The sequence below is a fragment of the Bos javanicus genome, chromosome 9, assembly GCF_032452875.1.
Source record: "Bos javanicus breed banteng chromosome 9, ARS-OSU_banteng_1.0, whole genome shotgun sequence".
In the NCBI taxonomy this organism is placed as follows: Eukaryota; Metazoa; Chordata; class Mammalia; order Artiodactyla; family Bovidae; genus Bos; species Bos javanicus.
The window spans coordinates 11,809,193-11,881,281 of record NC_083876.1 but is presented as its reverse complement, the minus strand read 5'-3'; positions in this window follow the sequence as shown (position 1 = coordinate 11,881,281).

Sequence of the window (72,089 nt, the reverse complement as noted above, 5' to 3'; positions counted from 1 at the left end):
TAGTCTAGTGGTTTCCCCATGTTTTCTTCAAATTAAGTCTCAGTTTGGCAATAAGGAGTTCATGATCTGATTTGCAGTCAGTTCCTGGTATTGTTTTTGTTGACTGTATAGAGCTTCTCCATCTTCGGCTGCAAAGAACATAATAAATCTGATTTTGTTGTTGGCCATCTGGTGATGTCCATGTGTAGAGTCTTCTGTTGTGTTGTTGGAAGTGAGTGTTTGCTATGACCAGTGTGTTCTCTTGGTGAAACTCTGTTAGCCTTTGCCCTGCTTCATTTTGTTCTCTAAGGCCAAATTTGCCTGTTACTCCAGGTATCTCTTGACTTCCTACTTTTGCATTCCAGTCCCTTATGATGAAAAGGACATCGTTTTTGGTGTCCGCTCTAGAAGGTCTTGTAGGTCTTTATAGAATTGTTCAACTTCAGCCTCTTCAGCATCAATGGTTGGGGCATAGACTTGGATTACTGTGATATTAATGGTTTGCCTTGGAAGCAAACAGATCATTCTGTCATTTTTGAAAATCACCCAAGCACTGCATTTCAGACTCTTTTGTTGACTATGCAGGCTACTCCATTTCTTCTAAGGGATGCTTGCTCACAGTAGTAGATGTAATGGTCATTTGAATTAAATTCACCCATTCTGATCCATTTTAGTTCACTGATTCCAAAATGTCAATGTTCATTCTTGCCATCTCCTGTTTGACCACTTCCAATTTACCTTGATCCATGGACCTAATATCCAGGTTCCTATGAAATATTGTTCTTTATAATATTAGACTTACTTCCACCATCAGTAACATCCACAGTTGGGCTTTGTTTTTGCTTTGGCTCAGGCTCTTTATTCTCTCTGGAGCTATTTCTTCAGTCTTCTGTAGTAGCATGTTGGGCACCTACCTATCTGTGGAGTTCATTTTTCAGTGTCATATCTTTTTGTCTTTTCATACTGTTCATGGGGTTCTCAAGGCAAGAGTACTGAAGTGGTTTGCCATTGCCTTCTCCAGTGGACCACATTTTGTCAGCACTCTCCATCAGGACCCATGCATCTTGGGTGGCCTTACACGGCATGGCTCATAGTTTCATTGAATTACACAAGGCTGTGATTCATGTGATCAGTTTGGTGAGTTTTATGTGATTGTGGTTTTCATTCTGTCTGCCTTCTGATGAATACGGATAAGAGGATACTAGAACTGGGCAAGGGTAAAACAAGAATTGTAGAAAGTTAATCTTGAGGTATAAGGCAGAGGTTAGAAAAAGTGTTAGTTGTTCAGTCATGTCCAACTCTTAGTGACCCCATGGACTGTAGTCCACCAGGCTCCTCTGTCTATGGGATTTCCCAGGAAAGAATACTGGATTGGTTTGGCATTCAACTGGGTTAATTCCTAGCTCTAACATAAAGAGATGGAAAACTGTGGTTGGAAAATGCAGAGAAATGGAAACAAGGATGACTCAAAACAGTTTTGTACTGGTAGAAAGAGGCTAAGGGAGAAAACCAAGGGGTTTGGACCTGCTTGCAAGATGAGGGCTTTCCTGGTGGCTCAGTTGGTAAAGAATCCACCTGAAATGCAGGTAGACCTGGGTTCAATCCCTGGGTCAGGAAGATCCCCTGGGAAAGGAAATGGCAACCCACTCCAGTATTTTTGCCTGAAAAATCCCACAGACAGAGGAGCCTGGTGAGTTACAGTCTACGGGGTCGCAAAAGAGTCAGACACAACTTAGTGACTAAGCCACAGCCATATAATATGAATGGACTTTCCTTCTCTCCCCTCATCCCACCCTGCTGTCTTCAGACACACGTCAGCACCACACATTTTTAAAGAGCAAAAGTGACTGCATGTCCCTCACTTATATCTGCACAGATGGAACAATAATTCATCAATTTCTGAATATGTCACCAGCACTCCCTAAGCAATGGCTGGTGGGTGACCTTCACTGGATTGAATTCTAATTAGGCTGAGTGCTTCCCTGAAATTCCTTTGTGAACAATTACTTTTTGCTCATGTAGCATCTTCCCAGCATGATGCTAAGCCCTTTGGAAGGATGCAGAGGTCTAAAGCTGTTGAGAGTCTAGCTATCACCTAACTGAAGAGACAGTTTACTTCATAAAACACATGACCCCTGGAAAACCCAGGAGGGTTACTATGAAGAATGGAATGAGTGGAGTTTAAAGTGAGGGTAAGAAGAGACAGAGAAGAAATTGTCCCTGACAAGGGGTTGCTCCACACCTGGTGTGCAGTAGCCGCTCATGAAATATTTACTGAAATAAACGCACAAGTAAAGGCAAAACATACCATCCTGTGCTGGCTAGTATCCTGGCCCAGCTAGAGATGCAGTGGTAGAGGTGGATGTCTACTGGGGCATGACCTACTTGAGGAGGCCCGGGAAGGGAGGGAGGCATTCTAGTCTTGGGAGGAAAATGGAAATCAATAAAGATGCCTGATTCTCAGAAGTGGTCACCCTAAGAGCAGAACATGAAGTGGAACAGAACAGACAGTGAGGCGGGGTCAATTTCACCCTCTCCCACCTGTCAGGCACGTGTGTCCTCTGTGTTCAGCTGAAGCAAGAGGCATGTGTTATAGGGGAGGGGGAATGTGGAGGGGGCATGTCTGCAAGAATATGATGAATGAATCCGTGTGAAAAAATTACTGAAATCACTAATGCAGGTGGCTTTTCTGTCCTCAAGGCGACACGGAGCCTAAACAATAAGATGTTTGCCCGAGTTGTGTTCTAGGAGGTTGGAGTCAGACACATGCAATTCAAGCTGAGCCAAAGAAGACTGAAAGGACTGCAGACCTCCAGCTGGGCCTGCGAGAATGTCCTCTGTGGTGACCCTAACATCAGTGGGCCAAAAAGCCCCCCTCTAATGCTGCTAAGCACCTCCATTCCTGAACGTGCAGAGGTCTGCAGCTTAGCTACACTTGCATTGGATAATGATTACGCACCTTTACCGAACCACGCCCCTGACGCCCCCCACACCCCCCACGCTCCCCACGCCCCCTACGCCCAGATGGCCCTACTTCTTTATTCTTATCCTATAAATCCCTCAAGACCCTGGCCTTGGGGAGGTGGACCTGAGACATCTTCTCCTGTCTCCTCCCTCAGCAGCCATAAGAACTAACCCTCTCTCTGCTGCAAACCTCGGCATCTCAGCATTTTCGGGTAAAACAAACCTGGTCGGGTAACAGAAGCCCAGGGGCACCTGGCTTTGTGTGATTCCAGGGATGTGGATGGGGAGGCTGAAGCCAAACTGCCAGAAACAATACTAGAAAGTATGTGAGGTGAAGTCTTAGAGCTCAAAGGATGGACCACACTGAAGTTATTCTAACGGTAAGAGGTTTACCCTCTGGATGTCATGACGTTTACCAAGAACCAGGTTTTCTTGTCAGGAGAGAAAAATAGTCCTACACCTAGCTTTAGCCGAGCCAGGAGGGACATACCGTACTTAACAAACCTTAGCAGAGTAATTTCAGCACTAGAGAAGGCAATGGCAACCCACTCCAGTACTCTTGCCTGGAAAACCCCATGGACGGAGGAGCCTGGTGGGCTGCTGTCTATGGGGTCGCGCAGAGTCGGACACGACTGAGGCGACTTAGCAGCAGCAGCAGAAATTCTGCATCTCTGCTGATCCAGTACATGTCTAGTACTGGGGATAAGAACTTGTACCTGCATTTTCACTGGAATATCAGCAAGGTTCTGTGGGCTCTGGAGACAGTCTGCTTGGATTTGAATATATTGATTCGACTTACTAGTCCTGTGACTTTAGGCAAGCTGCTTAACCCCTGTGCCTCCCTTTCCTCAGCTGACAGTGGGGACCATTCTGTATGAGGTTATAGTGAGAATTAAACATAATTACAATGAGGTGCTTGTAATAGTACTTGACTCATGGGTTGTGTTGCATTGCATGCATGTTTAGTCATGTCCAACTCTTTGCGACCCCATGGACTGTAGCCCACCAGGCTCCTCTGTCCGTGGGATTCTCCAGGCAAAAGTTTCGGAGTGGGTACCCTGTCCCATCTCCAGGGGATCTTCCTAACCCAGGGATCAAACCTGGGGCTCTTGCATTGCAGGCAGATTCTTTACCATATGAGCCACCAGGGAAACCCCCATAGATAGTGATCAGTACTTTTTAGCCATGATCCCCGGCATTGGGATTCTTGGTTCCCCAACCAGGGTTTGCACCCATGCCTCACACTCTCCTTGAAAGTGTGAATCTTACCCAGTGAGTCACCAGAGAAGTTGCAGTAGTGATCAATAATTATCAGCTACTATTATTATTAACTTTGTCTTTTTGTCTCTTTTTGCCTATAAGAGGAACAAATTATTACTATCTGTTTTTCTAGGGTAGAATGTCAGAGAAAACTTGGTGGCTTGTCTTAAGTAATATGACGAATTACTTGGTAACATTCAGAAAGGACTCCCTTCTCAAATCCGATTGGGAAAGAGAAACATATTTTTATTTTTCTGGAGAAAAGTTTTTAAAAATATACATAAGAATAGGATCATGAATACAAGAGCTGAACAAAATAGAATCATAAATAAATTACTTGTATCTTGCTTTTCCTGTCTGAGAAAACCTGAGCAATCATTTTCCTTTCTATTGGAAAGGACATCTAAAAGGAACCAGACACACAATGACACCGACATGTCTGTACCTGCAGTAAAATGAATCACAGTGGAAAAGGATGCTGTCTGCCAAAAGGATCTGGATATTGTTTTCATTATCCAGTTATTTTCTATGTAAAAGCCACTTGTGTCTTCGAGTGGACCTTGTCATCTGAAAAGTACTTCATCTTATTGTATTTCCAAAGACTGAAGTGGAAATTGTTGCTTTTGGGAAACAGCCATAAGGAGAGACTGGTCTGCCTTTAAAAACCTGGATCCATTTGCCTCCTAATAGCAGTAAGTCCCTTCCCCTTGTGACAGGTTCTGCAACCCCCAGAAGCTAATACTAATCTAATAATCACAGAAACAGTCATATCTTCAAAGTTGTGTGCACACATGTGTGTTCATCATGTAGTCGCATATAACTGTCAGCAGCAACCTTGCAATGTTTGTATAATTTTTCTTTCACAGACAGAAAACCGAGGCTACAGAGGTTAAGTCTCTTGTTCAAGGTTCACAAAACCAACCAAGGGAGGGGATAAGAAGAGTCATTTCCACTTGGCTCCTTTGTTCCTACCTCCTGATTACTGGCACCCTCAGGGGACATTGTTCAAGCCCTATCAAAGTAGTAGAAGACAGCATAAAAATGGAGAGGCTGCATTCAGGGATTCCTACCTGAATCTGGGCAACTGAAAACAGCATTCACAAGATGTGTCCTGTCACCATGCTCCATGCCGTCTGGACATTATTCAGTGTCATAGGAACTGGTCTAATGCATTTCTGGTTAGGAGAATTACTGGGATTTCAGTGTTTGGGGCTTTGGTGTCTCATTTTCTTAACTTTAATATGGCATGCCCAATATTTGGACACCACAGTGTTGTACATGTGTTATTAATGCATAATGAAATGACCTTTTTTTAAATTAATTTTTTATTTTTATTTTTTAATATAAATTTATTTATTTTAGTTGGAGGCTAATTACTTTACAATACTGTATTGGTTTGGCCATACATCAACATGAATCTGCCATAGGTATACACGTGTTCCCCATCCTGAACCCCCCTCCCACCTCCCTCCCCATACCATCCCTCTGGGTCATCCCAGTGCACCAGCCCCAAGCATCCTGTATCCTGCATTGAACCTGGACTGGCGATTCATTTCATATATGATATTATACATGTTTCAGTGCTATTCTCCCAAATCATCCCACCCTTCCCCTCTCCCACAGAGTCCAAAAGACTATTCTATACATCTGTGTCTCTTTTGCTGTCTCACATAGAAAGATAATTGCTTTACAGAATTTTGCTGTTTTCTGTCAATCAGCCATAGGTATACATCTGTTCCCTCCCTTCTGAGCCTCCCTCCCATCTCCCTCCCCACCCCATCCCTCTAGGTTGATACAGAGCCCCTGTTTGAGTTTCTTGAGCCATACAGCAAATTCCCGTTGGCTATCTATTTTACATATGGTAATGTAAGTTTCCATGTTACTCTCTCCATACATCTCACCCTCCCCACCCCTCTCCCCAGGTCCATAAGACTATTCTCCATGTCTATTTCTCCACTGTTGCCCTGTAAATAAATTCTTCAGTACCATTTTTCTAGATTCCATATATATGTGTTCAGTTCAGTTCAGTCGCTCAGTCATGTCCGACTCTTTGTGACCCCATGAATTGCAGCACGCCAGGCCTCCCTGTCCATCAGTCTTTCTCTTTATGACTCACTTCATTCTGAGGTTCTAGGTTCATCCACCTCATTAGAACTGACTCAAATGTGTCCCTTTTTATGGGTGAGTAATATTCCATTGTGTATATGTACCACTACTTCTTTATCCATTCACCTGCTGATGGACATCTAGGTTACTTCCATGTTCTAGCTATTGTAAATAGTGCTGCAGTGAAGAGTGGGATACATGTGTCTCTTTCAATTTTGGTTTCCTCAGGGTATATGCATAGGAGTGGAATTGCTGGGTCACATGGTGGTTTTATTCCTAGTTTTTTAAGGAATCTCCATACCATCTTTTGTAGTGGCTGTATCAATTTACATTCCCATCAACAGTGCAAGACTGTTTCCTTTTCTCCACACCTTTTTCAGCATTTATTGATTATAGAGTTTTTGATGATGGCCATTTTGACCAGTGTGAGGTGATATCTTGATGTAGTTTTGATTTGTATTTCTCTAATAATGAGCGATGTTGAGCATCTTTTCATATGTTTGTTAGCCTGTCTGTATGTCTTCTTTAGAGAAATGTCTGTATAGGTCTTTTCCCCACTTTTTGATTGGGTTGTTTGTTTTTCTGGTGTTTAGTTGTATGAGCTGCTTGTATATTTTGGAAATTAATCTTTTGTCCATTGTTTCATTTGCTATCATCTTCTCCCATTCTGAGGGTTGTCTTTTCACCTTGCTTATAGTTTCCTTTGCTGTGCAAAAGCTTTTTAAGTTTAATCAGGTCCCACTTGTTTACTTTTGTTTTTATTTCCATTACTCTAGGAAATGGGTCATAGAGGATCTTACTTTGATTTATGTCATTGAGTGTTCTGCCTGTGTTTTCCTCTAAGAGTTTTATAGTTTCTGGTCTTACATTTAGGTCTTTAATCCATTTCGAGGTTATTTTTGTGTATGGTGTTAGCTGCTGCTGCTGCTAAGTCGCTTCAGTCGTGTCTGACTCTGCGCGACCATAGACGGCAGCCCACCAGGCTCCCCTGTCCCTGGGATTCTCCAGGGAAGAACACTGGAGTGGGTTGCCATTTCCTTCTCCAATGCATGAAAGTGAAAAAAGTGAAGTGGCTCAGTCGTGTCTGACTCTTAGTGATCCCATGCACCGCTAAGCCTACCAGTCTCCTCTGTCCATGGGATTTTCCAGGCAAGAGTACTGGAGTAGGTTGCCATTGCCTTCTCGTATGGTGTTAGGAAGTGTTCTAATTTCATTATTGTACATGTAACTGTCCAGTTTTCCCAGCACCGTTTATTGAAGAGGCTGTATTTGCCCCATTGTATATTCTTGCCTCCTTTGTCAAATATTAGGTACCCATACGTGCATGCATTTATTTCTGGGCTTTCTCTCTTGTTCCATTGGTCTATATTTTTGTTTTTGTGCCAGTACCATACTGTCTTGATGACTGTAGCTTTGTAGTATAATGTGAAGTCAGGAAGCTTGATTCCTCTAACTCCATTCTTTTTCAAGACTGCTTTGGCTATTCAGGATCTTTTTTTGTTTCCCTATGAACTGTGAAATTTTTTGTTCTAGTTCTGTGAAAAATGCCATTGGTAATTTGATAGAGATCACATGGGATCTGTGGCTAGCATTTGGTAGTATAATCATTTTCACAATATTGATTCTTCCTACCCAGGAACATGGAATATCTCTCCATCTGTTTATGTGATCTTTGACTTCTTTCATCAGTGTCTTATAATTTTCTGTGTACAGTTCTTTCATCTCCTTAGGTAAGTATATTCCTAGATATTTAATTCTTTTTGTTGCAATGGTGAATGGGATCGATTCCTTAATTGCTCTTTATGATTTTTTCATTGTTAGTATATAGAAATCCAAGTGATTTCTGTGTATTGATTTTGTGTCATCCGAAATGCACTTATTAGCTCTAGTAATTTTCTGATGCCGTCTTTAGGGTTTTCTGTGTACAGTATCATGTCATCTGCAAACAGTGAGAACTTTAATTCTTCTTTTCCGATCTGGATTCCTTTTATTTCTTTCTCTTCTCTGATTGCTGTAGCTAGGACTTCCAGAGCGACGTTGGATAACAGTGCCAAAAGCGGACACCCTTGTCTTGTTCCTGGTCTTAGGGGGAATGCTTTCAATTTTTCACCATGAAATGACTTTTTGTATAAAAGTTTCTTTAGAATATTGGGCACAAAGTAAAACTGACTGTTTGCAACAGTGTTAAGCTAAACATGAATTTCCAGATTAAAAAAATAGTGATCTCAAATAGTACTCTTTGAAACTTTTTTCTAAGGAACAGCATTGAATGTAGTTATTCATTATAGATTAGAAGGTACATTACTAACACCAAACTCTTCTTTCCCAAATGCATTATTTATTTGCTGACATTAAATTGTATTTTAAAAAGTCTGTCTTGGCTTACATATATAAAAAAAATTGGGTATAACTACACTGCTGTGTTTATTTCAGCAGAGCAGTGTTGGAAAACTCATAGGCAAACTCAGCTGGCTGTTTTTTTCCTATCCCCAAGCAGCTGCTTTTAAAAATTCTAGGAATATATAAAGTAAAGAAAGAACAGGAGAGATTTCTAATTCTGCTTGGGTAACTGGATTTTTTTTCTCTTTGATAGTATTGCATGGAGCCAGGATTTGTTCTGTCACTTTTTAAAACTTTATGCAACTACCTGCAAAAGTCACAGTCTTTTTTGGCATACACTGATGTTTAGAAAAATTAACCATATACTGACTATAAAATTAACCATATGCCAGCTGTAAAGTGTGTCTCAACACATGTATAGGACTGCAATATAACAGACAATTAAGTCAGACGTGGATAACAACCATAAAACTAGGACATAGCCATATGATTAGAAATTCAAGAAATTATCACATAAATAACATATGTCTCAAAGAAGAAATCATAACAGATTCAGTAATATTTCAAATTGAGTAATAAAAATGTAAGATTTCATAACTTCTGCTGCTGCTGCTGCTGCTGCTGCTGCTGCTAAGTCGCTTCAATCGTGTTCGACTCTGTGTGACCCCATAGACGGCAGCCTACCAGGCTCCCCTGTCCTTGGGATTCTCCAGGCAAGAACACTGGAGCGGGTTGCCATTTCCTTCTCCAATGCATGAAAGTGAAAAGGGAAAGTGAAATAGCTCAGTCGTGTCTGACTCTTAGCGACCCCATGGACTGCAGCCTACCAGGGTCCTCCGTCCATGGGATTTTCCAGGCAAGAGTACTAGAGTGGGTTGCCATTGCCTTCTTCTCATAACTTGTGAAATGTTGGTAAATTATTACTGAAAGGATATTTTATTTTAAATGCATTTATTAGAAAAGAAGAAATTATGAAAATAGGTCAAATTAGCAACCATGTCAAGAAGTTATTGAAAGAAGAGCAAATTAAGCAAAGGGAAGTAAAAGGAAGGGGAAAAAAGGTAAGAGAAGAACTTCATGAAATATAAACTAATCATAGAATGGAGACGACCAAAAGAACCAAAAGCTTGTTCTGTTAAAAAATTGTAAAATTGATGTAACTTGCCAAATCTGACACATACAAAGAAAAAAACAAAAAAGCCAAAAACCTACAATTATTAAGGAAATAGTAATTAAAACAATCTTACCTTAAAGAAAATTTCAAGCCCAAATGGCTCTAACAAAAATATTATGGACTATTAAATGAAATTGAGAAGATATGTGTAAGATCTTTTTTTAGAAATTCGTACACACTGAAGTGAAATCTTAAAAGGCTGAAATAAATGGAAATGTGTACTACATGCATGGATCAGGGAACTTAAACTGCAAAGAAGTCAGTTCTCCCTACATTGATTTATAAATATAGTGAAATCTCTACCCAAATCCCTACATAAGTCTCTGTGGAACAAGAGAAGCTGAATTTAAATTTGCAAGGAAATGCAGAGTTCTAACATCTAACTCTTATTACAAGTGCAGAGGCAGATTTTCCACAGAGCTTACACTGTCCACTGTCAGGACCCTTGGAGGTGTGCAAACACTGTGTTCACGTGGTTGCATGTTTTTGTGAAATGTATATCCATGGACAGATATAGCTCAGCTTTTCCTCTCTGAATCCACCTCCCTTACCCACCTGCTCAAGTTGGCTGACTTTGGAATGACTGTGGGCATTTGAGGGATCTGAATGAGGAGAGTGGAGTTGGGGATCTATTTAAATTCAGTGGCCTGTGTATGCGGCTCTCAGTCACTTCCATGTGGAGCTACTTCTGTTGTCAGAATGGCTTCAGGAACATTCTTAAGACCTCTGGGCTGACTCATCCAGAGTTGTTGCCTGAAGGTGAGGGACCAGAGTCTACAGCACAACATGGTTTGTCTGAAGGAATTTGGTGGGGAGAGGACGAGAAACCAGGTGGGAAAAGTGGTGCCTGAAGCTAGTCTGCACGAAAATTTCCCAATAACAGATGCATAAAATATTCAATAGAGAGTTCATTTCTCATTGATGATCAAATCAAAATAGGAGTTCTTTTGTTTCAGGCATAAACATGGCAATGCAGGGTATAATCATAATATATTGTAATGAAAGGTTTGTGAATGTGATCCTCTCTTCAGAATATCTTATTTTATAGATTTAATGCCTTTTCCATCTTATGGTCCTGACTTTTGCCACTTCAGGGGTGACAGCAAATTAGCACAAATTTCTTTTTCCTTTACCACAATATCACAAACAGAAGTTTGGTTTTTACCTTAGATCTTAGCAACCTCAGCCTATAATTTACTTACTTTCACATTTTTTACTTAATGTAAGCACTTTATGGCTTCTCTTTGGCGTAAACTAATTGCCAGCATCCATATCCTTGCACATCTGGGTGATTATTAAGTAAAACAAGGATCCCGTGAGAGTAAGCCCTCTGAGACTACGAAAGCTGATGTGATAACCAAGTGGTCCTGTGTCCCTAACGGTGGGATGCTCGGGACAAGGGGAGATTCCTGTCCTGGAAAGGACAGAACAGGACTCATGAGAAGTCCTGACACTACTCAGAGTGGTGCACAATTTAAAATTTATGAATGATTTGCTTCTGGAATGTTCTGTCCAATATTTTCAGATTACAGCTGACCATGGGTAACTGAAACAATAGGAAGCAAAACTGCAAATAAAGAAAGAGTCTGTCCCTGTTATTAAACTTGTTTGTTTCTCTCCTGTTAACTTGAGTTTTATTACAGAGCGCCTCAGCCAAGAACCTAGGGAACATTATTTTTCTCCCCCACAACATTATTAAAATTGTAAATATCTATTCATCCAAATACCATAGTAAGGATAGCTAGGGAGAGAAAATACACTTGCTACATATAGAACTGTCTACAGGTACACGTCTAAAATACATTGATCCACAATCAAAAAGAAAGAAAGAAAAGTGGACAAAATTTGCTTCAGAAGAGAAGAAATTCAAATGTGCAATAAACATATAAAAAGATGCTCAAAACTCATTAGCCATCAGAGATATGCAGACAAAAGCACACTGTGATACCACCACACTACACTATACTAGTGAGTTTAAGAAGACTTTACTCCTATAGAGCAGATGGGAATGCTTTCTACTAATGAGAGACATATAGCTTGGTAGTTTTTGGGACAAATACTCAAGAGTTTCTACTAAAACTAATATATCATTACCACATGATTAGCAATTTTACTCCCAGATACACATCCTAGAGAAATGCAGGCTTGTATACAATGTGGTTGTTGTTCAAGAATATCCACGGCAGCACCCTTGGTTGCAGATCCAAACTGGAAACAACCCAAATATTCATCAACAACCGAATGCTCTGTATATTCCATTGTATAAATTATAGAGTCAACTATGTATCCACACAACAATATTACTGAATCTTAAATGCATAATGTTAAGCAAAGAACATAAAAGAACATGTATTACATGATTTCATTCACAGAAAGTTAAAAACAGGCAAAATTCAACTATATTACTTAGGAATTGACAGTTACTGCTGCTGCTGCTAAGTCACTTCAGTCGTGTCCGACTCTGTGCGACCCCACAGACGCCAGCCCACCAGGCTCCCCCGTCCCTGGGATTTTCCAGGCAAGAACACTGGAGTGGGTTGCCATTTCCTTCTCCAATGCATGATTTTAAAGAAAAATCAAGGAAGTGTTTCTAATGGAATTCAGGATTTGGTTCCCATGGGTGTGGGAAGAGTAGGGAAGAGACAGAGAAGAATTTCAGGGAAATACTAGTAATATTTCCTATATTTTTGACCTGAGTAGAGTTATAGAGTTGTTTGGGTTTTTTTTTGCTTTATATTTTAATATTCTGATAAATTATGTTTCATATATTTATTCTGTTTCAATACAAAATTGTTCTTTAAATATAATATTCCAAGGAGGAATAAATTCTCCTGTACTCTCTAGGTTTTTCTGTCTAGTCTGAAAGTTAAATTGACATGAGACAGATTAACAGGAGAAAATCAAACAAGACTTTAATAACATGTTCACATGGAGAGACCCAGGAAAACTGAATAACTCCTCAAAATGTCTGAAACCTTGACCTTAAATACCACCTTAACTAAAGATGAAAGAGGATGTTGGGGTAGTGGTTTGGGACTTCAGAAGGAGGATGGCAGTTCATATAGAGACAGGGAAGCAGAGGTCTGATAAACAGCTGTTTGCTGGGTCAGCTGAGACAAGGGAGCACAGAAGAGGAATTTTTACAGACTTTGCTACTTCCTCCCTGTCTAAACACCCAGATCCCTCTGTGGTGGTTTATGCTGACATCTCCTTTCCTGAACCAGCTTCCCTGTCTACATTCTTTAAGTCAGTGAAGGGGAAGGTCAAATGTTCTTCCAGATTCTTCAGGCCCTTAATTGTTTTAAGCTAAAAATAAGCTAAATGACAGAGACACATTTTGCTGTGGCAAATTTTGCTCCCCTACAAATGCATACTAAAGTTGAACAATATTAAACTTCACTCCAGATAAACATTTACTAAGGACAGAATGTCTATTTTGTAAGCAGATAAGTTAGGGAGTACTAGGAGAAAGAGAACCAGGAATGGTTTTCTTGACATTAGTTCAGTTCAGTTGCTCCATCCTCTCTCACACTTTGTGACCCCATGGACTACAACACCTGTCCATCACCAACTGCCAAACTTGCTCAAACCCATGTCCATCAGGTCAGTGATGCCATCCAACCATCTCATCCTCTGTCGTCCCCTTATCCTCCTGCCTCCTGACAACAGATGCTGTCATTTTGATCTCTGGTTCCTCTGCCTTTTCTAAATCCAGCTTCAACATCTAGAAGTTCATGGTTTGTGTACCGTTGAAGCCTAGCGTGGAGAATTTTGAGCATTACTTTGCTAGCCTGTGAGATGAGTGCAACTGTGTGGTTGTTTGAGCACTTTTTGGCATTGCCTTTCTCTGGGATTGGAATGAAAACTGACCTTTTTCAGTCCTGAGGCCACTGATGAGTTTTTCCAAATTTGCCTGGCATATTGAGTGCAGCACTTTCACAGCATTGTTTTTTTAGGATTTGAATTAGCTCAACTGGAATTCAATCACCTCCACTAGCTTTGTTCATAGTGATGCTTCCTAAGGCCCACTTGACTTCGCATTCCAGGATGTCTGGCTCTAGGTAAACGATCACACCATCACAGTTATCTGGGTCATTAGGATCTTTTTTTTTTTTTTGAATAGTTTTTCTGTGTATTCTTGCCACTTCTCCTTAATATCTTCTGCTTCCATTAGGTCCATACCGTTTCTGTCCTTAATTGTGCCCATCTCTAGATGAAATATTCCCTTGGTATCTCTAATTATCTTGAAGAGAACTCTAGTCTATCCCATTCTGTTGTTTTCCTCTATTTCTTTGCAGGATCATTTAGGAAAGCTTTCTTATCTCTCCTTGCTATTGTTTAGAACTCTGCATTCAGATGGATATATTATTCCATTTTTCCTTTGGTTTTTGCTTCTCTTCTTTTCTCAGCTATTTGTAAAGCCTCCTCAGACAACTGTCTTGCCTTTTTGAGTTTCTTCTTCTTGGGGATGGTTTTGATCACCGCCCCCTGTACAATGTTATGAATCTCCGTCCATAGTTCTTCAGGCACTCTGTCTATCAGATCTAATCCCTTGAATCTATTTGTCAGTTTAACTGTATGATCGTAAAGGATTTGATCTAGGTCATACCTGAATGGTCTAGTGGTTTTCCATACTCTCTTCAATTTAACTCTGAATTTGGCAATAAGGAGTTCATGATCTGATCCACAGTCAGCTCCTGGTCTTGTTTTTGCTAACTGTATAGAGCTTCTCCATCTTTGGCTGCAAAGAATATAATTAATCTGATTTCTTTACTGACCATCTGGTGATGTCCATGTGTAGAGTCATCTCTTGTGTTGTTGGAAGAGGGTGTTTGCTATGACCAGTGCATTCTCTTGGAAGAGGGTATTTGCTATGACCAGGGCATTCTCTTGGCAAAACTGGTCAGCCTTTGCCCTGCTTCATTCTGTACTCCAAGGCCAAATCTGCCTGTTATTCCAGCTATCTCTTGACTTCCTCCTTTTGCATTCCAGTCTCTTATGATGAAAAGGACATCTTTTTTGGTGTTATTTCTAGAAGGTCTTGTAGGTCTTCATAAAATCGTTCTCTTCAGCATCTTCAGCTTTAGAGGTTGGGCATATACTTGGATTACTGTGATGTTGAATTACTGTGCCTAGGAAAAAAACAGATCATTCTGTCATTTTTGAGATTGCACCCAAGTACTGCATTTCAGACTCTTTTATTGACTATGAGGCTATTCCATTTCTTCTAAGGGATGTTTGTCCAGTAGTAGATATAATGGTCATCTGAATTAAATTTGCCTGTTCCAGTCCATTTTAGTTCACTGATTCCTAAAGTGTTGATGTTCACTCTTTCCATCTTCTGTTTGACCACTTCCAATTTACTTTGATTCATGGGCCTAACATTCCAGGTTCGTATGCAATATTGTTTTTTACAGCATCAGCCTTTACTTCCATCACCAGTCACATCCACAACTAGGTGTTGTTTTTGCTTTGGCTCAGCCTCTTCATTCTTTCTGGAGCTATTTCTCCACTCTTCTCAAGTAGCAAAACGGTACCTACCAACCTGGTGAGTTCATCTTTCAGTGTCATATCTTTCTATGTTTTCATACTGTTCTTGGGCTTCTCAAGACAAGAATACTGAAGCGGTTTGCCATTCCTTTCTCCAGTGGATCGCATTTTGTCAGAATTCTCCACCATGACCCATCGATCTTGGGTGACACTACATGGCATGGCTCATAGAAAAGTCATTTTTGCCCAAGCCATCCTAGGATCTAACAGTAGCTGCAATGTTTACCCTTCATCAAATCTCAGTAATTCATGATCTTAGGGGAACAAAGGAATACAGGGACAGAGAAAAGGAAGTCAAACAGTAGTGCAGTCATAAAGCAGAGTACAGGCTTCCTTAGTGCTCAGATGGTAGGGAATCTGCCTGCCATGTGGGAGACCTGGGTTCAATCTCTGGGTTGGGAAGATGCCCTGTAGGTGGGCATGGCAACCAACTCCAGTATTCTTACTCCAGTATTCATGGCAACCCACTCCAGTATTCTGCCCCATGGACAGAGGAGCCTGGTGGGGTACAGTCCATGGAGTCACAAAGAATCAGACAGGACTGAGCGACTAAGCACAGCACACAAAGAAGAGTACTAGTTCCTCCTGAAGGAATACAGTACATAAAAACATATCTCTGAGTTCTGTAGGAACTGACTCCCACCCAGGTGGAGGATGGAAGGATGATATTGACCTTCCTGATTTCAATCAAGTCAAGCTTGGACTCAGTCAACCAATGCTGAGCTCTTCTCTGCCTCCTCAACACCCCCACCTCCATGAATATGCATGTATACTTAGCTTAGCACTTCCTCAGTTTTGCAGTTCTGTGAGTTACTGCTTTGGGAAAGATATCCAGTGTTTTCCTTTTTTGGCGCAAGTAATAAATCCTTCTCCCACTGCAGGCTCAACACCCACCAAGAGGCAAATCCAGTTTTCCAATAATAATTCCGCCTGTCAAGATAAAGTCAGAGGTTCTTGATAATTTTTAATAGAACTTTGCATTCTGCAAAAATGTTGCTTATTATCCTGTGGAAAACTTTTCTTTGGACACTCACAGCCTAGCTTTGCTGAATATCTTCTTTTGGTGATGCATTATCTATCTTTACTAAACACCTGAGTGGAATAAAGTATTTCCTACACGTGAACTTACATTTTGGTATTAAGGATTCAGATCTCTCAACTAGTGCAAAAAATAGTTAGTGGAAAAAAGGCAACCGAAAGCAAAGAACTGTTAAACACTTATGAGAACAGAAGATAATTTATGTAATAAAAATAACTTTTGAGTGTTCATTCACATTTACTTAATAACTCAGCATATTATAAAAACCAAAGCACTTCAGCTAACATTCTGATTCTTCCTAGACTATAATAAAGCTGAATAAGGAACAATTCACTAGTGGAATTTGCCAAAGTGCATTTATTCCAAAGGATTTATTGAATGATTTCTGTGTACCATGCACTGTTCTAAATGCGCAGATGATAGCAACATACAAAGCAGTCAAAATCTGTGCTCTCTAGGAGTTTGCATTCTCATTTGGAAGACAGATAAGAAACAAATAGTTATAATCTTATCAGGCAGAGAAAAGTGCTATAAAGACAAATAATGCAGAATGGAGGGGCAGACAATGAAGATACCAAACCATGTGGAGTGGAATGCTGAAAGCTGGTCTTGGTGTCATCAGTCTACTGGTTTGTGAGGTGGGTGAGGGCAGTTTCTTGGAAAGCAGATGTAGTTTGCAATGGTGAGAGTGTCTGCAGAAATATAGAAGGCTGGGTGTTTCCCATGTATGGAAAAGCTTTAAAAAAATTCTTCATATGGGGAAAATTTCTATGAGATTTTCAAACGCATTGTAAGAAATAAGCTAATAGATCATTCACCTCTTTCAATTCAGACTCTCCATTAACTAGTTTCAAGAAGAGATCCTGGGTCTCATTATATTCATACAACATATGGAGATTTTTATTTCCTAAGGCAAGAAGTTGGGAAGTACTACACAACTCAGGAGTTGGCTAAAACCTTTTTATTCTCTTACTTTTAGATTCTTTCTAAATTGTACACTTTGCTTATTCCTGACTGTAAAAGAATGGTTAAATCGAGACGACTAAATTATTTGTAGAGATTTGATACCCTCATGCTGGACATCATTGTCTTCATGAGTATTCAATTATCTTTATATTTGAATTCAGTAAAGGAGTAAAATACATGTGTATTTTACCCAGGACCACCCCCAACTAGTATCAGCATGATCTCTGTAATAGTGTCCCCCCTTCTCTCTAAAACCAGAGCATAGCAAGTATAATCAAACACATAAAAGTGCTTTCAAAATCTCATTGAGAAATTTTAAAAAATATTTTAATGAATTTATTTTAATTAGAAGATAAGTACTTTACAACATTGTGATGATTTTTGCTACCCATCAACTTGAATTGGCCACAGTTTTACATGTGTCGCTCCAATCCTGAATCCCCTCCCCACACTATCCCTCTGGGTTTTCCCAGAGCACCAGCTTTGAATGCCTTTATAGTCCATAAGTTTAGCCCTTGTTGAAAGACTTGGAAGGAAAGCACATAAAAGTTTGAAAACTTCTTAGTTCCTAGTTCAGTCATTCAGTCGTGTCTGACCCTTTATGACCCCATGGACTGCAGCATACCAGGCTTCCCTGTCCATCACCAACTCCCAGAGCTTGCTCAAACTCATGTCCATTGAGTCGTTGATGCCATCCAACCATCTCATCTCCATCATCCCCTTCTCCTCCTGCCTTCAATCTTCCCCAGCATCAGGGTCTTTTCCAAGGAGTCAGTTCTTCACATCGGGTGGCCAAATATTGGAGCTTCAGCATCAATACTTCCAATGAATATACAGGACTGATTTCCCTTAGGATGCACTGGTTTGATCTCCTTGCAGTCCAAGGGACTTTCAAGAGTTTTCTCCAACACCATAGTTCAAAAGCATTAATTCTTTAGAGCTCAGCTTTCTTTATCGTCCTACTCAACAGACTGGCTCCAAATAGGAAAAGGAATACGTCAAGGCTGTATATTGTCACCCTGCTTATCTAACTTATATCCAGAGTACATCATGAGAAATGCTGGTCTGTAAGAAGCACAAGCTGGAATCAAGATTGCCGGGAGAAATATCAGTAACCTCAGATATATGCAGATGACACCACCCATATGGCAGAAAGTGAAGAGGAACTAAAAAGCCTCTTGATGACAGTGAAAGAGGAGAGTGAAAAAGTTGGCTTAAAGCTCAAGATTCAGAAAATGAAGATGATGGCATCTGGTCCCATCACATCATGGCAAATAGATGGGGAAATAGTGGAAACAGTGTCAGACTTTATTTTTGGGGGCTCCAAAATCACAAGAGATGGTGATTGTAGCCATGAAATTAAAAGACGCTTACTCCTTAGAAGGAAAGTTATGACCAACCTAGATAGCATATTGAAAAGCAGAGACATTACTTTGCCAGCAAAGGTCCGTCTAGTCAAGGCTATGGTTCTTCCAGTGGTCGTGTATGGGTGTGAGAGTTGGACTGTGAAGAAAGCTGAGCACTGAAGAATTGATGCTTTTGAACTGTGGTGTTGGAGAAGACTCTTGAGAGTTCCTTGAACTACAAGGAGATCCAACCAGTCCCTTCTAAAGGAGATCAGTTCTGGGTGTTCATTGGAAGGATTGATGCTAAAGCTGAAACTCCAGTACTTTGGCCACCTGATGCGAAGAGTTGACTCATTGGAAAAGACTCTGATGCTGGGAGGAATTAGGGGCAGGAGGAGAAGGGGACGACAGAGGATGAGATGGCTGGATGGCATCACCGACTGGATGGACATGAGTTTGAGTGAACTCATCACGGGGAGCTGGTGATGGATAGGGAGACCTGGTGTGCTGCGATTCATGGGGTCGCAAAGAGTCGGACACGACTGAGTGACTGCACTGAACTCATATCCATACATGACTACTGGAAAAACCATAGCTTTAACTAGATGGACGTTTTTTTGGCAAAGTAATTTCTCTGCTTTTTAATATGCTTTCTAGATTGGTCATAGCTTTTCTTCCAAGGAGCAAGTGTCTTTTAATTTCATGGCTACAGTCATCATCTGCAGTAATTTTGGAGTCCAAAAAAATAGTCTCTCACTATTTCTATTGTTTCCCCATCCATTTGCCATGAAGTGTTGGGACTAGATTCCATGATCTTAGTTTTCTGAATGTTGAGTTTTAAGCCAACTTTTTCACTCTCCTCTTTCACTTTTATCAAGAGGCTCTTTAGTTCCTCTTTGTTTTCTGACATAATGCTGGTGTCATCTGTGTATCTGAAGTTATTGATATTTCTCCTGGAAATCTTCATTCCAGCTTGTGCTTTATCTAGCCCAGCATTCACGTGATGTATTCTGCATATAGGTTAAACAAGCAAGGTGACAATATACAGCCTTAACGTACTCCTTTCCTGATTTGAACTACTCTGTTGTTCCATGCCCAGTTCTAACTGTTGCTTCTTGACCTGCATACAAATTTCTCAGGAGGCAGGTAAGGTGGTCTGGTATTCCCATCTTTTTAAGAATTTTCCACAGTTTGTTGTTCACGCAGTCAAGGGCCTTGCCATAGTCAATAAAGCAGAAGTAGAACTGGAGCTCTCTTTGAGAGTTCTGGAACTCTATTGCTTTCTTGATGATCCAACGGATGTTGGCAATTTGTTGGCAGTCTTTTTAGGTATCATTTACATTTTTAGCAAGAGTCAGACTGATACTGCCACATCTTTCTTGGAGACTTTTCCACAGTTTAACTACAAGTCTAAGTTCTGTTAGGGAAAAAAAAATGACCCCTATCTAATTTTTTAGTACTTAATAGATAACACTGCTGCTGCTGCTGAGTCACTTCAGTCGTGTCGGACTCTGTGTGACCCCATGGACTGCAGCCTCCCAGGCTTCTCTGTCAATGGGATTCTCCAGGCAAGAACACTGGAGTGGGTTGCCATTTCCTTCTCCAATAGAAAACACTAAATAGCCAATATTAATAATAATGAGTACTTCGTTGTTTTAGACAACTGTTTTTAAAATAATTGGTACCTGAATACATTCTTAAGTTTACTAGTGCTGACATATGTCTTTGTTCTTAACAGATTCTCAAAAATGACCGTTATCTGTCTGTTGTTCCTATTGTTCTCCTTAGCTTCTCTGTTCATGTGAGATAAAGGAATGCAGCAGATGTAAAAGAAGTGGTTACTATTTTTAGTGAATAGTATCTGATGTGTGATTTTTGAAAGAAATCAAAATTTTCATTAGTTAGAAACAGTTTTATAAACACTTACTGGAATCTGACTAATGCTGAACTGATCAACGTTGTATGAGGGAACCAAAAAGAACTATCCTGAACCAGATTATGAGAAGCCTCCTGCAGGCAGCAAAATCTTCCACCCCAAAGTGTGTCTCTTTGGCACGAGGATTAATTTAGGCTGATTATTTTTAAAAATCAGGAAGCTTTTCTGGCTTTGTTTTTGTTTTGTTGTTGTTTGTTTGCTTTCCCTACCCCTTAACTGCCTAAAATAATGTTTAAAAAAATAATTAAAAGGGTTTGTTCCCAGAATAGAGCTGTCACAAAGAGGTCTCCAAGGAATAAGGGCTAGATGTGGTGGGGAAAACTCAGCAGAACGAAAGACCAGAGTCTGTTCAATGTCCCCTTGTCTCTGCTGGCCCAGTAAACACTCATTTACCAAATACCTGTTTTCCCAACTCCTTGTGAATTGCCTTCCTCCCTCTGCGCCCCAAACCGCTCCTCCAACATCCTCCTTTGTCTTCAGCTGAAGGCAGAATTTCAGGAGTGGGTTTCTGCCTTTTTTATCCAATTATTTAACTTCCTTCTGTCTCTCCCATGTGTAAAAGTGAAGTGAAAGTGTCAGTCACTCAGCTGTGTGAGCCCATGGACTGTAGGCTCCTCTGTCCATGGAATTCTCCAGACAAGGATACTGGAGTGGGTAGCCATTCTCTTCTCCAGGGGATCTTCCCAACATAGGGATCAAAGCCAGGTCTTCTGCACTGCAGGCAGATTCTTTACCATCGGAGCCACTAGAGAGATTTCCTGGATCTCTCTCATTTGTACATGTAATTAAGCTCTTGTTTGTTTTTCCTGTTAATCTGTCTCATGTCAGTTGAATCCTTAGACCAAACAGAAGAACCTAGAAAGGCAGAGGGAAAATTTTCCTCCCCCAAAGTTGGTATAACTGGAAGGATTCAAGTTTACTAGCTGAAAGGTACTTGCCCTGAGGCTGCTGCAGCTCAGAGATCCTGGGACAACTGACAGAAGCCTCCCTTCTCTTATCTTTTCTAAATTTAGATCAGTGGGAGAAAGTAGTTTTGGAGTCTGTTCCTGGAACTTAGCAATGCTGGTAAATTTGGTAGAGCTATTGATCCTTTTACCCCCATAGGTGATCACTGTTTTTCTTTGTCTCTGTCTGTTGTGCCATGTGTCTTGTTCTCTGTCCTGAGAGGTTGACACCAGGACCAAGAGAAGATTCTCTCTGGTCTCTGCCACCAGGAAGGTGTGTGTGTATCTCAGTGTGTGATTCATGGTCAGTCAGATAGGCCAGGATTCTGAGCAAATGGAGCCAGTTGTTCAGAAGCACAGGGAACAACTCTCAGTGGAGTTTACTCTCAGGGGACCCAGTCCATAAAGGGCCTTTGTCATCTCAAAGTGATGCTAGCGCTACACCATCCTTAACACCTGTGCAACAAGACTGTTGCTTTCTTCTTCGGCTGTTTGGGGGAGTGACCTTTCTGGATCTCCTGAGGGCTGCATCCTTTGCACTCTGTTGTGAAATACCTCGTGTCTTTATCTAAGTCATAAAAATCTCATTGGTTTGATTCTTAAGATCTTCCTCATCAGTAGACACACAATGGGTCCTTTGAATTGGAAAACCTTCTATTAATAAATTGGTAATTTTTTAGACAGCTCTCATGGTAAATAGCTGTTTTATTGGTACTTATGTAAAGACTAAATTAAAAAGTGGATACAAAGAAATATAACAGCTAACCCAGAGAACTTGCTTAATTTAAAAAATGGTTTGGAAAGCATTATCAAGTTTGGATCTTACAGATGCTAATAAAATCATTAGGTTAATTAACAGGAGAATGGGAAGAAGCAGAGGGGAAAGACAAAGGACTCTTCCCAACAGATGAAAATTTGTACAGTTATTAAGAAATACCATAAATAAAACAAATATTGAAAGAGATGGAACAAAGAGGAATCAGGAAGGGAAGAGTCCAAGACTCATCTCAGCAGGGGAAACGTTTAGATGGTTAACAAGAAATGGGATGAGTGTAATGGACATTGATGGGATAGACTGAGTGAGCAAAAGGGGCCTAGCCATACCCCAATATAAAAGGGTTCCCAAAATGGCCCTTCTATTTACCCCAGTTTGCAGATATTTTAAAAGCCTAAGGCAAAAAGTATTTTGAAAAACATGACCAGAAATTGCTTAAAGCAGCAGAGAGGTCAATGAATTAAGGTTGACAGAAGAGCTAGGGTTACCTGGCTCCATCCCTCCACCTCCATGGGTTCATGGGGACCCATGGCTTCTTGCACTCTCTCTATCTCTTTAGTTGCTAAGTCATGTCCAACTCTTGCGACCCCATGGACTTTAGCCCGCCAGGCTCCCCTGTCCATGGGATTCTCCAGGCAAGAACATTGGAGTGGGTTGCCCTTTCCTCTCTCCCAGGGATCTTCCCAACCCAGGAATCAAACCCAGATCTCCTACATTGAAGGCAGATTCTTGCACTAGGATAAGACAAATGGCTGAGGGGTAAAAAGGAGGAATTTCTAGGATGGCTCCAGGCAGCAGCCCCATGAACTGCGATATCAAAACCCACCGGTGGGGCCCTGACTTGGGCTGCAATCACATTGAGAAAAGGAGAAGTGCAGTGTTGATAGGATGACAGAGGTTAGAATTTTCGTGCTGTGCAAGTGTTGTGTGGAGATATTAGGCCAGTGTTGCCACAGTGATTTATGGGACTAAGTGTTAATGTCTGTCTGGGAATGCTTCCCCAACTCAGAATGTAAGACTGGGGCTTACCAGTGGGATCCTGGTTAGAGGTGTAAGAGGCTGTGAAACTGAGGTGAAAGATTGGAGAAAGCTGGTTTATTTGGACACACTTTCGTAAAGTGGTTGTGTTTGTTTTGCTTGGTTGTATTGTAGGGACAGACATCGTGTCTCCCTGGGAATGTGTCCCCTGCCTGCAGTTGTCAAACAGGGCATAGTACTCTGCACCTCAGGTGAAGTTAGCTGAACTTGAAGGGAACCAGCAGGGTTGCCTGAGTCCCCTGGATGTGAAGAGAAGCCTGGGGCTAGTGGTGGTGGTCGTGTTCAGTCACCCAGTCGTGTCCAACTCTTTGTGACTCCATGGACTGCAGCAAGCCAGGCTTCCCTGTCTTTCACCATCTCCCAGAGCTTGTTCAAACTCATGTACATTGAGTTGGTGATGCCATCCAACCATCTCATCCTCTGTCATCCCCTTCTCCTACCTTCAGGGTCTTTTCAAATGAGTCAGTTCTTCACATCAGGCCAAAGTATTGGAGCTTCAGCTTCAGCATCAGTTCTTCCAGTGAATATTCAGGATTGATTTCCTTTAGGATTGACTGGATTGATCTTGCAGTCCAAGAGTCTTCCCCAGCTCCACAGTTCAAAATCATCAATTCTTCAGTGTTCACCCTTCTTTGTGGTCCAACTCTCACATCCTTTCATGACTACTGGAAAAACCATAGCTTTGACTAGATGGACTTTTTTTGGCAAAGTAATGTCTCTATTTTTTAATACACTGCCTGCTGCTGCTGCTGCTGCTAAGTCGCTTCAGTTGTGTCCGACTCTGTGCAACCCCATAGACAGCAACCCACCAGGCTCCCCGTCCCTGGGATTTTCCAGGCAAGAACACTGGAGTGGGTTGCCATTTCCTTCTCCAATGCATGAAAGTGAAAAGTGAAAGTGAAGTCGCTCAGTTGTGTCCGACTCTTAGCGACTCCATGGACTGCAGCCTACCAGGCTCCTCCGTCCATGGGATTTTCCAGGCGAGAGTACTGGAGTGGGGTGCCATTGCTTTCTCCAAATACACTGCCTAGGTTTATTTAATACACATATGGTCAGAGCCTAATATGGGAGGTGATAGAGGCTTTTAGCCGCTGGGGGAATTGGTCTCTCAAACTGTGCTCTGGAACAAAGGGCCATTGTTGAATGCCTGGTGCAGACTGTTTTAGATGTGCTAATTGAACCCTGAATTTCTAGTACATAGAAATCTTTCCATTTCCCTTTTAGTTGGAAATCTTCTCCCTGATACGAAGAAGCAAATTAAAGAAAGCCTGGTTGGATGGGCAGAACAGACTTTTGATATCTCTTACACAGCAGCCCAGTTCTTTGGAGGAATTAAAAACAATTGTCTTTGTCTTGCAAATGTCTACAAAATCAAAAAATATATACAGTCCATAGTTACCTGAGACTAAGCCCAGTAAACAGGACTGGGAGAACCTGCCACCAGGAAAACAAACAAACAAACAAACAAAAATAGAGGGAAAGATGCCTTTTAAAAAGTACAAACTACTGGAAAACTCCCCTTGCCGAAAATCTAGCCTATAGCTTCCCTGAGATTATTTTTCAGGGACAAATACAAATCTTAAAAGTGCTTTCCATAAAAGTAAAGAACCTTGGTCATCTGAGCAGATAACCTTAACTTATTCCAACGATTGTTTATAAACTATGCTTCAGTCATGTCCAACTCCTTGCAACCCTATGGACTGTATCCTTCCAGGCTGCTCTGTCCATGGGATTCTCCAGGCAAGAATACTGGCGTGGGTTGCCGTGCCCTCCTGCAGGGGATCTTCCTGACCCAGGGATCAAATCCACATCTTTTACATCTCCTGCATTGGCAGGCAGGTTCTTTACGACTAGTGCCACATGGGAAGCCCGTTTATAGACTAGTGAGTTATATAACATAGGTATTATATTTATATCTGATTCATGACTAAGGTCTTAAAATGAAATCTCTGATTGCATCCATCCTATGGCTATGTATGTACATTACAAATAGGGCCTTTTTCTACTCTCAGATGGTATCGACAAAATCACTGTAAAATAGCTCAACTGGCTTAAAAGTAAGTGCTTATGAAGTAAATATTTCTAAATCTCAGACGTGTTATAGAAGCGAAACCAAATGTTTTTCAATTTCATGTGATCTAAGGCTAATCTTTAATAAGTAATAGCAAGTTTAAGGTTGCTAGTTTAAACAAAACACACATGTCTTTAATCATCAGTGAGAAATGAATATTTCCTGCTATATAAGTAAACAAGGATGTTACAGTCATCAGGGAATTCTGCCCTCCAAATGTGAATGTCTCCACCCTAAGGGCAATCAGGAAGGAGAATAATACCTGCTATCCAGCAGACATCAGGCTGCAGCCTCTGCCTAAGGTGAGCACTGAGGAGCTAAAGATGTGAAAAGCACAGGATGCTGGCCCAGGGTAGCTGGGGTGTGTATAGAAGGAGTGATTCCAGGGAGCCCAGACTCTTGTGTCTTTCCATACATATAAAAGCACTACATTCCTTGAGATATATGGTTTTCTTTAATTCACAAATATACTTCTGATGTTCAGACTACCTGCCCTTTGTGGCAAGTTTCTGTATAACCTGACTCCTCCCTGTGGAGCAGTCCTCTCAGGGTTACTTGAGATGCTGTCTCTTGGGCATGAAGCTCTAAAAATTCCCACCTAATAAGACATAACTCTCAACTTTTAGACTGTCACCATTTTTTTTAAGTTGACATTAACGTTGAGTAATATTTTATTCTATCTCAGTTGTGTTGTCATTGTTGTTCAGTTGTCCAATGACTGTTGTATCCCTGTGACTTTGTGACCCATGGACTGCAGCATGCCAGGCCTCCCTGTCCCTCACCATCTCCTGGAGTTTGCCCAAGTTCATGTTCATTGCCTCAGTGATGCCATCCAGCCCTCTCATCCTCTGGCACCCTCTTCTCTTTCTGTCCTCAATGTTTCCCAGCATCAGGGACTTAACAATTAGTTGTCATCTGTGCTCATCGGGTGACCAAAATGCTGGAGCTTCAGCTTCAGCATCAGTCCTTCCAGTGAATGTTCAGTGTTGATCTCCCTTAATATTGACTGGTTTGATCTCCTTGCTGTCCCAGGGACTTTCAGGAGTCTTCTCTAGCACCATGGTCCGAAGGTATCAATTCTTTGGTGTTCTGCCTTCTTTATGATCCAGCTCTCAAACCACAGCCTTGACTATATGGACCTTTGTCAGCAGAATATTATCTCTGCTTTTCAACACACTGTCTAGGTTTGTCATTGCTTTCCTGCCAAGAAGCAATCAACTTCTGATTTCATGGCTGCAGTCACCATCTGCAATGATTTTGGAGCCCAAGAAGAGGAAATCTTTCACTACTTTTACCTTTTCCCCTTCTATTTGCCAGGCAGTAATGAGGCCAGATGCCATGATTTTAGTTTTTGGTTGTTTTTTTTTTTTTTTTAATATTTATCTTAAGCTGGCTCTCTCACTCTCCTCCTTCACCCTCATCAAGAGGCTCTTTAGTTCCTCTTTGCTTTCTGCCATTAGAGTGGTATCATCCAACTTCACTAAAAAATCAAATGAGCTCATATTATCCATTATAAAATTTGCCAACAGATGAAAAAACATTAGCTGGAAGTGATGATTGACTTTATCTAATATCTCATGAAATTTTCATAGGTTATATAAACCATTGTTGAAAGCAAGTAAAGTTAAATAGATATAAGTAAAAGGCGGATTCATTTTGATGTTTGGCAAAACTAATACAATATTGTAAAGTTTAAAGATGAAATAAAATTAAAAAAATAATTTAAAAGATTAAAAATAATAATAATAAAATAAAATAGATAACCCCTAAGGGCCCACTGCATAGGGTAGGTCTGCTCAATATTATGTAACAACCTTAATGGGAAAAGAATTTGATAAAGGATATATATATATATGTATAACTGTTTCACTCTGCTGTCCACCTGAAACTATGATATTGCTAATCAACTGTAGTCCAATATAAAATAAAATGTTAAAAAAAAAGTAAGATCTATGCTTAAAGAACATATCTGCTTTCACAATGACTTCACTAGTAAGTTAAGCACTTGGCAAACAAACTGCATAGGAACAGAGACTTTGTAAATCTAAAAAAATATTATTAACCTTAATGTTCTTCAAAGGTGGGGTCAAAACAATCTGGAAAGTAAATCCAGAAGTGAAAAAAATAAAAACCCTGAGATTGATGTGTTGTTGGAGAAAGAAGAGCAGGGGCTATACATGGAGAGGAGGCAACACTTTGCCTGGTAAGGACTCTTTAGTTTCCCTTTCTTCTGTACTACCCATGTTTTAATAACTACTATATTTTTAAAAATAAAGTTATTTTCTTTTAAAAAAATAAATAAATAAAAGGGTTTTAGGTAAACTTTAAAAAAATTTTTATGTATTATTGTTTATATGTACTTAAAAATAGGTTTCAAGACATTTTTGTTAGAAATCTTATGCTAAGATGAGTTAAATTATAAAGTAAAAAATTAAATTTATTGAATGTCTAGCTCATTTCCAAATAAAACATAATGGTGAAATATTAAATCAGTAAGCATAGGTATAACTACTTTTGGCTTCTTAATACCAAAAAAGTAAAGGTAAATTTGGGCTTAGTAAATATGTGTTTTGTTTTATTGAAAGATTGTAGTATAAAATAGTCTGTATCTCTAGAATTATAATGCATTTATAAACTCGCCAAGTCATAAAATGCTAATGTAAAAGACAGTTTACAATTGTTTACTTCTTAGTTAAGGTTTCTAAAGGTTGCTGCTGCTGCTAAGTCGCTTCAGTTGTGTCCGACTCTGTGCGACCCCATAGGTGGCAGCCCACCAGGCTCCGCCATCCCTGGGATTCTCCAGGCAAGAACACTGGAGTGGGTTGCCATTTCCTTCTCCAATGCCTTGAAAGTGAAAAGTGAAAGTGAAGTCGTTCAGTTGTGTCCGACTCTTTGTGACCCCATTGACTGCAGCCTACCAGGCTCCTCTGTCCATGGGATTTTCCAGGCAAGAGTACTGGAGTGGGGTGCTATTGCCTCCTCTGTTCTAAAGGTTAAAGATTTCTAATTAATACATGTATTAAAGCTACTGAAGATTTTGTGAAAAGCATCTCTGTATTTAAGAAAAGTAAGTTGTACTTTTAAGTAAGAAAGTTATGAGACATGGAAATGCAATTTGTTGTGGGAAATAAAAATGATATTCCCTGAAATAAGGTTAGCTATTTCAAGAATGGGGAGGGGGGAAGAACAAGGGATAAACTAAAATGGAAATACAATGTTGTAGGAGGTTCGTGGAAAATGAATCATAAGAAATATAATAAGAAAAGAATAATTATTCTGTTTAACCTGCTTTATTAACCTGATATTATAACTTGAATTATTTAATAACCTGATTCAGTAACTTGAATTATTCCTGTTTAACCTGGCTATGACCAAAAGGAATCTAAGTGAACGAATTTAATATCAAAGTAACCCAATGTAAAACTAGAATTTGGTTTTCTCTCTGTTAAAAGGACAAAAGTCTACTCTTACAAAGAAATTGTAAAACATTATTCTTTACCTTTCAGTAGTCTGCCTAAAATAACCAGGGTTAGGGGTGTGTTATGTTTCATCAAAAAGATTGAAGGTGGGAGGAGAAGGGGACGACAGAAGATGAGATGGTTGGATGGCATCACCGACTCAATGGACATGAGTTTGAGTAAACTCCAGGAGTTGTTGATGGACAGGGAGGCCTGGTGTGCTGCAGTCCATGGGGTCACCAAGAGTTGGACACAAATGAACAACTGAACTGAACTGAACTGTTGTTTTATAAGAACAATTTCCTATATTGTTTTTATCAGGTAATATCAGGTAATTGTTTTTATCAGTAATCTTTGATTACTTGAATCTTTTCAATATTTAAAGAGTTAAGGCTTTTTTAAAAAATTTCTGTAATGCCTGTGAAGTCTGTCATTTTGCATAAACTGTTTTGCAGTGAACTATGTTCTTTCTTAACCAAGAGTTTTAAGACCATTTTGATATTTTTGATAAAATTTCCCCAAATCAAATTTTAAATGAAATCTTATTGACCTGAAATTAAGTTTGGGTTTTCCAGAGGGACCCTAAAACAATTGAAAATATTTGTTTTCTTTCCTTATAAAAGAGAAGTAGTAATCTAATTAGGCTTATTTGGTATTTCAAATTATATGGTAAGCATTGTCAAATGATGGTAAACCTCCCTATGTTGAATGGGTAAATGTTATTAATTCAAATGTCCTAGAAATTATATAAATTTCCTCAGATTCAGCTATGTCTTGGTATAATATTATAAGTCATAATTCTACTTATTTTCTTATAATTTTGTGTGTCAGAGAAATAATCAAGTTTCTGTGTCAATTGTATTATAATGAGTCAGATCTTTTACCAGCCATTTTAAGTCATTTATAGATGGCTACTGCTATAATCTGAAGCTTTTGCAAAAATGTTTTATCTTCAAGAAGATTCAGAAAAAGGACTTTTTGATAAATACAGATTTCTGATAATTTTCAGATTATACCACTGAACTGGATAAGAAATTACAGAATTCTGATTAAAAAACCAATGGCTTTGTAAGCTATTAACAAATGATCAAGATCAGTGAGAATTAATTGCGTAAGACTGAATGAATTCATGAATATAATTTTTATGACTTTTTGCTGAAATATTACTGGGATTTTTTGGGGGTGGTTCCCACTTTACTTTTTTAATTGAAGGATATTTGCTTTATAGAATTTTCTGATTTTCTGTCACACATCAATAAGAATCAGTCATAGGTACATCCATGTCCCCTCCCTCCCAAACCTCCCTCCCATCTCCCTCCCCACCTCACCCTTCTAGATTATCACAGAGCTCCTGTTTGTGTTCCCTGAGTCATACAGCAAATTTCCATTGGCTATCTATTTTACATATTATATTATAAATTTCCATGTTACCCTCTCTGTACATCTCACAAAATCTTTCCTCTTACTAACTATGACCTATAACAATTTGGTAAATTATATCTTTGTAAGCAGAACTGAAACATTTATCTTTTTATCCCTACTAAACTCCAGTACTTTGGCCACCTCATGCGAAGAGTTGACTCATTGGAAAAGACTCTGATGTTGGGAGGGATTGGGGGCAGGAGGAAAAGGGGACAATAGAGGGTGAGATGGCTGGATGGCATCACTGACTCGATGGACGTGAGTTTGAGTGAACTCCGGGAATTGGTGACGGACAGGGAGGCCTGGTGTGCTGCGATTCATGGGGTCGCAAAGAGTCAAACACGACTGAGCGACTGAACTGGAACCGAACTGAACTGATCACTCTAGAATTTGGAAACGTTTAGCATATATTACTATGTTCTTGGCAATATACTTATTTTTATATGTTCACTATGACAGAACGTAATTGTCACTACTGGTCACATTACCAAGGCTTTGACTGAAATGCCACATTTGAGAGAAGAATGCATGGACTCAGATATGACCAGTCAACTTTAAGGAACTAAGGATGACTTTATGGAGCCAAATTGCCCCTTGGAAAAAACAGGCAGGGATATCACTTACAGGATTCCCAGCAGCCTTACCAGGTGAGTAAGGAAGGTCACTTTCTAATAGGAGCAGGAATCTCAGGATATTTGGGAATCACAAGAAGAGAGGAATTTACCCAAACCTATAGTTATTACAGGCAATTCTGATGGCATTCTTTGGTTTGATTTCCTGGCCTTAAGAGACATTTAAAAGTTCAGTTTGAAGATTCCTTATGAAAAGTTCCAGTAATGTAGATTTAAAAAAAAAAAAAGCACCTATATGAGCAATCACTATTCTTGCTGGAGTTATGCAAATGATCAAGCCAGATTTATTGAAACTAAACTTATTTTTTTTTCAAACAAATTAGCTTTAATTTGGCTATCTTTGGTAAAAATAAGAGTAATTTTAGAGAAAAAAAATGCTTTTCAGTAGAAACTGTAATAAACAGTCATAGATAATAGAGTTTAGGTCTGTTAATTGTCTTTGAGATTTTGCTTTTCCATCTGTAAACTGGTCTGAATCCTGAATTTTTCTAGTTTCTTAAAATATTTAGCTATAGCTCTCCAAACTAACAATTCCAATTTTTCTCCCACTTTTGATTTGGAATCATAGAAAATTGAAGCCCCCCTTCTCCTGAAGCCCTGAAAACTGAAGCTGGACTACATGATATAAACTTGAGAGAGAGCACCACAATAGCCCATGTTTCAACAATCTTTGTGCCTTTTGCTGTGTACTCAGCTCAGAATGTTTACCCTAACATCAGTGACATCAGGAGAGACATTCAAACTACAGACCAGGAAATTGTGTCGATGGTCACTTTCTAGCCTCATTTCATCTCAAGATGCTTCAAGCCTGACATCTAGAAATGTTCTTGATTGGGAGTTCTCAGGACTCCAACAATGGATTATAATTTGCTCCAATCACTAACTGTTGTTTTTCTTTGGTTTTCGTAGAAATGCCTCTTTTTAAAACTTACTTGCTTGCACCTTATAGGCCTAGCTTTGGAAGCCACCTGACTCATAGCCTCCTGAAATAAATATAATTGTATTGATTCATTATCAGGACTATGGGGCTGACTTAGTGAGGTGGAACAGTCTACCAACTCAGCTTCTGGACTGTGAGGCTTCTTGGAGAAGTTTCAAAGGCAGGACTGTAGAGGAGCAAAATTTGGCACCACAAAATGTATCTTTTTGGCATGAGGATTAATTTATGCTAATTATTTTTAAGAAACAGAGGACTCAGTAAATCTTTCTTTTTATCTCTCTCTTAAATGCTTACAGAATTTGGATCAAAGGATAGTTCCATCACCTGGGATGGAGATGCTGTGGTATGCTATAGTGGGGGAACCAGCAGGTTAGAGTCCACTCTGTATCCCAGGGTCTCTGCAGGGAGCAGAAAACACCTGCTCTGTCATCTCCACGTGAACTGACTTCCTGCCAGCTGAAGTCCCAAACTCCTACCCCAACATCCTCTTTTGTAGTTAGCTGAAGATGGCATTTAAGGGGAGGATTTCAGCCTTTTCAGCCAGTTACTTAGTTTTCCTGGGTCTCCCCCATGTACTTATAAGGTAGTCCTCAGGCCAGCCAGACCTAGAAAGTTAGAAGGAAATACTTCCTTCCCAACAATTCTGTAACCTGGCTGTAGACAGTTGTACAGGTCGTGCAACGCACATCTTTTCATGTGTGCTCAGTTGTGTCTAACTCTTTGTGGCCCCATGGACTGCAGCCCACCAGACATCTGTCTCCATGGAATTTTCCTGGCAAGAATATTGGAGGGGGGTGCCACTTCCTACTCCAGGGGACCTTCCTGACCCAGCGATCGAAACTGCACCTCTTGCATCTTCTGTATTAGCAGGCGGATCCGCTCCGCCTATGGCATTATTAGCTTTGTACACACGGCTGCTCTGGCTTGTTAAGAAAAAGCAAAGCAAAATCCTGGGCCCAGAAGGAAGGTGTTTGAGATAGAAAGGAACCAGCCTAAGAACAGACGCACTTTTGTTGCACTGGCAGTGCCTTCCTCCCCCAGGGGTAGAGCAGCTTGGAAATTACGTAGGCTTGGGAGACAAAATCTGCTAATGCAAAGCAGTTCCATTAGAGGTCAGGTGAGCAGGTGATTCTTGCATAAAATGCTACGGTATCTGGAGAGTTTGACCATTTTCGCAATCTCCCAAGAGACTGGGAGGTGAGTGGATTAATTCATAAACAGGAACCTGAAAATCTATCAGCACAGAATTGGAGATTATACTGAGAATTGAACTGAAGTCTTTTATCCTGCTCACACCTTCAGATTAAAACTCTCCAAGTAAGGCATTTGAGGATAACAGAGAACAAATCCATTTGAAAGGAAATAGATGCTTTCTCAGGATACAGCATTGGGCACATCGCAACCTTTGGGCAATGAATCTGACTTGAAGCTTTCCTACAGCCAGAAAATGTGCTAGAGTTCTCGAGTTTTCAGTTTCTGACAACAGAAAGCATATAAAATTATCTCTAATTTAAAAATCCCTAAATTAAAATGGCAGCAAGGATCTGTCACATGAATGGCAGAATCGTAAGTCTTCAATGCCTCTAAAAATAATTTATTCTACCCATGTGAAAACTACTGCTTAGAGCAAAGACTTTGATAATGAAATCAGAGTATTAGCACATACTCTTGATTAGTTCTCTGTGGGGATTCTAAAGATGTTTGTATCAAGGAAAATGTGCTGATTTATTAATAAAGTAACAAGAATTTTGTTGTTAGAAGGGATATTATGAACTATATAGTCAAATATCCTTGACTTCCCAGAGGAAGGAACCAAGACTCAGAGAAGTTAAAAATGAAACAAAACAGCATGAGTTAATAGAAGAGGTAAGAAGAGAAACAGGATTGTGAATTTCCTATTTAGCATGATGCTAGCAGTCCATGGGGTCGCTGAGGGTTGGACACGACTGAGCGACTTCACTTTCACTTTTCACTTTCATGCATTGGAGAAGGAAATGACAACCCACTCCAGTGTTCTTGCCTGGAGAATCCCAGGGACAGGGGAGCCTGGTGGGCTGCCATCTATGGGGTCGCACAGAGTCGGACACGACTGAAGCGACTTAGCAGCAGCAGCAGCAGGAGACTGAACTCTAAACTCCAGTCCTCTAAGCTACACAATGGGTGGGTGGTTTTTTTTTTCTTTAAATATGAGAAAACATCAGTTACTAAGCATATAGCCATCACGTTTAAGTGGGCAATAAGAGATTTACTATAAAAGTCTACAACTCTTTTAAAAGTTTCTTGTACGGAGCAATAACATACAAAGGACTAGAGATCTAAAGTCGCCCTTTGTAGGAGGAGTAACTTAGAAATCTAGAGTCAATTTCACTTAGAATAAGACTGAGAGCTAGTGACAGCCACCAATTCAAGTTCTCATTAGAATAAAAAATTTTGATTTGTGTGACTGCAGCCCTGCAGTATTGGTTTAGCTAAGATCAGGCAGATAATAGACAGGGAGACAGAGGGAGAAGCAAGAGTTGGGATAAGATGAGAACCATAGAAATGAGATAGCGTTTTTACAGATTTGTACAAAGGCCACTGAGAAAATAAGAATTTCTTCCTTAGCTGATGAGCATTTCCTGTTATTAAAAAAAAAAAAAGTCAAGTAACCAAGGGTAAGAACACTGAACAGTCATGACTTGTTAAATTATGAAAATGAATAAGCTATTGGCTAAAGTAGGCTGACTTTTCTGGATATTGCCTAACCCAGAAGCCTCCAATACCTTGAAATTTTTAATGAAATTTGAGTTCTATGAGAAAAGACATCCTATTTTTGTGAATGTGGAGAAATTGGAAAGTCCAGGAAGGATTGGTATGAACTGAGCACATCTTTTTACGATGCTGATAAAAAAAAAAAAAAAAAGAGCTTTCCTTGATAAGCCTCCTTGCCTAAGTCACACACTAAAATCTTAGTCTCAGGCGAGGAACCAGCAGAGAAGTGGTCAAACCTCCTCAGGGGTCCTTTCCCCAGATTCACCTGACCTGACCACAGCCTGGTCCACAGCTCCCTTCTCTGCGTCCCTCAGGTCACACGTGGGCTCCCGGATATTCAGAGCGAAAAAGGAGCAAAATGAATAAAGGGCAAGGAGATATGTCTTACTAAGAAAATTTATCTATACTATGAAGTCACAGGATTGATGTTCTTACTGATCATTGGATGCAACTTTGGACTAAGTATAAATATATTTCCTATGGAACCATGTACAAGGATTGTACTCATCTGGACAGGAAAGTAGATTAAATAAAAATCTTGGTACTTTAAAACGTGTAAAAGAACTGATCCTTGACATAACTGAATTACAACCATTGTTCTTCACACATTTGTATTCCTCTGTAAATGTAGGCCAAAGAAGGGAGGATGTCTGGTGTGTTATTTCAGGATGGAAATCAGCGATTTAGTTTGGCCATTGTTCAATCAAAAGCTTTGAGGACTTCTTATTGTGAAGCCATGATGGGAAAAGGGCTATAAGATGACAAATTGAGTCCGGGTTAGACAAGCACATTTATTGTAATGTCCAGTATATTTTGCATAACATCAAGATGAAGGTACAAAGTGATACCACTACTGCTAAATGAGATAAATATATAAGAAAGCTGAGTTTTTTAAAACAAATGATCAGTTTTTGCAACATATGTCTGCATGAGAAAAACATGGAAACAGACCCTTCTGCATTTATTGGTCAAAAAACAGATTTAGTCGTCCTAAGACAGGCTTATCTTAAAAAGTGCAGAATTTTTTTTAAAAAAGAAATTTGTTGAAATATGCTGTGCTGTGCTTAGTTACTCAGTTGTGTCTAACTCTTTGTGATACCATGGACTGTAGCCCACCGGCTCCTCTGTCCATAGGGATTCTCCAGGCAAGAATACTGGAGTGGGTAGCCATTTCCTTCTCCAGGGGATCTTCCCAACCCCGGGATTGAACCCAGGTCTCCCACATTACAGGCAGATTCTTTACCATCTGAGCCACCAGGAAGGCCCAAGAATACTGGAGTGAGTAGACTATCCCTCCTCCAGGGAATCTTCAGAACCCAAGAATCAAACCAGGGTCTTCTGCACTGCAGGTGGCTTCCTTACCAGCTGAGCTACCAGGGAAGCCCTTATTGAAGTATTGTTGGTACTACGTTAGTAATATTAATTTCAGGTGTGCAACAGAGTGATCCACTATTTTTATAGGTTATAATCCATTTAAATTTTATTATAAAATATTGGCTATGTTCCCTATGCTGTACAATATACCCTTGTAGCTTATTTATTTTATTCAAAGTAGTTTGTATCTCTTAATTCCGGACTCCTATCCTGTCCTTCCTTCTGCCCCTCCGCTCTCCCCATTGATAACCATGAATGTGTTCTCTAAGTCTGTGAGTCTGTTTCTGTTTTGTTATACTCATTCATTTTTTAAAAAATTCCACATATAAGGGATAACACGCAGTATTTATCTTTCTTTGTCTGACTCATTTCACTAAGCATAAAACCCTCCAGGTCCATCTATGTTGCTGCAAATGGCATTATTTCATTCTGTTTTTATATATATTTATATTTTTCTTTATCCATTTATCTGTCAGTGGGTACTTGAGTTGCTTCCATGTCTTGGCTATCATTAATAGGGCTTCTATGAACATTGGGGTGCATGTATCTTTTTAAATTAGGGCTTTCATTTTTTTTTTGAAACTTGTATCCAAAAATCTAATTTCTGAGTTATATGGTGTGTGTGTGCAAAGTTGCTTCAGTCGTGTCCAACTCTTTGCAACGCTATAGACTGGAGCCCACCAGGTTCCTCTGTCCATGGGATTCTACAGGCAAGCATAATGGAGTGGGTTGTCATTTCCTTCTCCAAGGGATCTTCCCAACCCAGGGACTGAACCTATGTCTCTTATGTTTCCTAATTTGGTGGGCAAGTTCTTTAACACTAGCACTGCCTGGGGAACCCCTTAACATTGAAAATATTTTCTCCCATTCAGTATATTGTCTTTTCATTTTGTTGATGGTTTCCTTTGCTGTGCAAAAGCTTTTAAGTTTCTTTTGCTCTAGGAGACAGAGCCAAGAAATATATATATATATATATTTTTGATACATGTCAAATAGTGTCTTACCTATGTTTTCCTCTAGGAGTTTTATGGTTTTCATTATTATATTCAGGTCTTTAATCCATTTTGAGTTTATTTTTGTATATGGTGTTAGAGAATGTCCTAATTTCACTCTTTTACATGTAGCTGTCCACTTTCCCCAGCACTGCTTAGGGAAGAGACTTTTTTCTATCGTATATTCTTACCTCCTTTGTCACAGATTATTTCACCAAAAGTATGTGGATTTATTTCTGGGCTTTATATCCTGTCCCATTGATCTATATTTCTACTGTTGTACCAGTACCATACTATTTAGATGACTATAGCTTTGCATTATAGATTGAAGTGAAGAAACATGATTCCTCCAGGTTTGTTCTTCTTTCTCAATATTGTTTTGGATATTCATGGTCTTTTGTGTCTCCATACAAATTTTAAAATTGTTTCTGGTTTTGTGAAAAATGCCTTTGGTATTTTGATAAGATTGCATGGAATCTGTGACTGTCTTGTGTAGTACAGTCATTTGGACAATATTGATTTTTCCAGTCCAAGAACACTTACATCTTTCCAAATGTTTGTGTTGTCTTCAGTTTCTTTCATTAGTGTCTTATAGTCTTTGGAATATAGCACTTTTACCTCTTTAGATAGGTTTATTTATAAGTATTTTATTCTTTGTGATGTGATGGTAAATGGGATTGTTTCTTTAATTTCTCTTTCTTATAGTTTCTTATTAGTGTATAGAAATGGAACTTTCATTTTTTGTGATATTTTGTTGTCTTGTTTTGATATCAGGGCAATGCTGGTCTCTTAGAATGAGATTGGAAGCATTATTTTTTCTGAACTGTTTTTGAACAGTTTGAAAAGTGTTAAATGTTAACTATCCTTTAAGTATTTGGTACAATTCACTTGTGAAGCCATCTGGTACTGAATTATTGTTAGTTGAATCAGTAATGAGATTATTGATTAAATTTCACCACTGGTAACTGATACATTTATATATATATATATATATATATATACACACATATAATTTCTTCCTGGTTTAGTCTTTGGAGATTTACACAAGATGGAGTCTTGTGTAAATACTTACCTGTTCTTACCACTTCTATTTAATATAGTTTTGGAAGTCTTGGCCACAGAAATCAGACAAGAATAGAAATAAAAGTAATCCAAGTTGGAAAGGACTAAAATTGTCATTATTTGCATATAACATGATACCATATCCAGATTCTAAAGACACCATCAAAAAAGTACTAGAATTCATCAGTAAATTTGGTGAAGTTTAAGGGTCCAAATTTAATATACAGAAATCTGTTGTTTTCCTATCGATCAATAGGAACTATCAGAAAGAGAAATTGAGAAAATAATCCCATTTACAGCTGCATCGAATAAAATAAAACACTTTGGAGTAAATCTAAATAAGAAGGTAAAGTCCTATATTTGGAAAGCTATAAGGCACTGATGAAATGGAAGACAACAGAAACATCTGAAAGGATATACCATGATCGTGGATTGGAAGAATTAATGTTGTTAAAGTGACCATACAACAAAAATCAATCCCTATCCTGACATCAATGACATTTTCCATAGAACTAGAACAAATAATTCTAAAATTTATATAGAAAACAAATTTATGGAAATTTGTGTAAATACTTAAAGACTCAAAAAGCCAAAACAATCTTGAAAAAGGACAAAGTTGGAGGTATCACAGTCTATGACTTAAAAATACAGTAATCAAAACAGGATGGTACTTGCCCTTAAAAGAAACACATAGATCAATGGAACACAATAGAGATTCCACAAATGAATTCATATTTATGTGAGAATTAACTTGTGACAAAGGAGGCAAGAACATATAATTAGGAAAAGACAGTCTATTCAATAAATAATATTGGGAAAAGGGAACAGCTACATGCAGAAGAACCAAACTGGACTACTTTCTCACATCATGCACAAAAACAAATTCAAAATGAACTAAAAACTTAAATGTAATACCTGAAACCTTAAACTTGTAGAAGTAAGCAGTGGTAGTAAGCTCTTTGACATTCATCTTAGTAATGTTCTTCTGTATATGTTTACTCAGTCAAAGAGTCAGACACAACTGAGTGACTGGGCACGGCACAGCACCTCAGGCAAGGGGAACAAAAGCAAAAATAAACAAATGGGCTACATCAAACTAAAAAGCTTTTGCACAGCAAAGGATGCTATCAACAAAATGAAAAAGCCACTTATTGAATGAGGAAATAATATTTGCAAACAGTATAGCTGATAAAGCTTTAAAATCCAATTTATACAAAGAATTCATGCAAACTCAACATCAAGAAAACAAAACATCTGATTAAAAAGATGAGTTCGGGATCTGAATAGACATTTTTCCAAAGATGACATACAAATGGCCAACAGGCACGTGAAAAGATGCTCAGTTCAGTTCAGTGGCTCAGTCATGTCCAATTTTTTGTGACCCCATGGACTGCAGCACGCCAGGCCTCCCTGTCCATCACCAACTCCCGGAGTTTACTCAAACTCATGTCCATTGAGTCAGTGATGCCATCCAACCATCTCATCCTCTGTCGTTCCCTTCTCCTCCTGCCTTCAGTTTTTCCCAGCATCAGGGTCTTTTCCAAGGAGTCAATTCTTCACATCAGGTGGCCAAAATATTGGAGTTTCAGCTGTAGCATCAGTCCTTCCAATGAATATTCAGGACTGATTTCCTTTAGGATGGACTGGTTGGACCTCCTTGCAGTCCAAGGGACTCTCAAGAGTCTTCTCCAACACCACAGTTCAAAAGCATCAATTCTTCAGTGCTCAGCTTTCTTTATAGTCCAACTCTCACATCCATACATGACTCCTGGAAAAACCATAGCTTTGACCAGATGGACCTTTGTTGGCAAAGTAATGTGTCTGCTTTTTAATATGCTGTCTAGTTTGGTCATAACTTTTCTTCCAAGGAGCAAGCATCTTTTAATTTCATAGCTGCAGTCACCATCTGCAGTGATTTTGGAGCCCCCAAAAATAAAGTCTATCACTGTCTCCCCATCTATTTGCATGAAGTTATGGGACAGGATGCCATGATCTTAGTTCTCTGAATGTTGAGTCTCCAGCTAACTTTTCCACTCTCCTCTTTCACTTTCATCAAGAGGCTCTTTAATTCTTCTTCATTTTCTACCATCAGGGTGGTGTCGTCTGCATATCACTAATTATTATATAAATGCAAGTCAAAACTACAATGAGATATCATCTCACAATGGTTAGAATGGCTATTATTAAAAAGAGAAAAAATAAGAAAATTTGAGGAGGATGTGGAAAAAACAGAAACTTCCTGTGCTGTTGGTGTGAATGCAAATTGGTGCAGCCACTATGAAAAACAGTATGACATTTCCTCAAAAAAGTGACTACTTCAAGGTCCAATGATTCCACTCCTGAATATTTATCCAAAGACAGTATATACACTAATTAGAAAAGATATGCACCCCTATGTTCGTTGCAACATTTTAAAAAATAGCCAAGATATAGAAGCAATCTAAGTTTCCATTAACAGATATGTGTGGATAAAGAAGTTATATACATACATATAAAATGAAGTATTATTCAGCCGTAAAATAGAATGAAAACTTGCTATGTTTGGAAACATGGAAAAATGTAGACTGTACAATATTAATTGAAATAAGTCAGATAGAGAAAGACAAATGCTGTGTTATTTCACTTACATATGGAATCTCAAAAACAAAACAAATAAATATAACAAAACAGAAACAGTTACAGATACAGAGAACAAAACAGTTGCCAGAAAGGAAGCAGCTGGGGGATGAAAGAAATAGGTGAGGGAGACTGAAATGTACAAGCTTCCAGTTGCAAAATAAATGTCACACATATGAAATGTACAATGTGAGGAATCAAAAACTGTAATATTTTAGTACAATAACAGGTTGTAGCATAATATTGTGGTAATCGTTTTAAAGTGTATAAAAATATCAAATCACTGCGTTCTGTAATAGGAACTGACAAGTGTTGTAGTTCAATTATACTTGAAAAACAAACAAATACAGAGAAAAAGGGACCAGATTTGTGGTTACAAGAGGCAGGACTTGGGGAGACAGGGGACTGGGTGAAGGTGGTTAAAAGGCACAAACTTGCAGTCATGAGATAAACAGGTACTACGGATATAATGTACAACATGATAAATACAATTAACACTGCTGAATGTTATATGTAAAGGTTCTTAAAAGAGTAATTCCTAAGAGGTCTCCAGGCTGGCCATTATAAGGGTTTCTGTCATAGCTCAGTTGGTAAAGAATCCATCTGGGATGCAGGAGACTGCAGTTCAATTCCTGGGTCGGGAAGATCCCCTGGAGAAGGGATAGGCTATTCACTCCAGTATTCTTGGACTTCCCTTGTGGCTCAGCTGATAAAGAATCTGCCCACAATGCGGGAAACCTGGGTTCGATCCCTGGGTTAGGAAGATCCCCTGGAGAAGGAAAAGGCTACACAGTCCAGTATTCTTGGGCTTCCCTTGTGGCTCAACTGATAAAGAATCTGCCCACAATGCGGGAAACCTGGGTTCGATCCCTGGGTTGGAAAGGTCACCTGGAGAAGGGAAAGGCTACCCACTCCAGTATTCTGGCCTGGAGAGTTCCATGGACTGTATAGTCAATGGGGTCGCAAAGAGTCGGACATGATTGAGTGACTTTCACTTTCACTGGAGGTGTTAACAGGGAGAAAGGCTGTGTTCACCAGAGCATGACTCAGCAGAATCTTACAGAAAGAGATAGAAGGGCTATTACAAAGGTGACCACAGTTCAGTGCTTTTCGAGCACCTGGGGTGCTTGTTAAAATTGCTGGTGACCAGGCCCCATGTCCATCCTACTAAACCATAATCTCGGCAGTAAAGCCGTGGATCTGAATGTTAACACGGTTCTCTGCTGTTCCCTTGGCCTATCCGTCTTGGGAGCACTGACTCAGACGTGACTGCCCAGAGTTGCCTGGGCAGGGGGAGGGTCCCCACATCAGGGGCTCTAAGCTGTCAGATCACGGTCTCTCCCCCGTTTTGAGGCCATGCTCACTGGCACCCTCTGGAATTCCGTTTCCACATAGCTCATCTGTTGGAGGAAATGATACAGTCAGCATGAGATTCTGTTCCTTTCACAGTGTTTCTCAGTGCAAATTAAGAGATAGTCATGGTTGCTCTATTTGCTAATCTCTTGTGAGCACTGTTTCTGTGAATTGAAACCCTGAGTCTGTTCAGTTCTTTAATTTTGAGTGTATTGAGCATGTGAACATGCAAGATTGCAGAAACCTCAGATGATCACTGTGGTCAAAGTCTTTCTTATCTTACATCTCTGGCCTCCTCCCTGAAGTCACTTCTCCCCAATCCAACCATCTTGTCTTTCTGTAATATTTATAATGAATTTGTAGTGGTTTTGTCTGAAGAGATTAAATACTTATAAAATGTCTAGCCAGATTCTTCTGTTTTAGTAGAGCAGGGCTCAAATGATGCCTCTTTAAAAAACATGAAGACAGTATCTAGCTTTTATTCTTTTTCTGTAGGGAGTAGGTAAAATTCTGAAATAATAGTTTTCAACCAAGGATGAATTTGTCCACAAGGAGACCTTTGGCAATGTCCAATGACATCGGCAATCTCGGATCCCCTGGAGAAGGAAATGGCAACCCACTCCAATATTCTTGATTGGAAAATCCCGTGGACAGAGGAGCCTGGCAGACTACAGTCCATGGGGTTGCAAATAGTTGAACATGACTGAGAACACACACTCGCAAAGTGACATTTGTACATTTCACAGCCAGGAGATGTTGATGGTGTCTGGAAGACAGAGGTCAGGGATGCTGCTAAACATTTTATAATGCATATATTGGCTCCCTACACAAAAAGAATTATGGATAATCAGGAACCAGTTGTACTTTCTGGTCAATTTTGCTGTGAACCTAAAACTGCCCTAAAAAAATAAAGTCTCTTGTTCAGAGATCTAGCCCCAAATATCAATAGGATCAAGTTTGAAAAACCTTGCCCTAAAAGAAGTAAAAAAAAATTAGTTTCCTACTTCTCAACCTACTCCACCCAACCTTTGTGTAACAGTGCCAGCTGCTTTTGTAAGGGACAGCAATTTTGCACATGAATGCTTCCCAAGTGAGTTCAGACTTGCATTTCTATCTCGAATTTTGATTAGATCAGAAGATGATGTTATAATTGAGTAGCATATGCTCCACGACATCACTTTTCAGACAAAGCCATTTAGCTACAGCACAAATATGATCCATGCTGAGGTGAGAATTGGATTCACTTTTAATAGACATACTTTTGTTAATAGAGGTAAACTGAATTAGAAGTATGAGATGTCAACACATATTGAAATGTGGTCTTGGAGTCTGGTTATGAGGGATGACCTACTTTGTGGGGGTTTCATTTTCTTGATTTCCAGACTCTGTGGGTTTCCCTCAGCACATGAGCCTTTCGTTTTATAGACCACATGGGGCTCTTTTGGAATGACTTTCATTTGATCTTCTCCCTTATTTAAAAATATTTCTTTTCTTTTCATTCTGTCAGATAGGGCTGACTGCTTCCAGGAAGGGTCTTGTGCTCAAATTGTCCTCTTGCTGGTACTGACCTTTAGTTATTCCTTGATATGATACTCCTATCAGAACAGCACATCTTCTGGAAAAACCCAGTTGGTGAAGTTTAGTAAATAATTTGTATATAAGTTATTTGGGTGTAGAGAAATAATTCACTATTTGGGATCATCGCATCAGTATTTTTTTAACTTAGAGAATAATAACTTTATAGTATTGTGTTAGTTTCTGGGTACAATGAAGTGAATCAGCCAAACATATACATTTATCCCCTCTAGGTCATCGCAGAGCACTGAGCTGAGCTCCCTGTGCTTTTTGGGTTCCCACTAGCTGTCTATTTGACACATCAAATAGATAATTGTCTCAGGTGAAACATTCACAAATTTATTTTGTGTAGTGGGGGAGCTGGGCAAGAAGAGAGGTAAGTCAGGGGTTAGGGATGGAGAATGTAAGGGCCAGTTCCTGAGCCTCATCCTTCTGGCCAAGGAGCAAGGAGGCCTGACGGTGTCACCTGTGGCTTGAATGCCCAGCAATAAAGCTGGGGGAAATGGCAAATTCTTCTTCCTAAGGACAAAGCTGAATGAAAGGTGGAAATTAGCTATCTGTTAGTGTTGAAAGATGCCAGCTGGACAGAAGGAGAGAGTCCAGATCGATTAAGCACAGCTAAAGAGTGAACTCGCTGTGCCGACGCAGAGCCTGGTCCCTCCCCAGAACGCCCGCACCACCCCCGTTTCCTGTCCTTCTTTGCTTTGGGTGCAGTTGTTTGCTTCAGGAACACTCAGTTGCCGACAAGCCTAGGCAGACGCTGCCCACCCTGTCTCCTTCTGTCAGGATGCCTCCACCTCTGTGTCTTCGGTCACATTTGCACCTGCCGTGAAAATCCGCATGTGGTGAAACTCCTGGTCCTGGGTAGGAGTGAAGGGTGGGGTGACACCGTCACTCGCATTCAGTGCCGTGGTTTAGTGGGAGGCCTTTCTCAGTGGGGGTTTGGTATCCCCTGCACAAAGCCAGGCAGCCGTGAAGCCAGTTTCAACATGCTGTGCCAGTCACAGAGTGGCAAGTGTGAGATCCAGAATAATTGAAGAGTGATGTGTGTCTCTACGGCAGAGGCTGAGCTCACTGTTGAAAGGGGTTTGTGTTCATATCACACAGGAAATAACCTCAAAGCTTCTTTCCCCATCTCTCTCCAAGTACCCAACAAGCTGTTGGGAAATTTCTCTTCTCTACTTTTTTTTTTTTTCTTCTTCTCTACCTTTGAACACTGTCTCCAAAGTCAATTCCTTTTTGATCGAGTACCTTCTGTTATCTTTTGATCTCTTCAACTGTCCATCAGATGCTCTTCTCTCATTGTGACCTAGATTACCTAGACTTTCAGAATGTTTTTAATTCTCCTTTCTATGCCTTACCTGGGTCAACAAAACCAAATGCCAAGCATCTGCCAAGCAACGAGCGCTTGCTTGACACTTTAAAAATGATTTTAAAGATGTAAGCTTAACAAAACCACAATTTTCCTTTAGAAAATACACACAGACACACACACATATGCACCCCAACAACAATAAGGCACTCTGTTCTCCTTGAAAGAAAAAGGAATATCAGTTCTTACATCAAATTCTTAAAAGTATGTCTACAGAGGGTTAGTATTTTGGTGTCTCGAGGCAGGGTAAAGCATTTCAGCAAATCCCTGGGAAGAGTTACCCCATTCTATAGATAGCCTACTCTCTGAGAAAGCTTTGAGACGTTCTGATTGGTGCTGTCAAAGTCAGGGAGATTTCCCTTTCTTATGACCTAATGGCATTAATCTCCAGGCAGAGAGAGTGGCACGTCTTCAGGGTTCTCTCAGAAAGGATGCTTTTCCCCACTCTTCAGTGAGTTAGCACTGGCCTCAAGGGCAGGTGTTCAGTTGGCCTTTGGTGGACCCAGACCACGGGATCTTCAAAACCCGAAGAAAATCCTGAACTGGCCAGAGTTCTGAAAATACTAGTCAGCGGCATGAAGAACCAAGGTTCTTGGGGGACCACAAGCAGATCTCTCTGTGTATTTTGTAAAGGATAGCGTGGATTTGTTAGTGCTTTTGTTGTACGTATATACAATGAAATATTACTCAGACATCAAAAAGAATGAAATTATGTGATTTGCAGCTATATGGAAGGACCTAGAGAGTGTCATACTGAGTGAAGTATGTCCTTCAGAGAAACAGAAATATTGTAGGCATCCTTTATATGTGGAATCTAAAAGGAAATGATACAAATGAACTTAACAAAACAGAAAGAGACTCACAGACTTAGAAAGCAAACTTATGAATGCAAGGGGTCAGAAGGTTAGAGAGTCTGAGAAGGTCACATACACACTGATATGTTTAAAATGAATAACCAACAGGGACCTATTGTATAACACATGGAACTCTACTCAGTGTTAGGTGCCAGCCTGGATTGGGGCGGGTTTGGAGGAGAATGGTTACATGTACATGTATGGCTGAGTCCCTTTGCTGTTTACCTGACACTACCACAACATTGTTAATCAGCTCTACCTCGAAACAAAATGAAAAGTTAAAGTTTTAAAAGAAAAAAATGAAAGTCACTGCTGGCCAAAATAAATAGCAAAATTCTTAGCTGCTAATTTAAGTGACTCACCCAGCACTGCAGAGGTCCAGGGGACTCAAGGATGGGAGCCACTCATATGATATTTCTCTTTCTCTGTCTGACTTACTCCACTCAGTATGACATTTGAGTTGGTCCTGGGAAGAAGAAGGAACCAGTTGGGCCTTGAATAATGTGTCACAGGACAGCTAAAGATCTGACCATCAACTCTAACATAATTTATTTCAGTTCCGTTCAGTTGCTCAGTTGTGTCTGACTCTTTGTGAACCCATGGACTGCAGCACACTAGGCCTCCCTGTCCATCACCAACTCTCAGAGTTTACTCAAACTCCTGTCCATTGAGTCAGTGATGCCATCCAACCATCTCATCCTCTGTCGTTCCCTTCTCCTCCTGCCTTCAATCTTTCCCAGCATCAGGATTTTTCCAAGGAATCAGTGCTTTACATCAGGTGGCCAAAATATTGGAGTTTCAGTTCAACATCAGTGCTTCCAATGAATATTCAGGACTGATCTCCTTCAGGATGGACTGGTTGGATCTCCTTGCAGTCCAAGGGACTCTCAAGAGCCTTCTCCAACACTACAGTTCAAAAGCATCAATTCTTTGGCTCTCATCTTTCTTTATAGTCCAACTCTCACATCCATACATGATTCCTGGAAAAACCATAGCTTTGACTAGATGGACCTTTTGTGGCAAAGTAATGTCTCTGATTTTTAATATGCTGTTGAGGTTGGTCATAATTTTTCTTCCAAGGAGCAAGCATCTTCTAATTTCTTGGCTGCAGTCACCATCTGCAGTGATTTTGAAGCCCCCCAAAAATAAAGTCAGCCACTGTTTCTACTGTTTTCCCATCTATTTGCCATGAAGTGATGGGACCAAATACCATGATCTTAGTTTTCTGAATGTTGAACTTTAAGTCAACTTTTTCACTCTCCTCTTTCACTTTCATCAAGAGGCTCTTTTGTTCTTCTTCACTTTCTGCCATAAGGGTGGTGTTATCTGCATATCTGAGGTTATTGATACTTCTCCCGACAATCTTGATTCCAGCTTGTGCTTCATCCAGCCCAAATATTAGAAATGTTTTCTTTTTTTGATATTTTCCCAAATTTTGTACCTACCAACTCAGAGAAAACTAAGTATATTTTTATTTTTTATTATGTATTTTAGTGGCATTTATTGCTTCCTTCTGACTTCCAAGGAATGTTCCACATTTCGCATCAAGAGAGAAACTATTGGTCTTGACTCATTAGGTCTACAGAGAGAAAATTTAGGAGCTACAGAGAAGAGCACTTCTAATCCCACAACCCAGAGGTAACCTCTGCTCATATTTTGGTGTTATTTTCTGTTTTTAAATTTTTTTCCTGAAGAATGACTTCTGAATATTTTGACAAGTTATCAAGAGATTAGCTAATATTTTGTGTTAATATTTTTGTTATGAGTTATGTGTGTGTGCTAAGTCGCTTCAGTCATGTCCAACTCCTTACAGCCCTATGGACGTGTAGCACACCAGGCTCCTCTGTCCACAGGATTCTCCAGGTAAGAATGCTGGAGTGGGCTGACATTTCCTTCACCAGGGGACTGTCTCAAAGCAGGGATCAAACCCGAGTTTCCTAAGTCTCCTGCACTGGCAGGTGAGTTCTTTACTACTATCACCACCTGGGGAGCCCTAAAAAGCATCCGTAAAAACAGTCATTAGTTAATTGCTCCCCAACTGGAAGCAGAGGCTAGAAAAGTTCTTTTTGGAGCTGTGGGCACTCAGGCCTGGCCCTGTAAGCCTGGAACGACATTCTTGCCCGAAGCCCCCGCCGCATCTCATAATCATGTCAAGAGTGCTGACAAGTGAAATGGTGACTGCCTAGAAGTAAAATCACCTGCTCTCAGGAACAGTTTCTGGAGGTCCTTCTGGGACTTTTCCCTTAACAACCTCTTACACCAGGTCATTTGGAAATGTCCAGTATTCTTAGCTGTAACACTCCTGGATTTTTAAGGATTAGCAAATTTTCTGTTGGTCAGAAATATGTGAACTGATGCCTTTTCTGTCCACAGGGAACGTGACTTCCTAAATTAGCATCAAGTAGGTCTGATTCCTCACAAGATAGTAAGCCTTCCATCACCTTCATAGTCAAATTTAAGGGCTTGCTTTATTTACTTACTACGTTGTTTTCAAAGTGTTGAAATTACCTTAAAAATGAAACATATCAGTTATAAAAAGTAGCATGTATTTACTAAGAGGGCATTTTGACTTGATAGTGAACCTCTTGCCCCATCCCTAAGAAAGTAAAAGCAGCTAGGTTGAAGACACTCACACTATTCTCTGTTGCCACTCTGGGATCCTTGCTTTCTCACACCTGTGCAAGAAATAGGGAATTATTTCTAAGCCTTATTATTTCAGCTCCATCTTCCGCAGACACTGCAATCACATCACTACACACACTGTAAGGATTTTCACATCTGGCCCAGTTGTCATCTTCTCCTAAACCTGCCAGAACCTGGAAGAATTCAATTTCCAAAGGTAACAAACAAGCCCATACATGAAGCTGTTTCATGATCAGTTTTCAGTCAAATCACTTTTATCTTATGAATCCATAATTTTCTTTGAGTTACTAAATGAAAACAATAACTGTGACCTTCCCCTCTGCAACCACACTTTCCTTGTCCTGCACTCTTACTTTTACTAAATCTGCTTTTTGTTTGACTGAACCTCTGGGTCTCTGATTGCTTTCTAATTTCAAATGATCGGGTCCCTATTGGTTTCCCTTTGTGACTTATACATGATGACCAAACCATTACAACTGGTCCCTTCTAAGGGCTCAAAGTCTTGCCAACGTGTGCTTTTGTCTGCCTAGTGTGTTGTGAAGGAAAGCCCACTACTCTTGTGTTTCTCTCTCGTTCTCTCAGCACTCTGCGTCCACATGTAGAGGTATTTTCTGTGCACCAAGTGATGTGGTGGCGCTGCTGGGTGTCCAGTGACCTCACTCAATCCTGACACCGTCTAACTGGAGGCAGTGTCAAGTCCCATGGGTTACTGGCTCAGACCTTCAACCCTGTCCTCTCTAGATGCCAGTCCCGAGTAGTAGATCCCCAGGTTACTGAACACTACAACTTCCCTACAAACTGGATATTCATAGAACCTGCACCCGCTTTGGGTTAGATTATTTGCAGAAGAGCTCACAGATTTCAGACCAACACTGCCATTTACCAGTTCAAAGGATGCAATAAAGTTGAGCAGCACAATGATGCAATGCAAAGGGTGAGGTCTGGGATGGTCCTCAGCTCAGAAGTTTCTGTCCCCCTGGAAATGGGGTACATCACTCTCCTGCTACCTGGGCATATTCCCCAAATCAGAAGCTCCTCAAATCCAATATTTTTATTAGGATTTTGTGGAGGTTTCATCATGGAGGTGTGATCAGTTATTAACTCCATTTCCACCCCCTCCTCCCATCTTTGGAGAATGGGGGTTGGGCCTGAAACTTCCAAGCTTCAATCACAGCTTGGTCTTTCTGGTGACCAGACACCATCCAGGAGCCACCTAGAAGCCCACCCAGATTCACTTCATTAGAACAAAAGGCACTCCTAGCTCCTGAGCAATTAAAAGGGATATGGGAACTCTGCATGGGGAACCGGGGAGACCAAATGACACAATCAAAGATGCTCCTAGTGTTCTTATCACCTAGGAGTTTACAAGGGCTTCAGGATTTCTGTGTCAGGAACCAGGAGCAGATATTGTAGACAGATAGATAGATATATAGATAGATGGATAGATAGATAATACATGCTAAGTCACTTCAGTCATATCTGACTCTTTGCAACGCTATGGAACTATAGCCTGCCAGGCTCCTCTGTGCATGGGATTTCCCAGACAAGAATACTGGAGTGAGTTACCATTTCCTTCTCCAGGGGAGCTTCCTTAGTCAGGTAATAGATATTTTCTATTATCTTACATATGGGAAGCCAAAGTTCTGAATTAATCATCTATTTATGTTTTCTCCACCTCTTCCATTTTTTCCTCATCTATTTGCCATGAAGTAATGGGAAATAGTGGAAACAGCAGCAGATTTTATTTTTCTTGGGCTCCAAAATCACTGTGGATGGTGACTGCAGCCACAAAATTAAAAGACACTTGCTCCTTGGAAGAAAAGCTATGACAAACCTAACCAGCATGTTAAAAACCAGAGACATCACTTTGCTGACAAAGGCCCATATAGTCAAAGCTGTGGTTTTTCCCGTAGTCATTTACAGATGTGAGAAAAGTGAGTAAAGTTGCACAGTCGTGTCCAACTCTTTGCTACCCCATGGATTGTAGCCTACCAGGTTTCTCCATCCATGGGATTTTCCAGGCAAGAGTACTGAGGGAGTTGCCATTTCCTTCTCCAGGTGATCTTCCTGACTCAGGGATCAAGCCCAGGTCTCCCACATTGTAGGCAGATGTTTTTTACTGTCTGAGCCACCATAAAGAAGGGTGAGTGCCAAAGAATTGATGTTTTAAAATCGTGGTGCTGGAGAAGACTCTTGAGAGTCCCTTGGACAGCAAGAAACTCAAACCAGTCAATCCTAAAGGAAATCAACCCTGAATATTCCTTGGAAGGACTGATGCTGAAGCTCCAATACTTTGCTACCTCATGGGAAGAGCAGACTCATTGGGAAAGACCCTGATGCTGGAAAAGGTTGAGGGCAGGAGAAGAAGTGGGGAACAGAGGCTGAGATGGTTGGATCTCATCATTGACTTAATGAACATTATTTGAACAAATTTTGGAAGATAGCAAAAGACAGGGAAGCCTGGTGTGCTGAAGTCCTCATAATGATTACTGGTTTCTCCAGACTTGCTATAATTATTTTTTTCTTTTAGTTTTTTATAAAGATATATTCCTCACCAGTGAAATGATCATGTCCGTGTCCTCTGAAGTCTATACGTATTTTTTTCTTTTAACACCTCCCTGCATTTTCCTAACTTTGTGTGTATGACTTTTGTCACTAGTTGCAAAAACAAATTAATGTAATATAATCCATTCTATCTCTGTCCTTCTTGGACACATTTCTTGAAAGAATGATGCCATTCAAGGCTCAACATTTCTACTTTCTCACATTGGTTTGCTACTTAGTCCCAGGTCACCATGTCTCTGCTACACCACATCATCCCTCTGCTCACAAAGTCACCAATCATTTTTCAAGTAACAAATACACCAGCCTTTCTTTCTCCTTCTCTTATTTGACTCAATCTTAAAGGAAATCACCCTGAATATTCACTGGAAGCTCTGATGCTGAAGCTCCAATACTTTGGCCACCTTTTGCAAACCAGTGACTCATTGGAAAAGATACTGATGCTGGAAAAGGTTGAAGACATAAGGAGAAGAGGGGGGACAGAGAATGAGATGGTTGGCTGGCATCACCAATTCAATGAATGTGAACTTGGGCAAACTCTAGAAGATGGTGGGAGACCATGAGGCCTGGTGTGCTGCGTTCCATGGGGTTACAAAAAGTCAGACATGACTTGGTGACTGAACAATAACAATTCACCAATGATTGCTAAAGACAGGGAGAATAAGTACTTGGACTCAGGACCCCTGTTGTACGAGAATCATGAGAGATTGGTCATGGGTGTCGAATGGATGAGTGCAGTGAGTCAGTCTGAGTGGAAAGGGGGTGACTGTGTCACTAAGAACTGAGGAATCCAATCTGTTGAATGGAGGTTAATTAAAATGTGAATCTGGCAAGTACTCACATTTTGGACAGCCTGAAAACTTTTTAAATGTTGCCACTTTAATATGTCCTTGTGTTTTTACTGATTCCTTGTACTCAAATACCATCTGTTAAGTGAACAGTGATAATGAAGTAGAAGAAAGCTTCCCAAACTTTTTCTATTAAATCTGCATTAAAAACTGTGAAAGCTTATTTTATTTATTTTTTGGCTCTTGCCTCTGCTTTCCAGGCCAATCGCCCTTGGTTTTGACTGAAACCAATATTTCTAGCTTTATTGTGGGCACTCTAAGTGGTGTTTTAACATCCCCTGTGATGTTGCAAATGTTAACCGCAAGTCACTCTTATCTTGTGATAACCGTGTGCTGTGTTTGGTGATAAAAAGAAAAAGTGGCTTTAAGAGTCTGGTGTGGATGTCCTCCCATATTTTAGCATTTTAAGATCTACCGACAGTGAGTTTAGCTTTGGCAGAACACACCATCACCTTTATGGATCTTTCAGGAGTAGCTAATGATTTGTTTTGAGATGTTTTTCCTAGTGTCATAGTTTATAAAATTATATATTAAAATAATGTTATAAACACATTAAAATCATAATGTTTGCTGCCAATCTATTACAGAGAAGGAGATTTCTGACGCTCTGTTTTTCTGCAACCTGACAAAACAGAGTAATAAGGGTGCATTTGATAGAGTGAGTTTGCTGGAGCAATGCATCTTTTGTCTGTGGGAAGCTGCACCTGGCAGAAGTAGAAGGGATTTAAACCTGATAGAACCAGATTGAATTAGGTGCATAGACGTCCCAAGGAAGTTAATATGTTGGGGTTTCAATATAAAGTACCAGGAGATCAGCCAGATGCTGAGGAAGTGAGATAGGAGCCAAATGAACCCTGTAACAACAGGGAGCCGTGCTCCAGAATGCACCTGCCCTAGGGCCTGGTCTAGAGCAAGCGCCCTGTCCTTGGTGGCCTCCACTGCCCCACCAACACACACCCTGTTTCCCTTCACCCTGATCACCCAGAGACCACCTACTCCTGGCAGTCCGATTCGATTCCATCTCAGATGTGATGACGGGTCTCAATGGTTTCCCTCCACCTGAATTCTCTCGCTAGTCTGTGAAGTGGCGTTTGGGAGCAAACAGTGCAATATTGCCATGTGTAGTCTGTGTCCATGTATCTATTCCTAGGCAGACTGTAAGCATTAGAGGGAAGCTGCATGCTACTTCTGCAGTGTCCACCCCTAGAAACCCCTGAGCCTGTGTCCAGCACATCCTCATTACCTGAGCTACAGATTCCCATAGGCCTGCTAGAGAGAAGGGAAGGACGTCATAAGGAGATGACCTTGGTTAACTAACTGAAATCTCCCTGCAGAACGGGCTGTTGACCTATTCATACAATTCATTTGCTGACGCTTGAGTTTGCACCAATTTTCAGGGAATGTAGAGGAAACAGGAAGTGGAGGTGGTGATGAGAAGCCAACAGGGAAGAATCCTGGATAGACCCCCCTTCATCCTGGTGACTTTTCTTATGAAAGAGCCCTCTGTCCTAAATATGGTTTATAAGCTGCTATAGACTCACTGCTATGTGAATGCATAGCTGCTTCTGACAACTGCTAGTGCATGAAACTTTCAACTTATTTCTAGTTTTCCTTCTTTTTAGCCAAAGCAAGTAGCTGTTAGGTATCTATTTCCTGTAACAGTTATTGCTACCCTTAATCTCTCCAATAAGTTTTACAGGAAGGCATGCTGCTGCTGCTGCTAAGTCTCTTCAGTCGTGTCCGACTCTGTGCGACCCCATGATGGCAGCCCATCAGGCTCCCCCATCCCTGGGATTCTCCAGGCAAGAACACTGGAGTGGGCTGCCATTTCCTTCTCCAACGCATGAAAGTGAAAAGTGAAAGTGGAGTCACTCTGTCGTGTCTGACTCTTAGCGCCCCATGGACTGCAGCCTACCAGTCCGTTCATGGGATTTTCCAAGTAAGAGTACTGGAGTGGGGTGCCATAATCTACCCAATAGCAGATAAGATAGACACTCAAAGGAATATATAGATATTTATATTTTAAATGATGCAATTTTCAGCTGGGTTGTATTATTTTCTGAAAAAATGTATCTCAATTTATTTGACCACTCCATTTACACACTACTGCGCATTAATTTAAGAAATAACAAGTAATCTGTTCTATAAGGTAAACAAATGAAATTTAGGACATTTAACCAAGCTTTTCAGTTCTAAAAGTTGAGAATGCCAAATTTTGAAAGTAAGCAAGATGCCCTTCAATTGGTAAATGAATGATAAAATTGGTACATTCAAACTATGGAATAAAATTCAAAAATATTATTATTTTTACAAAATGAGCAATAATGCCACCAGAAGACAAAGAGAAATTTTAAATGCATATTGCTAAGTGAAAGAAGCCAATCTGGAAAAGGCTACATGATGTATGAGTCCAGGTCTATGACATTCTACAAAAGCTAACACTGGAGACGGAAAAAAGACTGCTGATTGCCAGGGCTTCACACAGAAGGAGAGAGGGAGGAATGGACAGCATGTTTAGGGCAATGAAACTCTTCTGGGTGATACTGTAAGGTAGGTACATGTCATCATACTTTGTCAGAACCCAATGAAGTACAACATAAGAAGTGAACCCTAATGTAAAATGTAGACTTTATTTAATAATAATGTATCTGTCAATGTTGGCTCATCAATTGTAGCAAATGTATTATAACCAGAGTAATGCAAAATGTTACCAATAGAGGCTGGGGAAGGGGTAGGGGTGAGAGCAGGTGAGAATTACTGTACTTTCTGCTCACTTTTTCTATAGACCTGAAATTGCTCAAGAAATTTGATATCTATTAGAAAATAAAGATAGAAGCATGGTTTTTAAATTTTTATTTTATATGCAGTAGGCTGCATTATTTAGCTATTTTTTTAAAATCCCTAAGGTAATTAAATATCATAAGAGCTAAAGGTGGTACTGGCTTGTTCAGATAAATTTAAAATTCCAGTATAAAAACGGATGTTACAATGAACATGCTAAATATCCATGTTATCAGACATAAAAAACAGTAAGCCCAGAGGCATGGCGGATGACTATTGTCTGAAAATATGCTCACCACACCCAGAATCTCAAGTCACTCTCTCTGTGTGCACTGACCCTCGCCTGCCATACCTAAGCTAACCTCTCCTTTCCTCCAGCTTGTCTAAGCTGTGAATGGACTTTTGTCTGGGGCAGCAGGGAGCTGATAAGTGTCTACTGTTTCATCTGAGAGTGACCAGTCAACATATTTTCAAAAATGATCCTGCCATAGCATTTTGAAAGACTGGTGTGTATATGAAAAAAGATTAAGAAAATAGATGGATTAACAAAAAGAGTGAAAGATTATTGAAATTAATTTTATATTATTTATGAAGCATTTGGTTTATGCCAGGCACTAATAAAATGATATATAAGAAATTATACAACATTTAGGGCCTTCTCTGGTTGCTCAGACAGTAAAGAATCTGCCTGCAATGCAGGAGACCTGGGTTCAGTCCCTGGGTTAGGAAGATCCCCTGGAAGAGGGCATGGCAACTCATTCCAGAATTCTTGCCTGGAGAATTCCCATGGACAGAGAAGCCTGGCAGGCTATAGTCCATGGGGTCTCAAAGAGTCAGACATGACTGAGCGACTAAGCACAGCAAATACATTTAACTAACAAACATCTAAGAGACAAAGAAGATAATCTAAATTATCTTCTTTATTTTTAAGAAATAAAGAAGATTATCTTCTTTATTTCTCATTATAAAGTGTAGCCACTCAGTCATGTGTGACTCTTTGTAACCCCATGGACTGTAGCCTACCAGGCTCCTTTAACCTGGAGAATCCCTTTCTCTTCTCCAGGGAATCTTTCTGACCCAGGGATCGAATCCAGGTCTCTTGCATTGCAGGCAGATTCTTTACCATCTGAGCCACCAGGAAAGTCCATTTTTCATCATAACTCTAGAAAATAAGAGCTCTTCTTATCCATGTTTTCTTTTTTTTTAATTATTTTAATATTATTTTATTTTTTAACTTTACAATATTGTATTGGTTTTGCCATATATCAAAATGAATCTGCCACAGGTATACATGTTTCTGACGAGGACCCTGAGGTTTTCAAACTTAATGAAATTTCCCATTGTCAGACAGTTAGAGAAAGGCCCAGCCAGAATTCTGATCAGAGCCCAAGCTCTTAAAGCAGAGGCCACACTGCCTCATCAAGCCCGAGTTCAGGAAGCTGTGTTGCAATGCATAACTTGGTTCTCATAAATGGAACAGCAAGAAAATATGTCCAGTGAGAGCTAGGGAAAGAGAGACAAGAATCGACTTCATTTTACTTGAAAAGTTATGTGACCAAACTCCCACTGCCCGCAGCTCCAAAGTCAATAAAGAGGCCAGGTTGCAGGAAAGCAAAGTTTCTTTTATTTTGGAGGCCAGCAACCAGGGAGGAGGCAGTGAAGGCAGGCTCCTGTCCAAAGGGCAACCCCGCCCACTAACAATCAGCACCGTGAACTTTTATGGGCCGAGGGAGGGGCTACATGCAGAAGCAGCACCGTCAGCTCTTGTTCATTTTTAAATTTTATTTTATTGAAGGATAATTGCTTTACAGAATTTTGGTGTTTTCTGTCAAACCTCAACATGAATCAGCCATAGGTATACATACACCCCCTCCCTTCTGAGCCTCCCTCCCCATCCCACCATATGTGTAATAGACAGCCAGCGGGAATTTGCTGTATGGCTCAGGAAACTCACACAGTCAGCTCTGACAGTCATCCTGAAACAGGTAATCAGTGCTCTGATCAGCATCATCTTGATTGTTTTAAGTGCAGTGAATCTTCAGTTCCAAATGGTTTGTTCCCATTTCCTTGAAGCCAGCTCTCAGAACTGTGGCAGCTCATGTCGGTGGCTACAGTCTGGTCATCAATCATGGAGTTCCACCTACTGAGCCTTTCAGTATCTACAAGATAGCTCAAAGCACACGGCTCAGAATATTATCTATAAGACCACAAGAAGGAACTAAAGGTCCTTAACCATGCTCAATGACTAAGCTATTAGTATTTGGTCTCTTTTGACTGTTTTCATTTGTTTCTACATGTCCTCACTTTTCTGATTAAACTTATTCTTTGGCTAAAGCTTTTCCATAGACAAAAGGTAGGCGGAGGGTATAGAGGGGCAAGGTTCTGCTCTGTTTCCATGATATTGTTTCACCATGTTTTGGTAAAATCCTCAGTGTTTCCTTTACTTCCCCATCTTCATTCTACCTTAAATGATGTTACTTTCACTATTAAGTCCTGGTTTATAGCATTTTCCAATTTCCGTGGTATAAATACTTCCACCATGGTTGATTTCAAGTTCCCAATATGACATATCTGACTACAGAGTTGGGTCAGATATGCACCACTGGGTCTTGTAAACTGGCTCCAACACCACTGTTTACACCTCATTAGAATGGACACTTAATTGTTGAGAAGTGATAAATTCTACTGTTTGGAGCATAGTGTTTTATGCTCTATGACAATTTTGGTGCATTGAGCTTGTTTCTGAAACTACCTGCGTGCGTGAAGTCCCTTCAGTCATATCTGACTCTTTGAGACCCTCTGGACCATAGCCCACCAGGCTCCTCTGTCCATGGGATTCTCCAGGCAAGAATGCAGGAGTAGGTTGCCATGCCCTCCTCCAGGGGATCTCTTCAACCCAGGGATCAAACCCGCATCTCTTATGTCCCCTGCATTGGCAGGTGAATTCTTTACCTCTGGTGCCACCTGGGAAGCCCTGAAACTACCTATGTGTATGTGAAAGTTGCTCAGTCGTGTCTGACTCTTTGTAACCCCATGGACTGTAGCCTGCCAGGCTCCTCTGTCAATGGAATTCTCCAGGCAAGAATCCTGGAGCGGCTGCCCGTTCCCTTCTCCAAGGGATCTTCCCAACCCAGGGATAGAATCCAGGTCTCCTGCATTGCAGGCAGATTCTTTACCATCTGAGTAAACAGGGAAGCCCTCTCAAACTACCTAGATGGAAACAATTTCCCCTGGCAGATTTTGTGGTATTCCAGTCAAAACCTAGCAGGGCTGTGAGTAGTTTCTCAGTGGTGTTCTGATTCCATAGTCCTGGGATTGCAAACAGTGAGTCTATCCAGATACAGAAGCCAGAGATAGGTCTTTGATACTGTGATAGTGTTGCTGGGTGATTTGCTGAATTAATTCTCCTCTGAACCAGTTAGGCATCTATTCTTCAAAAGGAACCAGTAATGAAGAGGAAATAAGAATATTCCGAGATGCTCGTGTGTGAAGGGCTGTAACTTGTGCTGTACGTTCAGTGTTCCCAGTGAGAGGGGCGCTGGATGAGGGGCCACCTCACTGCTGGACTCTGTGTCCTGGCACAAATCTCTCTGAGGCAACTCTCATCTCTGTGTTCACGCATTCAGGGCCAAGCCCACCAAGACAAGCACGGGAAGCCTGGGCATCCTCGGGGAGGCATGGTGTGCTCTGGGGGCTGCAGGAAACTCATGCAGGCTCTCCCCACTTCTACAGTGAACATCCAAACACATGTTCCTCGCCTGGCTGGACACTTCCAGGACCGTGAATGTTGCCACACTCTCCTCAAACTCAGCACATGAGTAATAAACCTCTTAGCAGTCTCTGGATGTGAGTGTGGCACCATCAGTATTGACACACAAAGCAGTAGTGAGTGAGGATTGATCTCTCCCTTAACCAGACAGCCACAAAACACTAAATCTAAGACTGCTTACTAATGCCTGCAGATCAGAAGGTCTACAGAGACTGTCCAATCACAAATGTGCACCCAGGCTTTCTGATGGGCTTCTATGTGGGCACAAGGGAAGAATGAGCCTGGGAGCTGCCAGGGGTCAAGCATCAGAATGGAATCACTGCATGTAGGTACGAAGAGAGTCAAGCAGTTTGCCTTCAACATAACATGCATAAATAGATGATGGCCATGTGTGCTGGGGCAAGTTCATTATACTTTCTAGTCTCAACATGTTTGAAATTTGATATAAATTTATTTTACTTTTTATTATTTTTATTGAAGTATAGTTGATTTACAATGTAGTGTTAGTTTGAGGTCAACAGAAAAGTTATTCAGTTATACATATGTATGTATCTACTCTTTCTTCCTCTTACAGGTTATTACAAGATATTGATAGTTCTCTGTTCTATACAGTAGTTTCTCATTGTTTATTTCATATATAGTAGTGTGCATATTAAGATCCCAAACTCCTGATTTATCCCTGTCCCACCCCTTCCCCGTTTGGCAACTGTAAGTTTATTTTCCACTTCCTATAAGTCAGTTTCTATTTTGTAAATAAGTTTCATTTGCATCATTTTCTTTAAGACTCCACATGTAAGCAATATTGTATGGTATTTGTCTGTCTGACTTCATTTGGTATGACAATCTCTATGTCCACCCACGTCGCTGCAAATGGCATTATTTCATCCTTTTGGTGGCTGAGTAACATTCCATTGTAACTATGTACCACATTTCTTTATCCATTTGTCTGTTGATAGACCTCTGAAGTGGAGTATTTCCTGCCATATCAATAAACAAGGATGTTACAGCCATTAGCTATTCCAGTCCTTCAAATGCAAATTGCCTAAGAAAAGCAATACCTATAATGAGGATGCTCTCAGGCTGCCACCCCTCCCTACAGTGAGTGGGGAACTAAGGATGTGAAAAATCAGGTTGCAGGATGCTGGCCCCAGATAGCTGAGATGCATATGAAATGAATTATTTCAGTGAGCCCAGACTTTCAGATCATCCCATACATAGAAAAACTCTAAAATCCTTAACTTGAGATATCTGGTTTTCCCTAATTAACAATAATCTTTTGATGTTCACACTACCTGCCCCTTGTTAAAAACTTCTATATAAGGTGATTCCTCCCCTTGCCTCCTCAGAACAGTTCTTTCCAGGTTACTTGAGATGCTGTCTCCCAGCCTTGAAGTCCTAAAAATTCCCACCAAATAAAATATAACTCTCAACTTCAAGGTCGTGGCTATTTTTTAAGTCAAGAGACACTTAGGTTGCTTCCATGTCTTAGCTATTGTAAATAGTGCTGCAATGAGAATTGGCATTTCTGTACGGTTTTCTCCAGATATATGCCTGGGACTAGGATTGCTGGATCATGTGGTGATTCTGTATTTTTTGAGAATCCTCCATAGTGGTTACCCCAGTTTACATTCCCACCAACGGTGTATGAGTGTTCCCTTTCCTCCACGTCCTCACCAACATCTGTTATTTGTGTTCTTTAGGATGATGGCCATTCTGACTGCTGGGAGACGGTACCACATTTTAATTTTAATTTGCTTTTCTCTAGTAATTAGCAATGTTGAGCATTCCATTACCTTTTTTAAAAGTCTTGCTCAGTATAATATAAAAATCTTCAACTTCTCATCCAATTTAAGCTGTTCACTTGACTCAGGAATCTGAGGTGTGGAATGGGGCATGATTGGTTTCTCTTGCATTTCTACTCATTTCTTAATCCTCCTGTCTGTGTCTCCAGGCTGTTCCAGGGCTGTGCTGAGAGCTGGCAAGAAGATGAGGGGACTCAGAAGGTGGTGATCCAGCCCAGTGCCCTCCACAGGGTGAGGGTGTCCTAATCATCTCTGGGTGAGGGTCTCCTGCAGCCCTAATTCCTAGACTCATGTTTCTGGTTGCAACACCCACTCCATCTTCAGCCCCTTTAACTCTGTGCCCCAAGTCTCCTTCTGCTAAGGATGCCTCGGCCCTGGAGGGAGCCCTCTGAGTGTAAGGGAGCTGGATCGTATGGTACCTTCCCAGAAGAGACCCCTCTCTAATATCCTGCTTTAGCTCCTCTCTGTAGAACCTAGATAACAGTATCTCATGCACCTTTCTTGAGTTGTTTTATAGATGTGAAAACCTCCCACCAAATGGAAGATGTTAACTACTTGACAACCACGAGCACATAGCCCCAGGCCTCCTGTACCCTAAGGACTGATAATGTGAACCCCTGTGACATCACCCTATTTCCTCACCATCAGCCAGATGGTGGTGTTGGAGAAGACTTCTTGAGAGTCCCTTGGCCTGCAAGGAGATACAACCAGTCCATCCTAAAGGAGATCAGTCCTGAGTGTTCATTGGAAAGACTGATGTTGAAGCTGAAACTCAAATATTTTGGCCACCTGATGCGAAGAGCTGACTTATTTGAAAAGACCCTGATGTTGGGAAAGATTTAAGGCAGGAGGGGAAGGGGACGACAGAGGATGAGATGGTTGGATGGCATCACCAACTCAATGGACATGGGTTTGATTGGACTCCGGGAGTTGGTGACGGATGGGGAGGCCTGGTTTGCTTCAGCTCATGGGGTCACAAAGAGTCGGACAAGACTGAGCTACTGAACTGATTAGCAATTTATATCCCTACTAGTATTGACTTGTACACCTTTGATTGGTTCTTACTTTTAACATATGGTGTTTCTAACCAACCAACTTAAAGTTTACACTTCTAACTAATTTGCTTAAAGGTTTAACTTGACATCTGCATGGCTTCTTTTGATTCTTGGGCTCTTGTTTTCTTAGACATTAAGTCACCATCCTGCAACATTTCCTCAAGACCACTGGCCATTTTACAATAAAGATCGAAGATCAGTTGTTTATCTCTCAGGCATATGGAACAGAAGTTAATTACTACCCTTTCTTGGATCTGAGTGCTAATAATTCATCAGACCAAGGACACATTCCTCTAAGAGTCAAGAATTTGGGACAAAGAGTATAGGTTAATGGAGTGGGATGTTTATTGAAACAGGCTGAGGTCAGATTTCCTACACTATCTGCCTAATAATTTTTGCCTCAACAAAAGCAGCATCTTTATCAATGTGACTCAAAAGTCAATTATTTTGTATTGAGTCCACAGGGCTGAAGAGAGACTTAGGATGGGAGCAGGGACTCTGTTCTGTCCTGGAGAGAATCTAGATGCTCCCTAGGAGTCTAATGCTGCCAGGAGTCAAATGCTGGTCCTTCAGGCCCAGCACTCCAGCTAAGCATGGCAGATTCTGTAAGAACCAAGAGCGAGGCCAGCAGATTTCTGCTTCTTATGAACAGCCTGGGGCGGACAGGCACTTCTCCCAAGAAGGGCTTCCCCGGGGAGCAGCGCAAGGAGCTCTCCCTCCCCAGCCCTGTTTTCTTACCCCCAAAGGAGACACAGGGAACTCCAGTTACTCTCCCCAGAGAAAGCTCTCACTCCTAATTTCACAGTCCCTTTTTTGGTATTACTCTACAAGTAGAGTGTGGAGTTAAAGGTGGCCAAGCTGTGTTTTGAATTTCCATTTTGCAAATTTTGCCTAAAAGCTCTGTCATCTTCTCTTAGAATTTGCAGGCAATTAGCACCCTTCCTTATCAGCTTCCTCTGGGAGCTTGGCCAAAATTCTGAAACAACAGGGAAATCACACTTAGCATCCTCCCTGCTTGTGTTTGAGATTATTTTAAGGCAGTGGTACCTAAGACGTTTCAGGAAAATAACAACACACAAATGTAAGTGGTTGTTTTGTAAAACCTCTTAGGATTTGGTAAAAATCATATTTTGGGTAATAAACATCAGAAGTGCAGGATGCTGAGAGGGAGACATGGCATTTAGAGAAAAAGGCTTACAATTTGCATCTACAAATTATTGGACTCAAGTTACTTTAAAGACCGTTGCTGTTGTTCAGTTGCTCAGTCATGTCTGACTCTATGTGACCCCGCGGACTTCAGTATGCCAGGATTGCCTGTCCTTCACTATCTCTTGGGATGGGGAGAAATCCATGGCACTTGGGGAGCTCAAGTATTACTGCCCTTCCCATTACTACTGAGAAAAATCTTTGTCATATTAAATCGTGATCTAAGACCTCATTCTTTTTTCACACCAGATGCTGAAAAAAAAGTAAAATGCTGGACGGGAAAATGCCCTGGTCCAGCATCTACCAATGAATGTTCTCACCCAAAGGGAAGATATTGGACCTAGTAGAACTCGGGAACTGGGAATGACCAGAGATGAACTGAGGGGGGAACCTATTTGACATCATTTTTCAGCTGGTAAAGAATCCACCTGCAATGAGGGAGACCTGGGTTTGATCCCTGGGTTGGAAAGATCCCCTGGAGAAGGGAAAGTCTACTCACTCCAGTATTCTGGCCTGGAGAATTCCATGGATTGTATAGTCCATGGGGTCGCAAAGAATCGGACACAACTGAGCGACTTTCACTTTCACTTATCAATATTAAAGGGACTGTCGTGGAACAGACTTACAGACTTAGAAAACAAACTTATGGTTACACTTATGGAAACCAACTTATGGAGAGAGACGGGAGGAAGGGGTAGTTAGCGAGTTTGGGATCAACATGTGCACACTGCTACATTATAAATGGATAACCAGCGTATATATAGCACATGGAACTCTGCTCAATGTTACTCGGCAGTCTGGATGACTAGGGAGTTTGGGGTAGCATGGATACATGCATATGTATGTCTGAGTCCCTTTGCTGTCCTGAAACTATCACAACATTGTTACTCAGCTATACCCCAATACAAAATAAAATATTTAAAAAGGAGGCTGTCCTGTCAACTTCTGTCCTGTATTCAGTTAGACAGATATCCTTTTACCAAATAGCTGTTTAGAAATTCCAAACCATTTTACACATAACAACAATGAAATCTTCTCAAGTTTTGCCTTTCAGCCATGACCCTTAAAACAAACCGTGCAGTTGGATTAGGGGCTGGGAGCAGGGAGGCTTCTCATGGCATCTGGATGGCAATGCTCACTTTGCCCCTGTGTGCTTGGATATGCGCTTGGATGTGCTCGCTTTTCCAAGGATGTGTCAGAAGGTACTTGCATAGAGAAAAGATTTATAAGGAAGCAGAAGTAAAAGGTGAAATATGAGAGCTCCTCTGAGACCAGCTCTTTGCTCAGACTCTGCCCCACAGAATGGATAGGCACTGCTCCAGGGACCTGGGCAGACCCGGTTTGGGGAAGTGGGTAGGGATCACAGCCATCAAAGTCATTCCAGAAAGAAGATCCCTTCTATGGATGAGGCTTCTGCTTCCCTCTGAAGACAGGCTGCTGCTGGTGTAAAGAGTCATAGTAATAACCACAGCAATAGCAATTATAATGCTTTAAAACTGCTGCTGTGGTTCAGCTCTCCCACAGCCTGGGAGAGGGGTTCTGAGGGAGGGTGTGACTTGCCCAAGCCTGCGGCAGGCTGGGCAGAGTTTCAATGCTCCCACCATCCTGGGTGTAGGTCTGGGCAGGTGTGCTGGCCTGGCTGCCCCCTGGGGATCCCCCCATCTCCCAACCCTTCCCAAGATGCAGGGACCACAGGAAAGGCACGCTCGGAGGTGAGCAGACTTCCGGGTTAGTCATGTTTCCATCATTCTGTCTTAATCCCTGTGAATGTCAACAAAAGCCAGGAATGCTCAACAGAGGCTCCTCCAAAACAAACCTCTCTCATGAGCTGTCCTTTTTGCCTCATTGTATTTGTCTGTCTGTGATTGAATAATTCTTACAGAGCCAGCTCAGATCACTCTAAATCCCAGAGCCTGTGTCACCAAGGAGAAAAAAAAAAAAAAAAAGCAGTCAGTCACTTCTGTGTACACAGAGATGGGAGTCCTGGCATTTCCACGTTCTCTGAATGGCCCCAAACTTGGGACACTGCACTGGTTTCTTCATGAACCTCTGGTCCTGTGATGCTGAGCCTGTGATGCTCCATGTATCCTCTTCTCTGGACAAGCACTTCCTCATTGAGGAATCAAAAGTCAGTTCAGGAAGCTTCCATTTTCACATAAGAGACCGTTGTGTAGACATCAATACAATACATGTGCATATGATCAAAGGAGATAAAGCCTGTGAAGAGCCTGAACCTCAAGATCCTGGTGAGGGTGGCCCTGAGCTTCAGACTGGTCTGTCCTAGTTCTGGCTCTGCTGCAGACAGGGAGCTCAAGAGCATTTCACCTGCCCAGGTCATCTGTTCAGGCCTCATTCCTTCCTCTAGAAGATGAGCAGTTCCTTCCAGCTTTAACAATTTGAGATTCAATCACATTTAGGGGGATTAAACAAGACTCCTGGCACTGCTTTTTCTAAGGCTGCTTTTGACTGAAGCATATGTAATGCTAAATATAATTTTCAACTGCATTTCTGTCTCTGTTTATGGCTCCTTTGACTAAGCCAAGATGAGCCCGTTTGGTTCAAAGCTAGACAGCCGGGTGTGCTGAGCACATTCAAACCACACTGCCTGTAACTTCGAGCTTTCTGGAATTGTCCATGGAAAAGCAAAAGGAATTTTGAGCTGGGCTATAGTCAGAATACAGTTCAGGTATTCTGATTGTGGGCAGAAGGAGGAGGGGTTGACAGAGAATGGAATGGTTGCATGGCATCATTGACTCGACTCAATGGACATGGGTTTGTGCCAACTTAGGGAGATGGTGAAGAACAGGGAAGCCTGGCATGCTGCAGTCCATGGGGTCACAAAGAGTCGGACACGACTGAGCAACTGAACAGCAACAACAACAGTCAGAATAACTAGATAAACTGCAAAGACCAGAGCTGTTGTTAACTGAGTAAGACAAATGAATGTTTGGGCTGAAATGCCCTATCTATTTACCCAGGTCCTGTCAACTGAACCGCAGGTAATCTCCACCTCCATCTCTTCCTAATCTCCTCTTAGGGATGGACCGGCTGTCTTTGGTCTCCTCTGAACATTCAGAGGGGGACGCGCACAGGCAGAGGCCGATGTGGGATGTGGAAGGCTCCACTGGTTTCTTCATGACCCTCTGATCATGTGATGCTGAGCAGCATGGATGCCCCGTGCCTTCTCCTTTGTGGACAAGTACCTTCTCATCGAGGAACAGGGTCTAGGCTCGGGAGCCCTGCAGGGGTCACCAGAGCAGGAGGCGCTGTGGGATGGTGGTGGCCATCCCACAAGATGGCCCCAAGATGGGGGAGCGGGCATCATGGAGAGGTGTCTCTAGTTCTGGTTTTAATTACAGGCTGAAAGTCTGTCCTCTTATGGCTTGTACTTAGAGACTTTTCAGAAGCACCTGGGCCAGGAGTGATGAAGAAATGATGGGAATTTGTTTGAAGAGTCAAAGGCAGTGTGCGGGGAAAGACCTGCCTTTGATACAGGAAATTCAGAGGATAATAGTAATAGTGGAGAGTGGAACTATTTATAGAGTTTTTTTTAAGTGGAAAGTTCCTGTTCTTACATCTGTTTGTAAAGAAGTCGTAGTATCTTTAATCACTGTGCTGTAAACAGTTACCTTTTTGCGGTGGGAAACAAACAAAATTTAGAACAAAGCAAACCTGATCGTATACTCTATGGGGTGAAAGCCAGCCAGCTATGGAACCTGGTGGTCAAGGAGCCCCCCGGAGGCCACCACTGGCCTGGAGGAGGTAGTAGCTTTCTGGAGATGGTACCAATATACCCATTAAGGAGCACAGTGATGGTGTACATGGTCTATGGCAGCCAAAGAATACTAGTAAGTAGAGCTGTCCATCAGCACTGTGCACTCATTAAACCCCAAGGACCACTGTGGCTTTGAGGAGGAGGAGGGGGTGGGGTCATGGGTATCTGCCCAGCTGCTGATCAGCAGCTCATGGTTGCCTAGTGACTGGAGAGGCTGTGACTGGACCATCAAGTCTAGAGGGCTTCTCCCCAGCACAGAATCTTCTACTTAGGGGGAATATGGATTAGTGTGTGGTGATGCATTTACAGAAATAGAAAAGCCACTAAGACATAAAAAGCAAAGACCACATCCTTTTTTAAAAAGCTGTTATTTAGGCAGTCCTGAGATGGCCAAAGAATAGGACGGGGAGACCACTTTCTCCCCCACAATTTCATCGAAAGATCATTTGAATGCTGAGCAAATTCCACAAAACTACTTCTGAACGTGGGTGGAGGACATCAGGCACTCAGAAAGGCAGTCCATTCTTTTTGAAAGGAGGTAGGACAAAATATAAAAGATAAATGAAAGACAAAAGAGGTAGGGACAGAGACCTGTCCCAGGGAGGGGGTCGTGAATGAGAAGTTTCCAAACACCAGGAAACCCTCTGACCGGTGGGTCTGTGGGGAGTTTTGGAATCTCAGAGGGCAACATAGCCAGGAGGGAAGGGTAAAAAAGCTGTTATTTAATGAGTTTTGTGGAAAGAAAACATGTTTTCCTCCTCTCCCAGCCCTGACAAGCCTGGGTTGAAGGGCGGTGCATGGAAAGGTGAGGAGACCCGACAGGTGGAATGCACCTGTCGATGTTAGACAGGGAATCCAAGCAGAAACGTTTCTGTGAATTTTAGTTGGTAAACAGGGAATGAGAACTCCTGTGTGGTAATTCTTAGTTTTCAGAGCACTTCCTCAAATGATTCTTGGCACGTACCACCTCCTTTCACAGATGTAGAGAGTATGTCAACAACTCGTGCAAATCCCACAGTGATTTGTTGGCGGCTGTGGAGAGACTGCCGGCTCAACGGGTAGAGTCTTTTCTCTTCTGCTGGGGAGCACCTTTCCGGCTTCTCTAATCTCTTAACGGAATGATGATTTTGAAATGATACTCCAGTGACATTCAAATTGGAGCAGCTCCTTAAGCCTTTAAGGAAACCTACTTCATATAATAAAAAAATCAAGAATTAATATGATGTGTTGATAATAAAAGCTCATTGAACACATCATATGTTGGGAATCAAGCTCAGTATATTTGCATGTGTTGCTTAATGGAATTCTCACAGTGACTCAGAAAAGGAATATTGTTTGTCCCAAATCATCTCATTTAGTTTTTTTTTAAATTTTTATTGAAGTATAGTTGATTTACAACATTCTGTCAATTTCTTCTGTACAGCAAAGTGATTCAGTTATATGTATATATACATTCTTGTTTCATATTCTTTTCCATTATGGTTTATCAACGGATATTGAATATAGTTCCCTGTGCTATACAGTGGGACCTGGTTGTTTATCCATCCCATACATAATAGTGCACATCTGCTAATCCCAAACTCCTAGATCATCCCTTCCCCAACCCCTTCCCTCTTGATAGTCACAAGCCTGTTCTCTATGTCTGGGAGTCTGTTTCTTCTCGTAGTTGAGTTTGTGTCATATTTTAGATTCCATGTGCAAGTGATATCACATGGGATTTGTCTTTGTCTGGCTTACTTTACTTAGCATGATAACCTCTAGGTTCATCAACATTGCTGCAAATGTGTTTGTCCCAATTTGGACATGAGAGATCTCAAGCACAGTGGTTGAAGTTTCTTGTAAAATCTATAAAGCTGGTGATTCCTGCAGCACGCCTTTGCCCACATTGTGCCTTGTCTGTAACGGTGCTCGGTTAGTGAACACATGTCACCTGCTTCCAGTTGAATCTGAGCTCACGCCCTCTTACCAAGGACGGCTTCACCACAGGCTAAGACTGCATCCTTCCCTTTGAAGAAGGTAACCCAAGAGGCCCCACGTAACTGTCCTGAGGCCATGAACAGTCTGGCATCGCAGCTAAGAACACTGTTTTGTGTCAGACGCACCTGACTACAAACATGCCCAGGAAGTCTCTGGTTAGGATGCATGTCTAAGCCACTCACTTAACCTCGCTGAGGCTGTTTCCTTTCGTAAAAGTGTGGGCAGCCCTACCTACTGCATAGAGTTGGTGGGGACGTGAACGTTCACTCCAATAACCATATAAAGTCCTGGCAACTAGTGAGTCTTCAGTATGATGTTTGTCTTGCTTCTGTTTCACTGAGATTTTCTGAAAACCTCATTGTTTGGCTGTGTCTGCTGCCCCTTCTCTCAGGGGCAGAGAGGGTAATTCATTCAAATTATGACTGAGGTCTTGCTGTGCTAGGCACTCAGAACAGAGAAATAAACATCATCCTCGATCTTCAGGAAATTACTTGACTGGTCAGAGGAGTCGACCCAAAATAGTTACAGTCAAACATGATAATGAAGGCTGGAATATTGTTCTTGGGAGCACAGAGGGAAAACTAATTCTATCTGGGGGCAGTAAGAAGAGCTCACAGATGTGTAATAAGCAAGACAAATAAATGGCAGATCCATATCCTGACCCTCTCCAAGAGAAGATGGCAAGACAGCTTCTCTGAGGTCCTCTCTGAACATCATGCCAAGACAGGGCAAAACTGTGATCTGAGGCCGCTCCAGTCTGTGTATTCCTAGGTTCCCACAGAGAAATGTGAAGATAAACGTCTGCTAAGACGCTGGCTCTCCATAGAGCACGTAAGTCCAGCCTTAAGGTTTCTTTATTTTTTTATTACTTCTGAGAAGGCACCTTCCCTCCCAGCTCAGCATTCCCATCCTAATGCACTCTTCTGGGGCAAAAGATGAGTATGATCTCTTTCATTGGGCACCATTTGCTTTTGTCCTGGTCACTCAAGATGCACATCTTTTACATGAAATTGGTTTTCAGCTCAACCCATCAATCAAGAACCTGGGATGCCCCAATCTCTTCTGCACCAGTTTCTTTGGCAACCAGAGTCCAGTCAGTTCAGTTCAGTTCAGTCACTTGGTCGCGTCTGACTCTTTGAGACCCCATGGACTGCAGCATGCCAGGCATCCCTGTCCATCACCAACTCCCAGAGCTTGCTCAAACTCATGTCCATTGAGTCAGTGATGCCATCCAACCATCTCATCCTCTGTCATCCCCTTCAACTCTTGCCTTCAATCTTTCCCAGCATCAGAGTCTTTTCCAATGAGTCAGCTCTTCACATCAGGTGGCCAAAGTATTGGAGTTTCAGTTTCAGTATTAGTCCTACCAATGAACACCCAGGACTGATCTCCTTTAGGATGGACTGGTTGGATCTCCTTGCAGTCCAAGGGACTCTCAAGAGTCTTCTCCAACACCACAGTTCAAAAACACCAATTCTTTGGCTCTCAGCTTTCTTTATAGTCCAACTCCCACTTCCATACATGACTACTGGAAAAACCATAGCCTTGACTAGATGGACCTGTGTTGGCAAAGTAATGTTTCTGCTTTTTAAAATGCTGTCTAGGTTGGTCATAACTTTTCATCCAAGGAGCAAGCGTCTTCTAATTTCATGGCTGCAGTCACCGTCTGCAGTGAGAGCTGGCCAAGCCACAGTGGGACCAAGTGAAACCCTGCGGGGGTGTGGCCATGCTCTCTGCTTTGGAAGAGTATGAGACCACCCTGGAGACGTGCTTGGCTGCAAAACCGCCAGCCCAGCTGCCATCACTTTGTGTCTGTTGAGCCCCTTCCGTCTGGACACCTTAGAGCAGGAATGCTTTCAGAGAGGAACATCATCATTATACACATTGTTCAGCCAGGGCTTTTGCAGTGGGCTCCTTTGGCCTCATCTTTTCTTTATTTTCTTTCCTTCCTTTCTTCCTTCCTTCTTTCTTTCTCTCCTTTAATTTTAGCAACTCCCTTGACACTGCCTCCCAGTTACTTTTAGTTGCTGGAAATGCCACACTGAAGTGCTGGCTGAAGAGCACACAATATTCTCTGCTTCCCCATCAGCACCCCATCGATCTTCATGGTAATCAAAGCTGAACCCACTGGTGTCCAAGCCAGGCGTAACAGCTGCTGTTTGTGCTCTGGCTGATGAACGCTTGTCAGTGATGAGGGTGCCCCCAACAGTGCCCACACCTGGGGTACCTCTACGGAACCTGCTGCTAATGATGAGAAAAAGATTCATCACCGTAGTCTAAGAAACTTGCCCAATAGGGACCAGCAAGGCAGGGCTTCCCCAGCCCTCGTGTCTGTAGGACTCACCTGGGGAGCTTGTTAGACAGCCGGTTGGTTCTGAGGCCCACGGTCTGGAGTGGAGCCCAAGGGTCTGCTTTTCTGGCAAGTTTCCTGGGGTTGCCACAGCTGCTGGCTCCAGGCTGGACTCACAGGGTCTATGTTCTCATGACCACACATGTGCCTGTTCATGCTGTGCAAGTGGATGAGATAGCAAAGCTTGTCTCTCATGCTGCAGTGTTGTCAATGAAGCCTTTTAGATGGCAAGGTACGTAGAATCAGCTCAATTTTTCTGCCCAGTGACACAGAACTAATGAGATTCCAGATAAAATTTTTCATACTTAGGCTGCAAAAGACTAATCTAAATGGAATATTTTTGTCACTATTACAGCATACTGGTCATTATTACAGTATTTGTATACAATTTTATTTGTATATAAATGAGAAAATCATTATTATGGCTGCTATTAAACACATACACAGTATTGAAGAGCTCTAAATATAAGTGGGCTTAGGTTACAGGAAGTTAGTTCATGCATCATAGCGTGGCCACAGAGACACCTCTAAGGAGAGGAGTTGCTTTACTTTTCAAAGTTCCACATTCAGGGTCAAGTGAACTTTTCTGCTTTGGCACAGAGTTTTCTGGTTGAGGTCCAGATCGACTGAAATCCCAGAGTTCTGACAGATGTCAGGGAATTTACCTGCCTGGAACCTGTGGAAGGTTGAATGGTGCCCCTCCCCACCCCTCAAGATAAAGGTCCACCTAGAACCTCAGAATACGACCTGATTTGGAAGAAAGGTTTTGTAACTTTAATATAGGTCAGGATCTCAAGATGAGATCAGTCCTGATTAGGTGCTGCTGCTGCTAAGTCGCTTCAGTCGTGTCCGACTCTGTGCGACCCCATAGACGGCAGCCCACGAGGCTCCCCCGTCCCTGAGATTCTCCAGGCAAGAACACTGGAATGGGTTGCCATTGCCTTCTCCAATGCAGGAAAGTGAAAAGTGAAAGCGAAGTCACTGAGTCTTGTCCGACTCTTAGCGACCCCATGGACTGCGGCCCACCAGGCTCCTCCATCCATGGGATTTTCCAGGCAAGAGTACTGGAGTGGGGTGCCATTGCCTTCTCCGTCCCGATTAGGGTGGGCCCTAAATCTAATGGTGACTGTTCTTCTAGGAGACAGAAAGGGAGAAGATCAGAGTGACCCAGGGAGAACATCACGTGGAGATGGAGGTAGAGGATGGGGCGGTGCTGTCATGAGCCAAGGATGTCCAGAGGCACCAGGAGCTGGAAGAGGCAGGATGGAGTCTCCCCTGTAGCCTTTGTGGGGTGCATGGTCCTGCCCACACTGTGATATCTGATTTCTGGCCTCCAGAGCTGTACAAAAAACCCAGATTTTTGTTACTTTAGGCCATCAAGATGGCGCCAATGCTCTGTGGCAGCCCTAGGAAACCAATACACAGCCCCACG